Source organism: Coregonus clupeaformis, chromosome 10 (assembly GCF_020615455.1).
Source record: "Coregonus clupeaformis isolate EN_2021a chromosome 10, ASM2061545v1, whole genome shotgun sequence".
NCBI classification, from domain to species: Eukaryota; Metazoa; Chordata; class Actinopteri; order Salmoniformes; family Salmonidae; genus Coregonus; species Coregonus clupeaformis.
The window spans coordinates 31,351,085-31,411,506 of NC_059201.1; the positions used below are offsets into that span (position 1 = coordinate 31,351,085).

General features: G+C 43.1%; 4 protein-coding genes across 5 annotated transcripts; 2 read left to right on the forward strand and 2 right to left on the reverse strand.

Annotated features, from left to right (window-relative positions):
• Window positions 1–3,634: 3,634 nt before the first annotated feature.
• Window positions 3,635–5,707, reverse strand: LOC121575007 (transcription factor MafB-like). Its single transcript, XM_041887759.2, has one exon. It carries the CDS (start codon window positions 5,399–5,401, stop codon window positions 4,415–4,417), a length of 987 nt encoding a protein of 328 aa, XP_041743693.1. The 5' UTR covers window positions 5,402–5,707; the 3' UTR covers window positions 3,635–4,414.
• A 10,217-nt stretch (window positions 5,708–15,924) lies between these two features.
• On the forward strand, window positions 15,925–22,371 carry LOC121575008 (activity-dependent neuroprotector homeobox protein-like). The gene is made up of 4 exons (XM_041887760.2): window positions 15,925–16,399; window positions 18,787–18,903; window positions 19,124–19,216; window positions 19,465–22,371. Exons 2-4 carry the CDS (start codon window positions 18,796–18,798, stop codon window positions 21,661–21,663), a joined length of 2,400 nt encoding a protein of 799 aa, XP_041743694.1. The 5' UTR covers window positions 15,925–16,399; window positions 18,787–18,795; the 3' UTR covers window positions 21,664–22,371.
• Window positions 22,372–22,592: 221 nt separating this feature from the next.
• LOC121575865 (bcl-2-like protein 1) lies at window positions 22,593–25,983 on the forward strand. 2 transcript variants are annotated; one of them, XM_041889154.1, is made up of 4 exons: window positions 22,593–22,749; window positions 23,456–24,127; window positions 24,362–24,509; window positions 25,914–25,983. In XM_041889154.1, exons 2-3 carry the CDS (start codon window positions 23,612–23,614, stop codon window positions 24,503–24,505), a joined length of 660 nt encoding a protein of 219 aa, XP_041745088.1. In that variant the 5' UTR covers window positions 22,593–22,749; window positions 23,456–23,611; the 3' UTR covers window positions 24,506–24,509; window positions 25,914–25,983. The 2 variants fall into 2 exon arrangements, with proteins under 2 accessions (XP_041745088.1, XP_041745087.1); XM_041889153.1 differs by lacking the exon at window positions 25,914–25,983 and having other exon boundaries at window positions 24,362–25,098.
• A 2,737-nt stretch (window positions 25,984–28,720) lies between these two features.
• Window positions 28,721–40,361, reverse strand: LOC121575009 (endothelial transcription factor GATA-2). The gene is made up of 6 exons (XM_041887762.1): window positions 40,193–40,361; window positions 38,422–38,658; window positions 37,778–38,278; window positions 30,008–30,153; window positions 29,735–29,860; window positions 28,721–29,462 (listed from the first exon to the last, which is right to left on the reverse strand). The coding sequence occupies exons 2-6, from the start codon at window positions 38,633–38,635 to the stop codon at window positions 29,175–29,177; spliced, it is 1,275 nt and encodes a 424-aa protein (XP_041743696.1). The 5' UTR covers window positions 38,636–38,658; window positions 40,193–40,361; the 3' UTR covers window positions 28,721–29,174.
• Window positions 40,362–60,422: the final 20,061 nt, after the last annotated feature.

Sequence of the window (60,422 nt, forward strand, 5' to 3'; positions counted from 1 at the left end):
AGGTCCATATCCGGATCTTGATATGCTTTTCGATATGCTGAAAATAAGGATGATTTCTGAAGCATTTCTGAGTTTTCATTTGAAATTTGACAAATATGAAATCTATATTTTTCTTTCATGCACAAATCATTTTTGGATTCCCTCCGGAAGTCATACATGGTATGGCCAGATATTGACTCATTAGATATCCTGAGATAGGCCTATGTGGACATCTTATTTTCTCTATATGATGACAAATACTGACAGTAGGCCTACATAGTATATTTTCTCAGCATATACAGTGCATATGCTCTTAACTGAGGTTCATATCAGGATCTTGATATGCATTTTGATATGCTAAATAAGGAAACATTTCTGATGCTTATTTGAGTTTTGAGGACATGCTCAATAATTTGAAAAATATTAAATCCATATAATTATTTCAGACACTAGCTATAATTTTGGTATTCTCTCTGGATAAAGGCATGCACAAACCATAAGCTATAAGCACTGTAACTGGGAGCCTAGCAACAAGAATCATGAATTTTCAGCTGTGGAGTTCCAACTGTCAATTTTGAATTTGGGCGCCACAAATTAGTGTGTAAACCGTGTTTAGTCGAACTGACAACTGGAGAAACAAGGAAGTGAGAAGCTGTTCAGAAAATACCTCAAAGAAGTTAACGCTAAAGTGAGTAGCTAATTTAAGATGTTTTACTTATCTTAGTAACTAGAATCAAGAACGCTAGCTAATCTGGCCAGTAGCCAGTAGGGTAAACGCTAACTGGTAGCCTAGCTAGTAAACAAATAATGAAATTGCCTTCCCTTTGGTGAAAAGTATAAGCTAGCCAGCTAACTAACAACTTGGCTATCTAGCTAGCTTATTCCAGTTAGTTCTCATCGTGAATGAAGCAGTTAGAGTAGCTACCTTGTGGTATAGTTATGTGAAATGACAATATTTTCTTGCAATATTGACACAATTTTGATTCATGATTTATGCATTGACAGTTTGGAGTGGATCACAGACCAACACTAGCACCACGTTGGGTCTGGACTGCAAAGGACCGCCACTGACAATCCAATCTGCACCCATAACAAACAGGGCAGTCAGGGGTATTGAGGGTGTGCAACTTTTATTTTCTGTTAAATAAATAAAATACATTTTTAGCAAAGATTGGCCTATGTTCGCATCTTTACAAAAACACGTGTTGTGATTGGAGCTCTGGATTTGCTTTGCTGCATTTTAAAAACAGAAATAGCCTTGGAAATAGCAACTTGGATTAAATATGACGATGTTTGCCTTTCCGTGCCTTGTATAGCCTACTACTGAATATGGCGCAAATGTATGCTCAGATATGTCACCTTCATGTGAAGAAGCACAATGATTTTCGGCACCTGCACAGGTAAAATTATTTGGCCGCTGAAGTCGGATTTAGCCCATTTTCAATCATTTACATTTACATTTACATTTACGTCATTTAGCAGACGCTCTTATCCAGAGCGACTTACAGTTAGTGCATACATTATTCTTTTTTTTTTTTTTTTTTTCCATACTGGCCCCCCGTGGGAATCAGACATATGAGGATGAATATTACATATCATGTAAGGATATCTATTGAAATTATGCATTTAAATGTAAAAAATACAGGTACATAAATTATCAGGTAATGACTACAGATATGATACATTTCTGGAAATATGTGGATTCGTAAATGCCTAAGTATAGGCTTAGATATGTCACCATGTTGACACATACCCTTTCCGGAGTTAGAATATTCTACAAATATGTAAGCAGGTGCACGCATCAGGTGAATGTCTTGAACATATCTCATCCCAGATATCTCCCTGGGCTCATATGGTAGCAGGGAGATTTCTGAGGTCCGGATTGGATGCATGTAGAAACTGTCCCTTTACGGAGAATATGCTAGCTCCGTATATGAAATTAAGGACATGCGTATCTGGAGCATGTCTACTAATTATATATAATAAAATGTCAAATATCCAGAAATATATAGATAAAGATATCCCCTTATATTGACCCTTTTCCCCCAGTGCCCTTTCATCCTCAAAAGAGTCAGAGTTAATCTTACCAAAAACTATAAACCTGTAGCTAATATTTATGTTTACTCATGAGCAAGTCTTCACTACCCAATTCTACATCTAGCTAAGGTGTTTTGTGGTGGTAGAATCAGTATTTCTGAAATTCAAAATGTGCATAAATATTTCCTAGCCAATAGTAAGTGTTTGTTTGCTGGCTGAACTAATCTCAACTCAAGCCATATGAAATAAAAGGCAGGGATGCCAACAACGCCAGTTCACACACTCAATGCTGAATAATCCCTGAAGCTAGCTAGCTAGTGTAGTGAACTTCTAGCTAATGCACAAATTCGTTTTCATCATATCTGATCTGCCGTGATTAGTGCGCCGAGTTCTACAGCACAGCTGACTGCTCTATGCGATGTTATTGCGTTGGCCAAATGTTACAAAGTAGCGAGGCACAGTGGCAGCGGTCAGAGTCAGATCCATGCTAATTTCTGAGAACAGTCCGATAACTTTGGTGCCTTAAAACTTCATCAACAAGCTGGCAAACTAGCTACCATATGGCCATTCAAACAAGCTTGCACTTTGCTGCTAGCTGGAGCATGGTTTGGTTTGCCATAGTATCCAGGGCATCTATAGCTACCGAGAGCGGAGTGATTTTCAGAATTAGGAACTAGTGTTAGGCGGATAAGCAAAATCGCGATTTTGAGATGTGTTCCACGTCCTACAAGACAGATCAGTTGAGGGACGAGCGTTGCGATCTGATGTAAGAAAATGAGTTCCTACATGATGGAGTGCTTGCTTTGTTATGTAACTGATCTTGTGTCCTTTCTGTCATCCTGTGAACCCCGTTCATTGCTGCTCGCAGTTATGTTAATGTTTTGTATTCTAATTATATTTTCTGTCAAGTCAGTTGACTGTGTGTAAAATGCAACAACTGTGTGTAAAATAGAAATAAATACAACTGCATGTTTTCACTATAAATGCCAAAAAACATTGTTCATGTCATGACAGTCCCAATAACCTGGAATGTTATAATGTGCTTTGGGGACTTTCACTACTCTATATACTAAGGTGAAAGAAATGAGTGTAAATGGAGAGACATTTGCTAAATGGCATATTATTATTATTTGTTTTAATCAATCACTCACATGTATTTGTATAACCCTTTTTGTAAAACACGTCACAGCTTTGAATTTGGCGTTTTATGGAGCTCCTTCTTGTTGTAATGACCGTCTTTCTTTTTCAGCAATCAAATATTTCTATATCAATTAGCCTAATTAAATGTAAGCAAGATGTCTTGCGTTCCTTTACATTATGTCTGCCAGTCGCACTTCACTTCTCCTTTATAGACATGAGAAAAACTATTATCATACTGCTAACAACATGGCCACATAAAGCAAACATTTTTCTCTGGAAAAAAATAATTTATTCTGTAGAAATACATATGATTTTAATTTTAAAGCCACTGGCATCCATGCTCTATTCATGTAATCAATGAATTAATCAGACCAGCTCCAAATGAATACATAGCTAAGTGAGCCAGAAACATGTCTACATTTTACAGTTGAGTAATCTATAAGTGATTACTCAACAGATGAAACACAAAGTTGCAGAATAAAAGTATGAATGGCTTTATTGATCTTTACAAGTCTAAAGCAGATGATAATATATTTCAACACAGCTGGACAGGTAACAAAACAATTATGGTCATTTGCAGGCAATAATGCATCATTAATAAAAATAAAAATAAATCTAGCTCTTTTTCTTGTACAATTAACAAAAAAGTATGTGAAAGGAAAACAAAACATTAGCCACATCTGGCCAGCAGAACCAGCTCCTCAAAATGTAATATAACATAAAAGGATATCTAGCACAAGGAGATACATCATCATCACCCATGTATTCATTATATTTGTTAGAATAGACAGCCTACAGCAGGCAGAATGAACACATGAATAGCACTCAAGTGAAGATTTGAACACAAAAAATGAAAATTATTTCAAAATTGTTTTGATGGATGAATCCATTTATAACTAAATTGAGAGAATGCCTAGTACATGAAGTCAAAAGTAATATCATCATTCCTGTATGTAATGTAATTTCATAAACCAGACTGGTTTTCAATTTAACAAAAGTAAGAGGAACTATTTAAAGTATTTTCACGAAGACAACAGACAAGTTTAGGCCTACTAAATAGACAGTTCCATACATGTCCAGCATGCATGATTGATTATAGATTCATATTACAAATCTTATTTTCTTAATCATTTTAAAAGGTGAATTAAATGATAGATTTGCATCAAGAACTGGTATGAAATCATTAATATTGTTGAAACAAATAAGCTTATCAATAAAATCAGTAAAATAACTTTGGTAGCTGGTACAAAGAATAAACTCACATAAAATACTCAGGCGAGGAAGGGTTGTCACTGGTAGACCCAGTTTCATGGTAACCATTCGAACCAGTCAATTTCTCACATTTGAGTTTATATGCGTCCCTCTCGCGTGCCAGTCGGTTGAGCTCGTGCTTCAGCTGCTCTACCTGTGTGACAAGGCTGGTCTTCTCGTGCTCCAGAACGTGTTTCTGCTGAACACGTTTGTAGCGGCAAGATTGTGCATAACCACGGTTTTTCAGGGTTCGGCGCTTCTGCTTCAGACGCATCATGTCGTCCTTGGTCAGACCCCTCAAGTGCCGATTGAGCTCCCTCACTGACATGGAGACCAGCTGGTCGTCCGAGAAGGCGCTCTCCACGTTGAGTCGTCTGTCGTGGCGATTCTGCTGATGGAGGTGGTGCGCACTAAGCTGGGAGTCGGGTGAGTGCGGAGCCGAGCTGTCGAGGTCCTGCTTGTGGTGATATTGATTTTGGCAGTGCATATCTTGCATATCAGGGTGACCCGAGAGACCGTCGGGTTGACGGATAAGTCCAGGGTACTGCTGGACATGGCCGTTGAGGTTATGTGCCGCCCCGTACCCTTCGAATTCTGCTTGGAGAGCCTGTTGGTGACCGTTCGGAGTGGGTTGGTGCCCGTGGACTGTGGTACCGATAAGGGCCTCCACTGCGTCCTCAGGTGTCAGGCCAAAAGTGTGGGGATACATTTGCTGTGAATAACCTCCACTGCTGGGCGTCCAGTAAAGATCATCAGGGTTCCTTTGCTCACCCGGATTGAAACTCGGTGACGATGGCACCGAACTGCAAGGGGTGCTGACCGGGGTGGAGGAGACTGAGTCCGGTCTCTGGAGCTCGCTGCACGGCCCAATGAATGAGTGATCAATCCCCTGCATTGTCTCCTTCTTCACTTCGAACTTCATCAAGTCGAACTCACTGACATAACCCAAAGGGGTTTTCGGCAGAGCCAGATTTGTATGCGTTTCAGCGGTCATTCTTTCCTGGATCTATTTGTCTTGGCCACTTCCAAGGGGCACAAAACTCTATTCTCTCATGCAGTCTTTTGCAACAATTTCACTATTGATGAGACGTTTCATACAATTAGTAAGTCCGTCAAATTAAATATACAGTGAAAACATGCGTGCGTAAAAATGGAAAGAAAACCGTCCTCTTAATCGGATCGAAGAAAGGTGCTGGGAGTCCACGGCGGGGCCAAAAGCTCTGCATGTGTGTAGCTGTACTGGTTTATGCTTGCGAGCGCACTTTCTTCATAAAGAACCATTGCATGATGTCACACGGTATAGACTACACCTCCCTGCTCCTCTCCAATAAAAAGACCGCGAGAAGGGTAATTTGCATAATAGCTGATGTGTGCGTTTTGACAATCCAACAAAGGTTGAATGTAGAATAATGCCCAATATTTTTTTTTTTTACATAGACCTGCAAAGACATATTGTAGCCTACACGTTTCACAGGCTACTGTGGCCTAATTTATTTAATTTGTGCATATGTTTCTCTTTCTCTCACACACTACCTCACCACTTGATGTATTAAAATAGTTTATTGTGAAAGACCACAAGGTAACTGATGCTGGAATGCAAAGCATCTGAGGACTAAATATGTAGTGCGTAGGCTATATGTCCAGGGATATATTGTAGTCAATAAAAATGTAGTCGCCCTAAATGACCATCTGACTTTCCATATAAATAACATAAAAATATCACAGTTTTAAAGTCACAATTATATTTGGACAATGGTCCTTATATTTAAGTGGAAGTCCATCATGCTAAAACATAATTCAAGAATTCTAATAGAGCTGTTGTGCATTTGCAATAATCCACCACCACCCATAATAAACAAATAGCCTATACTCTCTCTAAACCATGACTAGCCCACTGAAAAATACATATTTATATTCCACTTATGTGTTATTATTTGATTTCTGGTTATATTATATGGAAAAGCACAAAGGGTGGACCATAGAGTTAGAAATAGGCTAATTCTAAATAACTGTCTTTCTATGGGATTTCTCCCGAGAGTTCTGGTAGCCAAATGTTATATTTATAGATCTTTGCTGACCCCTTGAGGTGATAAGAGGTAAAACGTCATTATTGACCCTCAGGGTATACTGAACAGTGAATGAAGCTAGTGTGGTGTCATTGTCTGATATCTACCCTGTCATTTTTTTCCTCCATATATTTTTTTTGTATATTGGCTTTTTGTAATGGCTGAATGTCCAGAGCATGCACAGTAAGTAAGTATGATGATGGGTGGCTTGTGGTTTTCTCAGCACTTCACATATTGTACTTTCTTATGGCTTTCTCTCCCTCTTAAGTTTATTTGTCCATGGCAGAACTGATTCTGGTGAGAATCTGATGAGAATACCTAATCAGAAACAGAGTGTCCTCCTGATTGATGTGAGTGTTGCAGTTATTCTAAACACCATTAGGATTTACCTCCCTCTCTCTCTGCATGTGTGTGTGTTTATGCACAACATCTATCCCACATGGTCAGAGGGTGCTGTTGGGCACTGTTTATTTGGTAAACATACTGGCTTCTAATGAAATGAGTAGTTTCTTCAGACCAGTGTCAGTAAAAGAACACGGAGAAAATGGAAAGCAGCATAAACATAAACGCAATGACCAGACTGCACAAGGCTGAAATTATGATTGCTGTAGAACAACTAAGGTATGGAAGAGAGAGAGAGAGAGAGAGAGAGAGAGAGAGAAGCTTGGCTTTCTTTACCGTTATGCTACCTGTAGAAACATACTGTGTTGAAATCCAACAAGTTCATTTCAGATAGTTCGCATATATTCTTCAGCCAACCTTCCCATAAAAATCTAACAATAATAGATACAATATATCATACAGAAATGTCATTACTGAAAATTAATTAATTAATTTGAATATTTGTCTTAATGTGCCCTTGCCTACTTGTAGTAGTTATAGCTGATTCATTGTACATTTTACTTCACTGCAAGGTTGAGGCTGCATGATGGCAAACTGATCAAGGACCGACGGTACAATCTGCGCACTTATCCCAACTGCTTTGTGGCCCAAGAGCTCACAGACTGGCTGATCAGCCACAAGGAAGCTCCTGATGGGGCAATGACGGTCTGCCTCATGCAACACCTTATGGACCATGACATTGTGCACCATGGCACTGTAGGGGAACCACACTAACATCTCAAGGGGATATAAAATGCATCGTAATAGCTTTTCCAAGAGCCTAAAGCCCTGACACAGGACCAAGTGTATATCCAACTTCTATAATACACTTCCTCCTGCATCAGGGATACCAAGAGCCAAGGAGCTTTGCCAAGATACTAACATTGATACAGGAGATCCAAAATGCTGAACTATAAAGTAGGGCAATGTGAAGACACTTTCAGGAGATGTTTATTTTGTCTCCCTTCCATTCTGATCTCTTTAGTTTGTGACAAGTGCCCTATGTTCAAGGATGCAAAATTGCTGTACCGTTTCCGTAAGGCTGATGGCACATTTCCATTTAACACCAAGGTGAAGGTCAGAGGACAACGATTGTAGGTAAACTACTTTGTTTATCCTGGGGTTCTCTATCTGGTAGGAACTGGTGCCCTTGAATAAGTCAAGCCTAGCTTAGGAAGAAGGGTAGCCACATCATCTGAATTACAGTATGTTCTCAGTATGTGCTGGTTTTGGTGATTATGGCCTGAAACATTAAACTTTACCAATTGTGTACACAAGTTTGTGTGTAACTGTTCCATTCATTCTGTCTCTGGAGTGCAAAATGGATGTGACATGTTTTGTGTGTGCGGTGTGTTTTGCAGTGTAATAACTGGCAGAGACTCCATTCTGCAACTAAGGGAGGCGCAGGGTGTTGCATACCAGCGCTCCTTCCCTAGCTGCCAGTTGATCGACTGGTTGCTACAGAATGGAGACAGAAAGCAGGCGCCAGGGTTTGGAGCTCTGCCGTGCCTTGCTGGAGAATGACATCATTCAGCCCGGTGAGAGATGTTACCTTTGGCCCATTACATTGGAGGTAATACTGGTTCCCCAGCCTCTCACAGTTGATAGCCTACTCAAATTACTTCTATCATAACCAATTAGTATTATGCTTTTTGTGTTCCTCTCGTATGTATGCATGCATGCATGTATGTATGTACAGTGGGGAAAAAAAGTATTTAGTCAGCCACCAATTGTGCAAGTTCTCCCACTTAAAAAGATGAGGCCTGTAATTTTCATCATAGGTACACGTCAACTATGACAGATAAAATGAGGGAAAAAAATCCAGAAAATCACATTGTAGGATTTTTAATGAATTTATTTGCAAATTATGGTGGAAAATAAGTATTTAGTCAATAAAAAAGTTTCTCAAAACGTTGTTATATACCCTTTGTTGGCAATGACACAGGTCAAACGTTTTCTGTAAGTCTTCACAAGGTTTTCACACACTGTTGCTGGTATTTTGGCCCATTCCTCCATGCAGATCTCCTCTAGAACAGTGATGTTTTGGGGCTGTCGCTGGGCAACACGGACTTTCAACTCCCTCCAAAGATTTTCTATGGGGTTGAGATCTGGAGACTGGCTAGGCCACTCCAGGACCTTGAAATGCTTCTTACGAAGCCACTCCTTCGTTGCCCGGGCGGTGTGTTTGGGATCATTGTCATGCTGAAAGACCCAGCCACGTTTCATCTTCAATGCCCTTGCTGATGGAAGGAGGTTTTCACTCAAAATCTCACGATACATGGCCCCATTCATTCTTTCCTTTACACGGATCAGTCGTCCTGGTCCCTTTGCAGAAAAAAACAGCCCCAAAGCATGATGTTTCCACCCCCGTGCTTCACAGTAGGTATGGTGTTCTTTGGATGCAACTCAGCATTCTTTGTCCTCCAAACACGACGAGTTGAGTTTTTACCAAAAAAGTTATATTTTGGTTTCATCTGACCATATGACATTCTCCCAATCCTCTTCTGGATCATCCAAATGCACTCTAGCAAACTTCAGACGGGCCTGGACATGTACTGGCTTAAGCAGGGGGACACGTCTGGCACTGCAGGATTTGAGTCCCTGGCGGCGTAGTGTGTTACTGATGGTAGGCTTTGTTACTTTGGTCCCAGCTCTCTGCAGGTCATTCACTAGGTCCCCCCGTGTGGTTCTGGGATTTTTGCTCACCGTTCTTGTGATCAATTTGACCCCACGGGGTGAGATCTTGCGTGGAGCCCCAGATCGAGGGAGATTATCAGTGGTCTTGTATGTCTTCCATTTCCTAATAATTGCTCCCACAGTTGATTTCTTCAAACCAAGCTGCTTACCTATTGCAGATTCAGTCTTCCCAGCCTGGTGCAGGTCTACAATTTTGTTTCTGGTGTCCTTTGACAGCTCTTTGGTCTTGGCCATAGTGGAGTTTGGAGTGTGACTGTTTGAGGTTGTGGACAGGTGTCTTTTATACTGATAACAAGTTCAAACAGGTGCCATTAATACAGGTAACGAGTGGAGGACAGAGGAGCCTCTTAAAGAAGAAGTTACAGATCTGTGAGAGCCAGAAATCTTGCTTGTTTGTAGGTGACCAAATACTTATTTTCCACCATAATTTGCAAATAAATTCATTAAAAATCCTACAATGTGATTTTCTGGATTATTTTTTCTCAATTTGTCTGGCATAGTTGACGTGTACCTATGATGAAAATTACAGGCCTCTCATCTTTTTAAGTGGGAGAACTTGCACAATTGGTGGCTGACTAAATACTTTTTTCCCCCACTGTATGTATGTATGTATGTATGTATGTAGAAAAGCACAAAGGGTGGACCATAGAGTTAGAAATAGGCTAATTCTAAATAACTGTCTTTCTATGGGATTTCTCCCGAGAGTTCTGGTAGCCAAATGTTATATTTATAGATCATATATATATATATATATATATATATATATATATATATATATATATATATATATATATATATATATATATATATATATATTTATATATACACACACATACACACACACACACACACACACACACACACACACACACACACACACTCCACAAATTTCTTGTTAACAAACTATAGTTTTGGCAAGTTGGTTATGACATCTACTTCGTGCATGACAAGTAATTTTCCAACAATTGTTTACAGACAGATGATTTCACTGTATAACAATTCCAGTGGGTCAGAAGTTTACATACACTAAGTTGATTGTGCCTTTAAACAGCTTGGAGAATTCCAGAAAATTATGTCATGGCTTTGGAAGCTTCTGATAGGCTAATTGACATCATTTGAGTCAATTGGAGGTGTACCTGTGGATGTATTTCAAGGCCTACCTTCAAACTCAGTGCCTCTTTGCTTGACATCATGGGAAAATCAAAAGAAATCAGCCAATACCTCAAAAAACAATTGTACACCTCCACAAGTCTGGTTCATCCTTGGGAGCAATTTCCAAACGCCTGAAGGTACCACGTTCATCTGTACAAACAATAGTACGCAAGTATAAACACCATGGGACCTGTAAACTTCTGACTTCAACTGTATATACAAAAGTATCTGGACACCCCTTCAAATTAGTGGATTCGGCTATGTCAGCCACACCCGTTGCTGACAGGTATATAAAATCGAGCACCAGCCATGCAATCTCCATAGAGAAACATTGGCAGTAGAATGGCCCGTACTGAAGAGCTCAGTGACTTTCAACGTGGCACCGTCATAGCATGCCACATTTCCAACAAGTCAGTTTGTCAAATGTCTGCCCTGCTAGAGCTGCCCCAGTCAACTGTAAGTGCTGTTATTGTGAAGTGGAAACGTCTAGGAGCAACAACAGCTCAGCTGCAAAGTGGTAGGCCACACAAGCTCACAGAACGTGACCACCGAGTGCTGAAGCGCGTAGCGCATACAAATTGTCTGTCCTTGGTTGCAACACTCACTACCGAGTTCCAAACTGACTCTGGAAGCAATGTCAGCACAATAACTGTTCGTCGGGAGCTTCATGAAATGGGTTTCCATGGCCGAGCAGCCGCACACAAGCCTAAGATCACCATGCGGAATGCCAAGCGTCAGCTGGAGTGGTGTAAAGCTCGGCACCATTGGACTCTGGAGCAGTGGAAACGCATTCTCTGAAGTGATGAATCACGCTTCATGCATAGTGCCAACTGTAAAGTTTGGTGGAGGCAGAATAATGGTCTGGGGCTGTTTTTCATGGTTCGGCCTAGGCCACTTAGTTCCAGTGAAGGGAAATCTTAACGCTACAGCATACAATGAAATTCTAGACGATTCTGTGCTTCCGACTTTGTGGCAACAGTTTGGGGAAGGCCCTTTCCTGACAATGCCCCCGTGCACAAAGCGAGGTCCATACAAATATGGTTTGTCGAGATCATTGTAGAATAACTTGACTGGCCTGCACAGAGCCCTGACCTCAACCCCATCGAACACCTTTGGGATGAATTGGAACGCCGACTGCGAGCCAGGCATAATCGCCCAACATCAGTGCCCGACCTCACTAATGCTCGTGGCTGAATGGAAGCAAGTCCCCGCATCTAGTGGAAAGCCTTCCCAGAAGAGTGGAGGCTGTTATAGCAGCAAAGGGGGTGCCAACTCCATATTAATGCCCATAATTTTGGAATGAGATGTTCGACGAGCAGGTGTCCACATAATTTTGGTCATGTATAGTCTATGCAATAGTCTATGTGCAGGGGGCTAGGGTCAGCCTTTTATATCTGGTGTAATTATCCTGTCTTATCTGGTGTCCTGTGTGAATTTAAGTATGCTCCCTCTAATTCTCTCTCTCCCTCCCCTCCCAGAGGACCTGAGCCCTGAGATCATGCCTCAGGACTACCTGGCCTGATGACTCCTGGCTGACCCCAGTCCACCTGGTCGTGCTGCTTCTCCAGTTTCAACTGTTCTGCCTGCGGCTAGGGAACCCTGACCTGTTCACCGGACGTGCTACCTTGTCCCGGACCTGCTGTTTTCGACTCTCTCTCTACCTCTGAATGCTCGGCTACTTCTACATCTGCATTGCTTGCTGTTTGGGGTTTTTGTATAGCACTTTGTGACATCTGCTGATGTAAAAAGGGCTTTATAAATACATTTCATTGATTGATGTAGTGTATATATTTCTTTGCACGCTCTCTCTCTCTCCTTCCCAATTCCCATATACCCTTAGTGGCAAAGAAGTACAACTTATTTGACAATGGATTACTGAATCAGTTCTGCATACATTTTGTCTGAGATCTTGAATGAAACTGAGCGAGAGAAAAAGGAAGGTGTATCAGTGCCGGCACAGGAGGACAACCATGCCAACAGCCCCTTTGTCCTGAACAAGAGGACTTCAATCTGGTAAATGCAAACATAAAAACAAAGCAAGAGCACTAAAATACAAGAGCACTATACTGTTTTATAAACTGGGTGGTTCGAACCGTATACCACGGATATGACAAAACATTTAATTTTACTGCTCTAATTACGATGGTAACCAGTTTATAATAGCAATAAAGCAGCTCGGGGGGTTGTGGTATATGGCCAATATACCACGGCTAAGGGCTGTGTCCAGGCACTTTGCTTTGCGTTGTGCCTAAGAACAGCCCTTAGCCGTGGTATATTGGCCATATACCACACCCATTCGAGCCTTATTGCTTAAGTAACAAGGGATGAGCTGTACAGCATACAGTGCATTCGGAAAGTATTCAGACCCCTTCACGTTTTCCACATTTTGTTACGTTACAGCCTTATTCTAAAATGGATTGAATAGTCCCCCCCCATCAATCTACACAATATACCCCATAATGACGAAGCAAAAACAGCTTTTTATAAATGTTTGCATATTTATTAGAAACAAAAAATGGAAATATGACATTTACATAAATATTACTCAGTACTTTTTTGAATCAGCTTTGGCAGCAATTACAGCCTCAAGTCTTCTTGGGTATGAAGCTACAAGTTTGGCACACCTTTACTTGGGGATCTTCTCCTATTCTTCTCTGCAGATCCTCTCAAGCTCTGTCAGGTTGGATGGGGAGCGTCACGGCACAGCTATTTTCAGGTCTCTCCAGATATGTTAGATCGGGTTCAAGTCCGGGCTCTGGCTGGGCCACTCAAGGACATTCAGAGACTTGTCCTGAAGCCACTCCTGCGTTGTCTTGACTGTGTGCTTATGGTAGTTGTCCTGTTGGAAGGTGAACCTTCGCCCCAGTCTGAGGTCCTGAGCGCTCTGGAGCAGGTTTTCATCAAGGATCTCTCTGTACTTTGCTCCGTTCATCTTTCCCTCGATCCTGACTAGTCTCCCAGTCACTGCCGCTGAAAAACATCCCCACAGCATGATGCTGCCACCACCATACTTCACCGTAGGGATGGTGCCAGGTTTCCTCCAGACATGAAGCTTGGCATTCAGGCGAAAGAGTTCAATCTTGGTTTCATCAGTCCAGAGAATCTTGTTTCTCATCGTCTGAGAGTCTTTAGGTGCCTTTTGGCAAACTCCAAGCGGGCTGTCATGTGCCTTTTACTGAGGAGTGGCTTCCGTCTGGCCACTCTACCATAAAGGCCTGATTGGTGGAGTGCTGCAGAGATGGTTGTCCTTCTGGAAGGTTCTCCCATCCACAGAGGAATTCTGTAGCTCTGTCAGAGTGAACATCGGGTTCTTGGTCACCTCCCTGACCAAGGCCCTTCTCCCCCGATTACTCAGTTTGGCCGGGCGGCCAGCTCTAGGAAGAGTCTTGGTGGTTCCAAACTTCTTCCCTTTAAGAATGATAGAGGCCACTGTGTTCTTGGGGACCTTCAATCCTGCAGAAATGTTTTGGTACCCTTCCCCAGATCTGTGCTTCGACACAATCCTGTCTCGGGGCTCTACGGAGAATTCCTTCCGGCCTCATGGCTTGGTTTTTGCTCTGACAAGCACTGTCAACTGGGAGACCTTATATAGACAGTTGTGTGCCTTTCCAAATCATGTCCAATCAATTGAATTTACCACAGGTGGACTCCAATCAAGTTGTAGAAACATCTCAAGGATGATCAATGGAAACAGGATGCACCTGAGCTCAATTTTGAGTTTTTAAATTTGCAAAAATTTATAAAAACCTGTTTTCGCTTTGTCATTATGGGGTATTGTGTGTAGATTGATGAGGATGTATTTGTTTTAAATACATTTGAGAATAAGGCTGTAACGTAACAAAATGTGGAAAAAGTCAAGGGATCTGAATACTTTCCAAATGCACTGTATGCAATTATGCATACATGCATTTATGTCTGACCTCTCATAGCAGTGCAGCACAATAAGCCATTGAAGATGATACCCAATGTGTCGTGACAGTTGGAACTCCCTGCAGCTACATTCTAGTGGATATTTACCCCCTGCCACACTCTCCTCTGCCCCAGTGGTGAGATGTAATCCAAAATCAGATCATCCCTCTGTTCTTCTTTGACATATTTTTTTTCTTTTCAGGCTTACATGTAGTCTACTTGAGCAGTTAGTTTTTTATGAAGGCCATTAGTGCCAAAAAATGTTTTAACCGAAAAGTAAATAATAATATTGAGCAATAACGTCTTCTTTTTTGGACCTTCTGCAGCGTCTCAAATCCAAAATACTGGAGTATAGAGCCAAATTAATAGTTGTAGCTTCACTGTCCAAATGAATACGTAGGGGAGTGTATGACCTTCTTTTTCTAGTCTTGTCTCTATTGGGGGAAATAAATGTCTCTAGTCCCCTCATAACAGTGTTTTGCATCTCAGGTGATGGGAGATGCAGTTGGCTGGGGCTTTGTGGTCAGAGGTATGGCCCCAGTTTACATCCAGGCAGTCGATCCTGTAAGCCCTGCTGTTGCTGCAGGGGATAAGGTAACACAAACAAACATAGTGTCACACACAGTAATATATGAATATGTAGCGCACCGCTAACTAGCTAGCCATTTCACACCGGTTACACCTATGTGCGTCAGGTGAATGGGCAAAGCATTCTTCACCTGACAAAGGGGCAAAGCATTCTTCACTGCCAGGTCACCAGGCTGGTGATGACCGGACCTCGCACTGTTGTGTTGGAAGTCATGGAACCACTGGGGTGACCTGAAGTACCTTCAAAATTCTCCAAAACCTGCCTCTGAAATCTCCTGAACTAGCTAAACTATTGTGTGCTGTGTGCCAAAGGGGCACGGTGTGGTATGGACATGTGTACAAATGTATCTGTAAGCTATATATTGATCTGTAAGATACTACTTCCAATTTCTTGGGAGTCTCTTGAAATAAAAATTATCCCAGTGCATGGCTTTGTTGTTGAGCATCCATGCTGTAGATTGTTAGTTAAATAGTATTTGCCTATTCATGATGGTAGCTACAGTTGCTAGCCTTGAGAAAAATTGGCAAAACTAAGTGCCTGCCAAAACTATATCACAAGGTCAGGGTGCAGTAGCCTAGTCAAATATTTTTTTATAACTAGCTCATTGTTCTGTCTGTGGCCTACTCTTCTATGGGCCCACGTGTCGTGGATTAGGTGGGTGGGTCCAGTCGAAGTAAAAAATATATAATGCTCTTGGACCACTTTCCTTGATTTTACACCCAAGAAAGATTGGTGTGACAATTAGATACTCAGTATTAAGGGAAGTACGTATCTCAGATTTTTTTGTTGTAAATTATTGTAAAACTTCTCTCCCCAAACATTCACTTCCGTCTTTTCATCCTCGCCATTTTGGATTGACTTGGCTCGGGTTAGTTGGGAACGTTCAAGAGAAGTACTGATGATTGTCGGAGTCTATTGTAACAGTCCAATTTGCCATGTATGCTGTAAAATATGCACTAGTAATCCATCCCACATATTTAGGCTATTAGCTAGCAATTCATGTAACGTATATTTTAGATGGCACAGACATTCCGCTAGCCAACTAAGCAGCACCACCGGCTTGGCGAGGACGAACAACAACCGCATCATTGAGTTTGGATTCATTTGTTAGCCAACGAGCTACTGTTACTAGCTAGCATATCTCAGCAAACCATTTGGGCTGCCAGTTTTTGTGTGGTTGGGTACGGAGACATACCAGGTAAGATTGGTTGGAGTTGAGGCGTAACATTTTGTATAACTACTTATCTAGCTAGTTACGGCGGCAAGTGAGGCAACTAACGTTAACTACTAGCTATCATCGACTAGCTAGTTTGTTCGGCTAGACGTTGGCTAGCTACTGCATGCTAGCCAATTCGCTTTCTACTAAACTGACGCCAGCTAACAAGTAAATTAGCTAACTAGTTAGCATCTTGTGTATTTTCTTCACCTCACTCAGTTCATAATGACTACTAACATTAAACATTTAAGCTAACGTTAGCTAGATAACCAACCGTTGACAAAGGCTTTAACTAACCATCGGAGATCTAAGAAACGTTAGCTAAGTTTGCTAACGCGTTAGGCCCATAAATTAAGACCAAAAAGCGAATCTAAGGTTAGTCATAAGGTTAGCAATGTGGTAACATTTTTTAAATCACTTTAAGATAAATTGTAGAAATGGGCGGAGTTCATGATTGTGGCAAGTAGTGACGGCCCATAGCTACATAAAGACGTTTCAACTGTACAGGAAGCCAATAGATGAAAATAATGTTGTGCCAGAGCTGAAGTCCCATCACTTCTGTGCCAATCAATTGTTTGATTTAGCTATGATCTTCGAATGCAAATAATCTTAAAACGTTATTGCCAAGTACCTCAACTCCACGATGATTTAATCTACTGAGTTGAGTGTAGACTAGCATTTTTTTTTACATTACCCTCGAACTCATTCGACTCGCTATGCAGTCGATACTTAAAACATTTACATTCTGAAACCCTTACCGTTTACCAATGTTTGTCCTCTGCGTGCATTTGTTTGCTGAAATCCATACTTTTTAATTAAGCATTAATCAAATAGTTACAACCACCGACTGTTTCTTAATTGGTAGAGCATGGCGCTTGTAACGCCATGGTAGTGGGTTCGATCCCAGGGACCACCCATACCAAAAATACAATTAAAAAAAAGTATGCACGCATGACTAAGTCGCTTTGGATAAAAGCGTCTGCTAAATGGCATATTATTATTATAATTGCTGTTGCTCTAAAATGACAATTCAGCGCCAATGCGCATGTTCCAATTGAATTTCAACAAGGAAACTGTTGTATTTGATTAACGTTTTATAAAAAAGTTTCAGCAAACAGACAGGCAACATCAGATAATAAACTGGTACAAGGTAACATGCTGACCATACCGGGCGCGATCGTTGCAGGTTGAAATATCAAAACGAACTCTGAACCAACTATATTAACTTGGGGACAGGTTGAAAAGCATTAAACATTTATGGCAATTTAGCTAGCTTGCTGTTGCTAGCTAATTTGTCCTGAGATATAAACATTGGGTTGTTATTTTACCTGAAAGGCACAAGGTCCTCTACACCAACAATTAATCCACAGATAAAATGGTAAACCAAGTTCAGGCTTCTTATTCTTTGGACTTTATATGTCGGTTGGCAACCAACTTTAAGATGCATTCCCACCACCAACTGGACTGGAGTGTGGACCTCAGTTCATCTTTCAATCACCCACATGGGTATATGCTCCTAAAAACCAATGAGGAGATGGGAGAGGCAGGACTTGCGCGACCAAGTTCTATTTTAGCGCCTGGCCACGCAGACGCGCAAGCCGTGTGGGTGCAATGATTGAATAACGTGTACATTTATTTTGCCACGCTCGCGACGCGTCCGTTCTGGTCAGCATGTATAATAGAACTTGGTTCTATTTGTGATACTCGATGCCCTGCAAGTCCTGCCTCTCCCATCTCCTCATTGGTTTTTAGGAGCATATACCAACGTGGGGGATTGAAAGATGAACTGAGGTCCACACTCCAGTCTAGTTGGTGGTTGTAATGCATCTTAAAGTTGGTTGCCAACCGACATTTAAAGTCAGAAGAAGCCTGAAGGAATTCTGAACTTGGTTTACCGTTTTCTCTGTGGATTAATTGTTGGAGTAGATGACCTTGTGCATTTCAGGTCAAATAACAACCCAATGTTTATATCCCAGGACAAATTAACTAGCAACAGCAAGCAAGCTAGCTAAATTGCCATAAATGTTTAATGCTTTTCGACCTGTCCCCAAGTTAATATAGTTGGTTCAGAGTTCGTTTTGATATTTCAACCTGCATGTCCTGATCGTGTCTGGTGTGGGAGGAAAAAATAAACATGCGCGCAATGGCGGTCTGGTCAGCATGTAAGGGTTTAAGAATACATTTTTTAAAAAGTAATGACTGCATAGCGACTCGGAGTCAAGAGGTTCATTAAAAAAACTAGTCTGAGCTCAACTCTGTGGATAAAATCACCATGGAGATGTGGTACTTGGCTAACTTTGGGTATGAGCAGGCCATATAGGTTTGACATGAGTAGTAATATAATTCTCCCTGATTTATTCTTCTTGCAGTCTGGAAAGATGTATCAACTCCCTGTGAACAACCTCACTAGGATACGAAGAGCAAGGAAACAGGTGAAGGCAGCACTTAGTGACATTGGACTGGAGTACTGTAAGGAGCAAGCGGAGGTGAGCTTAAATGTTTATTTTTCATAGCTTTTACCTATCACTAAGGTTTTAGTATAGGTGTGTCTGTGCCTTCCGTGAGTGTTTCACTCATATTTTTGTAGTCACTTGTGCTCCCGAAAAAATTGTGGTTGTAGAAATGAATAGGCATATAATCCAATTTGACACGATCCAGCATACAGTACTGTGATTTCTGATCAGAATGCTTGTCTCTCTCACATAGGACCTCAAAGAATTTTGCCCAGATGAGAACTATGTGAAGAATACTGTCTGCCTGGAACTTTGTTCATGGGATCCGTCATTCTCAAAAACACAGGTAAATCACTCACACTAGACAATGGACAAGATTGTTCATTAAATTACCCCTTATTCTGGGGCTTGTAATGATTATAGTGCTTCATCTTTGTTTGTCACAATCATAAATAAAACTAGTTTTGGATGAAGGAGCAACCATTTCAATTTTCTAAATGTTGTGATTACAAAGTTAGAAAAATGAAAACAACATTTTTAGGTGCAGTGTCACATTTTCAAACTCTCCTGTTTATTTGTGTGTGTGTTTTACAGGAGTACCGGTCAAAACCTTTCTGCTGCACAGAGTGCAACTTCTCTTCCAAGTACTACTCGGGCTACAAGAACCACTTCCGAAATGTCCACAGGCACAACTTTGAGAACCGCATCCTGCTCAACTGCCCTTACTGCACCTTCACTGCGAGCAAGAAGACTATGGAAACGCATGTCAAGGTCTTCCACATATCTAGTGTGGCACGTCAGGGTCTAGGGGGCTACCAGGGGGCTGCTGTGGGGGCAAATAACAAGGTGGAGAAGGCAATGTACTATTGCAAGAAGTGTAACTACCGTGACCCTCTGTACAATGTTGTGCGAAGGCACATCTACAGGGAGCACTTCCAGCATGTGGTCTCACCCTATGTTGCCATGGTCTCAGGAACATCAGTCAAAAATGGAGCCAATGCTGTCACCGGCAACAACATCCTCTGTAAGCGCTGTCAGTTCTCTACCCGTAGCTATGAGGCCCTAGTGCAGCATGTCATTGAATATCATGAGCGCATTGGCTCTCAGGTGACAACCATGATTGGACATGCTAATGTTGTGGTGTCCAGACCGCAAAGCTATGGGATGGCCCAGAAGGGCTCTGCGATGACCGGGGGTCGTACCCTGACATCTGAACAGGTTAGCCATATGGTGGGGGTCCATCTAAAGCAAGGGCCTACTGGACTAAAGAATATGACAAGTCAGTCCTCTATTGCTGGCCAGCGTTTGACCATTCCTGGCAATGGTGGTTTGGGAGAAGGTGCTAATGCTAGTCTTACATCCCAAACACAGAAGTGGAAAATGTGCACGGTCTGCAATGAGCTCTTCCCTGAAAACCTGTACAGTGCTCATTTTGAGAAGGCACACAAGGCTAAGAAGGTATGGGCAATTGCCAAGTATATCATGAAGATCCACAACTTCACCAGTAAGTGTTTGCTTTGCAACCGATATCTGCCCAGTGACACATTGCTTAACCACATGCTGATCCATGGGCTCACCTGCCCACAGTGTCATGCCAGCTTCAATAATGTGGAGAAAATGCTAGATCATATGGGGCAGGCTCATCCAGATGACTTTGTTGGTCCTCCAGCCGCCTCCCCGCTTACCTTTGACCTCACGATTGGGCAGGCTAAGAACAAGATCATACAGCTTACTGTTATAACCTATAACATGAAGGAACCTGTAGCTGCTCAGGAGCAGTCTATGGCTTCCCATGCCCAGAACAGCTTCCACGCTCCAGAGAAGAGTCTGCCTTCAAAGATGCCAGTGAATAAGAATGACATGCTTGCCAGAAGTCAAGCCACTGTATCTGGCAGCAATGAGGTTGGCAAGACCCTATGCCCACTGTGTTTCACCATCCTCAAGGGTCCTATATCTGATGCCTTGTCACAGCATCTGAGGGAACGACACCAAGTGCTTCAGACGATGCACCCTGTGGAAAAGAAGATGACGTACAAGTGCATCCACTGTTTGGGTGTCTACACCAGCAACATGGTGGCCTCCACGATCACTCTGCACCTTGTGCAGTGCCGAGCTGTGGGCAGGGCCCAAAAGGGCCCGGGACCAAAGTCTGCCTTGACACTCAACTCTTCTGGTGCAGGGTTCTTAAAGCGTCAGCTACCCACCCAACCCATGTCTGGCTCCAAGAGGATGAAGATGAACAATGATGTTGTATATTCCCCCATGAATATGGACAAGCCAGGGGAGGCTGTGGATCTAGTGTTGGACCCCAGGAACTATGAGCACAAGACTTATGAAGCACGAAAAACCTTCCTCACAGCCTATTTCAATCGTCGCCCCTATTTAACTTCACAGGAAGAAGAGAAGCTGTCTGCAAGCCTGTGGCTCTGGAAGTCCGACATTGCCAGTCACTTCGCTAATCGACGGAGGTCATGTGAGGGAGACTGTGAGACCAGGAAATTGAAAGTGCTACTTGGCTTTGACATGCAGGCACTCAAGGGACTGAAGCATGACATGGACTTTGAAGAGAAAACCAAGCTCCCCATCACCTCAGTGGAGAAGGCCTTTAAGTCTAGGCCGGCACTTAACACAGACCAAAGCAAGCAATGCGAGACAATTAACTGTACCCTCAAGGTAAGTACTTACACAGAACCCATATCTATTGACTCGTCTGATAGTGAGTCAGAACCAGAGGACTGTTCCATTGAGAATGGGCAAGTTGACACACCAAAATCTGTGGATGTCACATCTTAAGGGAAATCAAACCTGCCAGAAGAGAGATCTCCAAGCATTGAGGGGCCTAAAATAGAGGAGATGGGCACTTATCAAGATGGGAGATCAAAAGCCTGCATTACCTTCTGTTAGTCTACTACAGACTCTAGGCCTAAATAAGGTGCCTTGGTTTGGTAACATGATCCATCAAAATGAGAGCAGCCTAAAAGACCTGCGGTACAGGGGAAGTATAAGGAGGGTTTGGTGCAGGTAATCCTTACACTCCGCAGTTCTTCGGTTATAGGAAAGTCTGGGAAGGTAGGCGAGACTGACAAGACAAATTAAGACTTCATAAAGTCAGTGGGATGCTCAGTTTAAGTAATGAAAAATGACTAATTCATAAATTCTGAACTATACAAGTATAGAAACAAACTGTTATAACTTCTGTCTCCAGATAAAGGTATGCTGAAATGGTGCAAAAGAAAATGTATGGTGTCTGTAACTAATATTGGTGGTAACATTGTACATATTTAGTAGGCCTACATTACATTATGCATACATTTAGACTGTCTGTCAGTTTTAAGTGAAATTCAAAAACGTTCACTTCATATAGGCATATGAATTGTCCTCCCATATGATGTATTGTCATTTCAATTTTAGAGATAGCAGGGTAACATGTATACATACCTATGTTAACTTTTGTTTAAATAAAGAAATTGGTTTAATAAAGCTTTTTTCAAAGAACCTTCATTCGACTAACTCCATTATACAAATATACTCCATTGTAATAAAAAAATATATATTTAGATAAATATTTAAACTAGAGATGATACTCCAAAATCTTTGGGGGAACACATTGACATAAATATCTGAACACACGGAAAATCTGCCCTGTGACACTGAACACGATCTCAACTTCTGTTGTGTCTTTGATTGGTGGTTCATTTTGTGAGAAGGCGGGATATCCGATCTACATGACAAAACTGGCCAATTGTCAATGTGCATTATTGGCCTTCTCGCTGCTTCAAATATGTCGTTATTTTATTTGCTTTTATGCACAAAAAGGAATTTACCTTTAAAAAAATCAATACCTCTATCTTGAAAGGTACTTCAGTCTTATTTGCAATTGTAAGTATGACAGACCATGGCATTTTTAAGGATTGGGTTAGAAAATATTGCTATGGAGATGGGAAGCTTGTACAGCGTCAGTGAGTGTAAAAGCAGCTGTCATGTGTATAGCTAGCTAGTGGCGATGCTAATTTGCTAGTTACGTATACATACATGCATACATACTACTTATTTTATGAATACCGTATTGAGAAATTGCTGCTTGGTTGTCACTTTTACCCTAGGTGACATTAACTTGATCTCAATATGTTTGTTTTTGAGCTTTGAAATCCATTTATATTGCAGTAGCGCAGCATTAAAGCAAACACATTTTGACCATTTGTTATACACTCTTGTCAAACGTGCCATAGTGTAAAACAGTAGCTATATTAGCTGTTTCGCTGTATCTAGCCAAATAAGTGCATTGTTCGGTGGAAATTAATATTATGGTTATAGCTTTAGATAGCCAAGACCGATAGCTTGCTACCTGACATCAAAGCGGCGCCCCAATGGTATTGCGTAATACGTTTCATACAGTATGTGTCAGAGTAACTAAAATCATTTCTACCATACCCAACAGACCTGGGTTTAGCAGTGCAGTATTTCAAGGTGAATGTGATGCTGCTGGGGAAGAGTTCCATTCTTAATAACAATGAACAATAGAATCCAGTGTTTTCATGTGTTCTGCATCTGGGAATTTGTGTGTGAGTGTGTTTTTTTCTTCCAGGGTGTGATAACTTGTTGCAGCCCAGAGGAAACTGCCAGACAGCAAGCCTTCATTCCAGACATCCCAGTTACAGTGTGAGGTATGGCAGGAGAGCCCTGGGAATCCAAATAGAGTGAAGAGTCAATGGATAAAGAGGGTGCATAGAAGGTGGAAAATATGTCTTACAGTAACAGGGAACTGGTAGTGTTTTTTATAAGCTATAGACTGTCCCAGAGGAATTATTCATTTTGTCAATTGGGGCTGGAGGGTGTAAGTGGACGGACTGAGGGAGATGAGGCCATTGCAAATGGGTCTTTGGGGAACAACAGGAACAGCAGAAGCAATTTAGGGAAGCCCTCATCTCCACAGGGGGGAATGGAGGCAGTGAAAGCAGCACTACGGGACTCAGCGGATGAGTTTGAGCTGCGCTACACCAGAGCCTTCAGTGACCTTGCCTCCCAACTCCACATCACCCCTGCCACAGCCTACCACAGCTTTGAGAGCGTGATGGACGAAGTGTTCAGGGACGGGGTCAACTGGGGCCGCGTGGTGGGCCTATTTGCTTTTGGCGGGGCCCTGTGTGTTGAATGTGTTGAGAAGGATATGAGCCCCCTGGTGGCACGCATCGCAGACTGGATGACCACCTACCTGGACAACCATATCCAGCCCTGGATCCAGAGCCAAGGAGGATGGGTAGGTTGGAGCTGATATTTTACATCTGCACATTATACAACCTTGTTATGGGATTTAGTAATACATTCTCATTGTGTGTGTGCATCCTTTGCTGCACCCACTCTGAGAAATAGAGAATACTATGATAGACTACCCTAAAGGGAGAAGCTACAGAGGGGTATTGGGGCACAGAGATGGGGGCTGCTAACACATAGTTCACTGTATTAATCTTCCTCTGTCTCTGTTCCCTGAAAGGACCGTTTTGCAGAGATCTTTGGCAGAGATGCTGCTGCAGATGTCCGACGGTCCCAGGAGAGCGTAATAAAATGGCTGCTAGTTGGGGTGATTCTGTTTTCAGGAGTGCTGGTCGGCACTCTCATCATGAAGAAACGCCAGTGAAGTGGTGTAATACGAGCCACATCTAGTTTACCCCCAGCACATATAAATGCTAAATCAACAAAAATAGAACTTAATAGTTTATGTTTACATAAGACCAGTCTGCTTGTGCACTGACAGAAACCTGATGATTAGCCCTGGCTATAACAGTTTTTGGGCAATCAATATGTAGGCTTGGTGAGCTGTCTCACTTCTCACCTCTCCTGTCCTGCGCTCTGTAACATTTGTTTTTACGTTTGAAAAGTAATACGTAAAATAACATTTTATGACATTATTTTCTTACTATTATAATTATTATTGGTTTAATTTTTTTACTTGGATAGAGGGTGTTGCATTTGATACTGGAGGGGCTTTAAATGGACCTGAAGCTAAGCGTGAGTGGGAAAAATACAGCTGGTGTGGTAGGACATAGGAGTTTGTTTACGTGTTTTTAGGTTTGTGTGTTACCCTTTATACCCTATTACCAACTACATACATTGTTTCCAAATTGACATTTGACCAATTATATTGAAGATTGTAAAGTATTGTTTTTATTTTGTTTGCTCCAAGATGTTAAAGGCCCAATGCAGCTGTTTTTATCTTAATATCAAATCATTTCTGGGTAACAATTAAGTACCTTACTGTGATTGTTTTCAATTAAAATTGTCAAAAATAAACAAAAACTATTCCTTAGCAAGAGCAATTTCTCAAGCAAGAATATAGCTAGGATTCTCTGGGAGTGGTCTGAGTGGGGAGGGGGAAACACCTCTCACTAAAAGGGCATTATCATAATTTTCACAATTTCACAGTATTCTATCAATCTCTTGGTTTGGAAATATAATATATAAAACACAGGAAAATCACGTTTTTGACTGCATTGGGCCTTTCACTGAAACCTCTGTTTCCATGTGACAATTTATTTAAAACGTTCAGTTCCTTCCTTGCTGTACTGGAGTTTCAGGCATGCACTAAATAATAAAACATACTTATGTTTTAAGTGTTTGTTTTCTATGCAATTCACGGACAACAGTTCAACACAGAGAGCGGGAACATAGAGAAAGAAATGAATTGATTTGTCAATGCTGCATTCTCATAATATGCCTTTAGGGGGTGCATGTGCTCAACAAATACAGTTTCTGGAGTGACTATTTTTCAGCCTCAACTCAGTGGAACATATCAGGAATACCTTGTCCTGTTTCCCAGAGAAAGCGTTGCAATGAAAAGTCTACCTCTAATATACTGCCAATATCGCATTGTCTCTCGGCGCTCCTCGCTAGTAGAGTTTGGAAATTGTCTACAGTACTGATAGCAGTGAAACATCCAACTTGGTTTGGAATCATAGTCCTGCTACCCTTGCACAATTAAAAGAAGACATCACAATCCCTTTTAATTTAATATTTGAATATATATAGTTGTAAACACCAGTGAATTGGTGTAATACGAGCCACATCTAGTTTACCCCCAGCACATATAAATGCTAAATCAACAAAAATAGAACTTAACAGTTTGTTATATTTACATAAGCCCAGTCTGCTTGTGCACTGACAGATGATTAGCCCTGGCGATAATAATCCCTTTGAATTTAATATTTGAATATATATAGTTGTAAATTATGTATATTTCTTTTTCTTATCCTACACAATGTAGTCAAGACTATTTTTCAACATAAATGTATATTCAAGAGCAGTCATTTCACAAGAACAAAATTAGATTCACATGCTGGCGTTTTTTCTTATTCCATGAATATTGATGTATTACTCCCAAAAATAATCACATAGGCTGATACCAAACTTTTAGGTTATTTCTGATAATAACATACTATTGTATCTATTCATTGGTGCCTACGATATTCAAAACACACGAAGAGATGACTTCTCAAAGAATAATACTGAAAGTGTCAATGGAATGGACAGATGGGAACCAACGGATGGAGCAGGCTGGACCAAGCCTGTGGTTGCTAATCTCTCCCTGTCATTTTTTGCCATTTCCCCAAACCATAGCTGGCCGCACCAGCAGATAAAGCCAGTTAAGGAAAGGCTGAATAAATTATGGAAACTCACCAGCCTCTCGGAGAATCTAACTCTTACTAAAATGTAAAATGTAAATGTACTCTCTTCATATTCTCCTGTCATATTCACTACCTCAGCATCTTGCTTATTTTTTTTTAAGCTCACAAAACAATGAGAGGAAGAGCCGAAACCGTGAGAAACACAAGCAGAGTTGTGAATTCAAAACTACATTATTATAGAGATAATGTATTGTATATATACTGTATATAATATTAGGAGGGATAGTTATGGGAAATAGAGATGGCCGAATTCTCAGTGATTTATTTCACAAGGCCTCTATACATTGGCTTGGCACTATGGTCAGAGAGCCCTGGAAATCATAGTATAGGAAGTTCATTTTTGATATGCGTTCTTCAAAAGCAGGCTGAAGATGATTATGATCCGCTCTCATAATGAAAGTGGATGTAAGCTTGAGTCTAGGTGTCCCAATGTTCACTGGCTCTTCTTGAAACAGGGTGGTGTGCTCACAAGGCTGAAACAAAATGTTGCATAAATAAAGGTCCTGCATCTCCCTGTGACCGTCATGTCAGTCAAGTGTGGATGCAAGGGTTGTAGAGACACAACTATGAAAATGACTGTTTACGTCTAGATCTGGTCCATTTGTCTGGATGTGTGTCCGCAGCTTGTGTAGGTTGAGAGCATTACATGTTTATAAATATATTATTGGGGTAGTGTTGAAAATAAGTTTATGTACAGGAATGGACAGTAATACTGAAGTAAAAATACTTCTAAATGCTGCTCACAAATGTAGCCTTGTTTATGGTCATGCCTCATGAATAGCTTGACAACATAATTTTTTTTTATTTTTGATTAAAAAGTAACTGTTATCATACTGTCATGTATTAGTTTATTATTATAAGTGGATCATTATTACTGTGATAATAAGCCTCCTGTAGCTCAGTTGGTAGAGCATGGCACTTGCAACGCCAGGGTTGTGGGTTCGATTCCCACGGGGGGCCAGTATGAAAAATGTATGCACTCACTAACTGTAAGTCACTCTGGATAAGAGCGCCTGCTAAATGACTAAAATGTAATAATCATTGTTGTTAGATTGATTTGTCTGTTTAGATTGATTAGTCTGTCTATTGTTAGATGAACTATGTTGAAGCATGCATGGGCATTTGGATGAGTACCTGTGTGCACTGCAGAGCCTCTGAGTGAGTAACTGGAGGGGAGTGTGTATGAGTGGCTTTTGGCAGCAGGTGGGTGGTTTAGAGTGTGTGGCTTCAGTGATAAGTTATCAGTAGTCTGACAGCCACTGTACTGAACAACCCCAACCCCACTCCCCACCATGAAACAGAAAAAGAGACACTTTCGAGGTCACAACTTCTACATTACATTGAGCTGTACTTGTCCATACCAATCTGTACATATAGCAGTCAGAATTTTGTCTAGTTCAGCCATGATACATTTTACATAAAATAAAATAAAAATCGTCATTTAGCAGATGCTTTTATCCAGAGCGACTTACAGTTAGATATTAGCACATTATATTGATTTGAACATATTTATTTAGTCTGTAAGCTGATTGTAATCAGTATATCAAACTGTCATATCATATTTGTTTCTGATTCATTACAAAGCAAGTTATGTTTGTTGTTAATACATGACCTTTGCGTTCACGCACCATAGCAAATTGTGTCATGCATGAAACACAATGAGCATGCAGGTGTTTGTGTGGAAAACTGTGTGTGCCCATGGTGTGTGTGTGTGTGTGTGTGTGTGTGTGCATGTGTAATTTTTTGTTGACCTAACGGTAGGTAATGCCACATCAATCTCAATTTAGAACCTGGCACAAGTTCCTCACTTGAGTTAAATGTTTTGTCACTTTCCCGCAGCTTAATGGAAAACCAAGGATTTGCATGTCTGGTGCTTCCAAACCAATTCCACTGTCAGAGTCCTTACCCCAACAGAACCTGGACAAAGACACCATTATACCTCAGCAAGTGAGAGTACAATGCCACTACAGTGAGACTCACTGCAGCACCTGAAACAGTGCAGATAATTTAAATACCATTTACACATTGAAAACGACAAACTTGTGCCTAAAACCCAGGTATTTGTTTAGTAAATAACCAGAAATAGTATAGAAATCTTCTTAATATTACCATTCATGTTTTATTGTTTATGTGGAGCTTGTAAGAAATGACAAATATAGAAATATAGCAAATACAAAACAATTTCATATTTTAATGCCCTTTCACATGTCTACTAAAATCATAAACATTTGAAAAGGGATATGGCAACTGTAGTCGGTGCGTATTTACAAAATACAGCTACAAGTTCATACCAGTGTTAGCCATATCAATGATCACAGTGGGATGTTTAAACTTGACTTTTATTGTTTTACTTTTCATAAACATAGAATATGCCTTTTACAAAATACAGTCAAATTCTTCCATACAAGTTTTTCTTTTTTGATCTTGTAAAAATGTGCCACCATATTATGTCCAGTATTTAGACAAGATCAACTTCACACACAAAATTGGTTAGCAAAGAAGTATAAATGCATTTATATACAGGGCATCCATTGCTACAAAGAAGCTTTTCCTCAGTAGGCTACTTTGTGTCTGTATGCTCTGTATGTTGCTGCCTTTATGGGTCTGCATATGCTCAGGTCTGTTTCACACCAGAGTGGGCACCATGGCAGTGTTTGGGTGTTGGGTGTAGGACAGGTTGGCAGACGGGTGCAGGCCGGAGTGTGGGGGGAGGAAGTGAGGGGTGTGGCTATAGGAGAGCAGTGACCCTGGGCCCAGGGAGTAAGGGCCTCCGTGGTAATCGAGGGTGGGACCCTGTGAAAGGTCAGGGTATTGCTCTAACATGGCACTCATCTTGCCCTTCTTGTTCTTGTTGGACACTTTACGGTTTCGTGTTTGGATACCGTCTTTCTTCATAGTAAGGGGTCTGTTGACCTGTGAAAAGAGAAGTGTGCCTTTACTTCATATACATAAGTTAGTACATTCCCTTTCTCCATTATTACCCTGATACTACTATACTACAGGAGGTAGATCTAATACAAACTGTGTACCCACTGGACCCGCTATTGTGGTTCAATGACTAGGGTTCAGTAGCTTGGAGTTGTGTGGGTTTTGTATTTTTAACCAGTGAGGAGGTGCTAGCTAGTAGCTGGTAATAGTAGCTCTGTAGCAGTCAGTGTATCAGTGTATCTTGTTCATTGACTCACGTTGTGCAGCTTGAAGTAGAGTCCACAGGCGTTGCACACGGGCTCACCGCTGGCGTTCCGTCTCCACAGTGTGGTGGTGCTTGTGTGACAGTTGGCACATTGTGTCCCGGCCCGCTTGCTGACAATCTGAAACAGAGAGAGAGGAAGGTAAGTCAATTATGTGGATGAAAGGTGAGTTCCAATGTTCATTTGTTTTTCAATCAATAAATTGGCATGTCAACACAATAGAATTTATAACTGATTATCTTATCCAATCCTTATGCCATATCATACCAGTCTTTTCTTTGGCCGGATCAGGGGACGGTTCTGGCCATTCATCTTGTGGTAAAGCCCACAGGCGTTACACAGGTAGTGTCCTGTCCCATCTCGACGCCATAGAGGGGTGTTAGTGGCTCCGCAGTTGACGCACTCCCTGGCCTCTGCCACCAATCAAAAACACACTACATCAGTCTCCTACTGTTCATCTGTTCCCAAAGAATCATCTGAAATCCCAAAGGATGTTCAGAGGAAAGTAGGGGCGGATTGGCCATCTGGCAATTCTGGCAAATGCCTATTGGAATTGACCATTTTTAGTTGGGTGGGCTGGTTGAAATTGATACACACACACAAAAAAACTAAAAAACTATATAAAAATAAAACAATGAAAAAAGTTAACATGGCTGGAGGCCCATGGGCCTGTTGCGCAATTTCTGTTATACTAATGTAAACTGAACAAAAATATAAACGCAACATGTGAAGTGTTGGTCCCATGTTTCATGAGCTGAAATAAAAGATCCCAGAAATGTTCATTATGCACAAAAAGCTTATTTCTCTCAAATTTGGTGCACACATTTGTTTACCTCTCCATTAGTGAGCATTTCTCCTTTACCAAGATAATCCATCCACCTGACAGGTGTGGCATATCAAGAAACAGATTAAACAGCATGATCATTACACAGGTGCACCTTGTGCTGGGGACAATAAAAGGCCACTCTAAAATGTACAATTTTGTCACACAACACAATGCCACAGATGTCTCAAGGTTTGAGGGAGTGTGCGATTGGCATGCTGACTGCAGGAATGTCCACCAAAGCTGTTGCCAGATAATTGAATGTTCATTTCTCTATCATAAACCACCTCCAACGTTGTTTTAGAGAATTTGGCAGTACGTCCAACCGGCCTCACAACCGAGGCCACATGTAACCACGCCAGCCCAGGACCTCCACATCCGGCTTCTTCACCTGCAGGATCGTCTGAGACCAGCCACCCAGACAGCTGATGAAACTGAGGAGTATTTCTGTCTGTAATAAAGCCCTTTTGTGGGGAAAAAACTCATTCTGATTGGCTGGGCCTGGCTCCCCAGTGAGTGGGCCTGGCTCGTAAGTGGGTGGGCCTATGCCCTCCCAGGCCCACCCATGGCTGTGACCCTGCCCAGTCATGTGAAATCCATAGATTAGGGCCTAATTAATTTATTACAATTGAATGATTTCCTTATGTGAACTGTAACTCAGTAAAATCGTTGAAATTGTTACATGTTGCGTTTATCTTTTTGTTCAGTATATAATGAGCCTTTGGCTCTGTCATCAGTTAGACAGCAAAGATCATGGATGGTAAAAAACGGAAAGAGCTCCTATAAACGTAGAAAGAGCACATTCTACATTGTCACCTCAATCAAAACGTCCTCTTTTTTTGGGAGGCTAAAACCATGATTTAGTCAAACAGTAAAGTGCATTATGCTCATGATTCCTGTAATAAAAGTGTCTGCTCTGCCCCTGTGCCTGTGCACTCACTGAGGCCTACTGCTGTGATGAGTGAGCCACTCTCCTCTCCCCCCATGCACTTGAGAGAAAAATGTGTTCTGATTGTATAACATTTCAAAATGCAATTGCGGGAAAAACACAGCTTTAGAAGCTTCGTTCCCTTGTCCCTGTCGAAGAGCGGAGGGTCTCAGCTTTCTGTAGGTATAATTGTTATTTCTCAACTCTGAATATTCAGCTCAATAGCAACTATTTTACAACCAAGATATTTGGTATGGCTTTGAGATATTGAGTAGAATGCAAGAGAAATGTGCTCCGGCCATTGTTTAGGGCATAGGCCTATAGGTCTCATTGGTAGGGCTGTTAAGGTGACCATATTACCACCACACAGTCAAATTCCACATGACCGTTTAATCACCGTAACTAGGCTTCTCCAAGCTCTGATGCTGCTGATGGTCATTAGTAGCCTACCAAACTTGATAACTGTCGGGTACTCAGCACTCTATTGTCCCTCTAGTCACTGACATCAATGCAAATGTTTTCGAAAATCAAATCAAACACTTCATGAGAGCCCATGAGCTCATGTTGCGCAACATTTCTATAGGCTAATGCAATTGCGTGAGAAAACAGAGTTTTGATTGTCTCTATTAAAAAGAGGATCCCATCAGCTTTTCTATAGGCTAGGCCTATTATATTTATTTATAAACTTTTCTAATATTAAGCACATTGCTTCGCTTTACAATAGGAGTATAGCCTACCTGTAGCCTACCTGTAGCCTACCTGTAGTATAGTGGTCCTCTGTAGCTCAGCTGGTAGAGCATGGCGCTTGTAACGCCAAGGTAGTGGGTTCGATCCCCGGGACCACACATACACAAAAAAAAAATGTATGCACGCATGACTGTAAGTCACTTTGGATAAAAGCGTCTGCTAAATGGCATATTATATAATATACCTGGCTGGCATGAAAATGCACCTTTATAATGCTGCACTTATAATATGAAGTAATAGTTTATCAACATTTTAAACTAAACGTTCTGATCTGTTGCATCAGCCTCATTGCTTTTAAAAGATTTTTTGATGTGAGTGGTTGTATTAATTTGGGATCTATCGCATCCTACAACTGTCCCAGAGTATGTTTGGAATATTTATTTATTGCACAGAAGGACAATAGAATAGGTCAACTTCTGTACGATGGGGGATAGTAGATTGACATAGGCTAGTGCTTTTGCTGTTTGTTAGGCCTACTCATCTTGTTGGCTGACGAAAAGTAGGCTACATTTGGACAGTTCTTCTAACATCTTCAATATGCGCCTCGGAATTTGATAAGATGGACGTGCGCAGTTGCATCCCCGATGTGCCTGTCTTCACTTGTAGCCTACTTCTTAGATGAGAGAAGGACCTGATCACGTGACGGGCCTTGGCTAATAAGAATTGAGATATCTGAGAGAGCCATATGAGTGAGAGGTGCTTCGGAGCACAGCAGCCAAGAGAAGGGAATTATAATTACACTGAACAAAAATGTAAATGCAACATGCAGCTATTTTAAATATTTTACTGAGTTACAGTTCAAATAAGGAAATCAGTCAATTTAAATAAATTCATTAGTCCCTACTCTATGGATTTCACATGACTGGAAATACAGATATGCATCGGTTGGTCACAGATACCTTAAAAGAAAGTAGGGTGACTCATGGATCAGAAAACCAGTCATTATCTGGTGTGACCACCATTTGCCTCAAGCAGCGCGACAAATCTCCTTCGCATAAAGTTGATCAGCTGTTGATTGTGGCCTGTGGAATGTTGTTCCACTCCTCTTCAATGGCTGTGCGAAGTTGCTGGATATTTGCGTGAACTGGAACACACTGTCATACACGTCGATCCAGAGCATCCCAAACATGCTCAATGGGTGACATGTCTGGTGAGTATGCAGGACATGGAAGAACTGGGAAATGTTCAGCTTACAGGCATTGTGTACAGATCCTTGTGACATGGGGGCGTGCATTATTATGCTGAAACATGAGGTGATGGCACCGGATGAATGGCACGACAATGGGCCTCATCATCTCAAATCAAATCAAATCAAATCAAATTTTATTGGCCACATGCGCCGAACACAACAGGTGCAGACATTACAGTGAAATGCTTACTTACAGCCCTTAACCAACGGTGCATTTATTTTTAATAAAAAAGTAAAATAAAACAACAACAAAAAAGTGTTGAGAAAAAAAGAGCAGAAGTAAAATAAAATAACAGTAGGGAGCCTATATATACAGGGGGTACCGGTGCAGAGTCAATGTGCGGGGCACCGACTAGTTGAGGTAGTTGAAGTAATATGTACATGTGGGTAGAGTTAAAGTGACTATGCATCAATAATTAACAGAGTAGCAGCAGCGTAAAAAGATGGGGTGGGGGGGCAGTGCAAATAGTCCGGGTAGCCATGATTAGCTGTTCAGGAGTCTTATGGCTTGGGGGTAGAAGCTGTTGAGAAGTCTTTTGGACCTAGACTTGGCACTCCGGCACGCTTGCCATGCGGTAGCAGAGAGAACAGTCTATGACTAGGGTGGCTGGAGTCTTTGACAATTTTGAGGGTCTTCCTCTGACACCGCCTGGTATAGAGGTCCTGGATGGCAGGAAGCTTGGCCCCAGTGATGTACTGGGCCGTACGCACTACCCTCTGTAGTGCCTTGCGGTCGGAGGCCAAGCAGTTGCCATACCAGGTGGTGATGCAACCAGTCAGGATGCTCTCGATGGTGCAGCTGTATAATTTTTTGAGGATCTGAGGACCCATGCTGAATCTTTTCAGTCTCCTGAGGGGGAATAGGCTTTGTTGTGCCCTCTTCACGACTGTCTTGGTGTGTTTGGACTATGATAGTTCGTTGGTGATGTGGACACCAAGGAACTTGAAGCTCTCAACCTATTCCACTACAGCCCCGTCGATGAGAATGGGGGCATGCTCAGTCCTCTTTTTTTTCCTGTAGTCCACAATCATCTCCTTTGTCTTGGTCACGTTGAGGGAGAGGTTGTTATCTTGGCACCACACGGCCAGGTCTCTGACCTCCTCCCTATAGGCTGTCTCATCGTTGTCGGTGATCAGGCCTACCACTGTTGTGTCGTCGGCAAACTTAATGATGGTGTTGGAATCGTGCCTGGCCATGCAGTCATGGGTGAACAGGGAGTACTGGAGGGGACTGAGCACGCACCCCTGAGGGGCCCCCGTGTTGAGGATCAGTGTGGCAGATGTGTTGTTACCTACCCTTACCACCTGGGGGCGGCCCGTCAGGAAGTCCAGGATCCAGTTTCAGAGGGAGGTGTTTAGTTCCAGGATCCTTAGCTTAGTGATGAGCTTTGAGGGCACTATGGTGTTGATGCTGAGCTGTAGTCAATGAATAGCATTCTCACGTAGGTGTTCATCTTGTCCAAGGGAGGAAAGGGCAGTGTGGAGTGCAATAGAGATTGCATCATCTGTGGATCTGTTGGGGCGGTATGCAAATTGGAGTGGGTCTAGGGTTTCTGGGATAATGGTGTTGATGTGAGCCATGACCAGCCTTTCAAAGCACTTCATGGCTACAGACGTCAGTGCTACGGGTCGGTAGTCATTTAGGCAGGTTATCTTAGTGTCCTTGGGCACGGGACTATGGTGGTCTGCTTGAAACATGTTGGTATTACAGACTCAGTCAGGGACATGTTGAAAATGTCAGTGAAGACACTTGCCAGTTGGTCAGCACATGCTCGGAGTACACGTCCTGGTAATCCGTCTGGCCCTGCGGCCTTGTGAATGTTGACCTGCTTAAAAGTCTTACTCACAACGGCTACGGAGAGCGTGATCACATAGTCATCCAGAACAGCTGGTGCTCTCATGCATGCTTCAGTGTTGCTTGCCTCGAAGCGAGCATAGAAGTGGTTTAGCTCATCTGGTAGGCTTGTGTCACTGGGAAGCTTGCGGCTGTGCTTCCCTTTGTAGTCTGTAATAGTTTTCAAGCCCTGCCACATCCGACGAGCGTCAGAGCCGGTGTAGTATGATTCAATCTTAGTCCTGTATTGACTCTTTGCCTGTTTGATGGTTCGTCGGAGGGCATAGCGGGATTTCTTATAAGCGTCCGGGTTAGAGTCCCGCTCCTTGAAAGCGGCAGCTCTACCCTTTAGCTCAGTGCGGATGTTTCCTGTAATCCATGGCTTCTGGTTGGGGTATGTACGTACGGTCACTGTGGGGACGACATCATCGATGCACTTATTGATGAAGCCAGTGACTGATGTGGTGTTCTCGCCATGGTATCTCTGTGCATTCAAACTGCCATCGATAAAATGCAACTGTGTTCATTGTCCGTAGCTTATGCTTGCCCATACCATAACCCCACCGCCACCATGGAGCACTCTGTTCACAACGTTGACATCAGCAAACCGCTCGCCCACATGATGCCATACACGCTGTCTGCCATCTGCCCAATACAGTTGAAACTGGGATTCATCCATGAAGAACACACTTCTCCAGCGTGCCAGTGGCCATCGAAGGTGAGCATTTTCCCACTGAAGTCGGTTACGAGGCCGAACTGCAGTCATGTCAAGACCCTGGGGAGGACGACAAACCAGTCTCCTGACAGTTTGTGCAAAACTTATTTGGTTGTGCAAACCCACAGTTTAGTCAGCTGTCCGGGTGGCTGGTCTCAGACGATCCCGCAGGTGAAGAAGCCGGATGTGGAGGTCCTGGGCTGGCGTGGTTACACGTGGTCTGCGGTTGTGAGGCCGGTTGGACGTACTGCCAAATTCTCTAAAACAACATTGGAGGCGGTTTATGGTAGAGAAATTAACATTAAAGTCTCTGGCAACAGCTCTGGTGCACATCCCTGCAGTCAGCATGCCAATTGCACGCTCCCTCAAAACTTGAGACATCTGTGGCATTGTATTGTGTGACAAAACTGCACATTTTAGCATGGGCTTTTATTGTTCACAGCACAAGGTGCACCTGTGTAATGATCATGCTGTTTAATCAGCTTCTTGATATGCCACACCTGTCAGGTGGATGGATTATCTTGGTAAAGGAGAAATGATCACTACCAGGGATGAAAACAAATTTGTGTAAAACATTTGAGAGAAATAAGCTGTTAGTGCGTATGGAACATTTCGGGGATCTTTTATTTCAGCTCATGAAACATGGGACCAACACTTTACATGTTGCATTTATATTTTTGTTCAGTGTATTATATTCAGCCCAATGGCACAGCGGCCACTTTGGCCGCAAAAGGCATGGATTTTTTAGGGGGCATTACGGCCACACAAGGGGGATGCCGCCGGGAAATTCGAGGCCTGGTGAGAATATTATCAAGTCCTTGTCAAATTGTAAATGAGAGACAGTCTGCACAATAAACAAATCAGAGCTCATGCCTTTCATGCAACTTTTTTCAAATCATCATTAGAGTCACATCATGCAGCCTTATAATGTATTAAAAATCAAAACATATAGCCCAACGTTTGTATCACAGCTAAAGTTGCATAAATAACTCTAAATTAAGCATATAGGAGGACCTGTTTCTTTGTTAACGCTCAACACAGAATAGCTGCATGTGCGCACTTCCTTGGAAATCTTTTGGAGAAAATATCCTTTCTATTTTATTCAGCTATGTTCAATTGTATTCTTCATACTATAAAATAATTAAAAAGAATGCCACGGAATTCTAAGTAAATCTTGTCTGCTAAATTAACTAGTGTAGCCCACAGCCATATGGCATAGCCATATCAGGGTCTAACATAAGGACAACTCAGAGTATGCTATTCTGTTCTTCTGAAATAGACTACATTTTCTTCATATCATGTTTATTTAAACCTGTCTAAAATAAATAATGGATATATTGTGATGGTGTAGGCTATATTAAATGGATTTATTATACGTTTTTTATGTAGATATTCCAAATGTCTAATCAGTGACTTTTAGGCTGTGCATGGAAGCCAGGAGATGCTAAACGTGTTAATGTTAATTAACTGTAAATTACTGTGAGACCGGCAGTTATTTGCTTGACAGTCACCGGCTGACAAAATGTAATGACCGCCACAGCCCTAGGTAGTAGCCTACAACTGCAAAGTTTTTATAGGACATTACATTTACTATTGGATGAATACATGGCTACTAGCAGTGGGTATTATATTTAGAGTTAGTGATCTAGTTAATGTGTTTTGAGTTTCTACTTCCTCAGGTATTGAACCCCAAATTAATTAGCCTACGATATTAGTTAGTGCGCATAAATATGTATGTAATTAATTCATCTCTACTCAACCCCCCAAAAATCAGGAAATTCTGGAGTCCTATTTTGCTCACCTGGTGGGGACAGCCTCATCTTATTACGTAGTTTGGGGGAGTAAGAGGAGGGGCTCATCCATGCCCCTGGAGAGTAGAGGCCTGCTGTGCTGTAGTCCTGTGGAGAGGTTATGTACGAGCTGTAGGGGCCCAGCATGTGCGAGTGGGAGTGGGGAGATGGTGTGTACACACCCCCAGCAGCTGAAGTCAGATTCAGAAAACTGCTTCCACCACCTCCCCCTAAAGGACTCAAGCGCTCGGCCTTCAAGGCCTCCTGAAGCCTGGGACTTTCCTTGCCATCCCTGCCTGGAGAGGAGTACCCATCTCTGCAGGAAAACGAGGATGTGGCGCTGGAGGCATAAAGGGAGGTTGGGGTGTGTGGGTGCAGTGGAGTCTTGGTGAAAGGGTTGCTGGTCCAGGTAGAGGTTGATGGGTTGTAAGGAGAGCTCAGAGAGGGGCTGCCAGGCCCTTCCAGCCATTGGAGGTTGCTTGGGAGAGAGGGCGAGGAGTACACCTGGCGAACTGTACGAGAGAGATACAATAGAAGGGCATAATTTGAGTCCCTCATTACAAATGTTTTGGATTATTTTATATTCAATGTTAATTTAGACTCAGAAAGGTCAACATAAAAGTTTTAAAGTTATGTTAGGTTCCACACTGCTGACCTGAGCTGTGTCTGTAGGCTAATGGAGCCCTGCTGTGACTGGGGTTGGAGAAGTAGGAGGGCATGCTGGTGAAATCAGTCTCATGGTTGGAGAAGAAAGGCTCTCCCTCTTCTCCTGGAGGTAGTAAACCAGGCTCTGAGGAGAAGCTGGCCAGGGGATCAGAGCTGAGCAGAGCCGGAGACACCCAGTGAGACTGTTCAGAGGAATCCTCCATGCTTATAGAGATAACCACTGACTCTGAAACAACAGAAAGGATTTGGAGAAATCTGTCATTCCTAGGGAGTCCCAGGGAATAGATCTAGATGGGAACTGATTGGACCTATAGCAACAACCAGACAGGACCAGCATCTCAGTAGGCTGATGTGATTTACATTCAAGTGTTTACAAATAATGTTGTTTGTGTGGATGCCATTTTAAAGAAATCCATGTAACTTCAAGACATGATGGTCACTCGACAGCAGCAGTTCTCTTCTAATTTCCCTTTCAAGAATCCTCATTTGCCTGTGGCTGAAAGTAGACCCTAATAATACATAAGCCTATCTGAAATTACAAAGAGCGAACAAACGTTTGCTTACTACAACAAATTACCTTTATAGAAATTAATATTATACGTTTTGTAAAAACAGAATATGAGAGCAACGTCCCTGGGCTAAAACATTGAGTTATTCTAAGGAAAAAGCAAATAAAAATTGTAATAATTAAATTGAAAACAGTTCCATGGAAATAATCTGTTTATAGATGTTCAGCACTTGCATGGTGCTGGTGCTTAGATAATTTGATATAGTTCAGTGATAATTTTGTTGCAGCCGGTCGCGGCCGGCTACGACAGAGTGGCACAGCTAGCACTGCGATGCAGTGCCTTAGACCACTGCGCCACTCGGGAGACTAAGTGCATGGTGTACAGTAGTTAATAATAGAGACAATGTTGTACCATATCTTTATTCACTTGTGATAAGGGGCAAGAGGAGCCTGATAGGGTCTGATAGAGTCTGAGAAAATCAGATAGAGTACATTATTGTCATACTAAATATACCTAGCACCAGTGATATGACGGAATAAATAATCTCATCTGATTAATAGAAATCTATTGTCACACAATTACTGCTGACTAACAGCCAATGGACCATAGAAAACCACTGTCATGGAACTTCTCGTAATAAAACAATTGTGCAGAATAAATCAATGCTATCACTGCAACAACAACAACAAAACTATTTTCCCAAATAATAACATTAGGAAAATAGTGAAATGTCACTGTAAATTTGCAATGGTATAGCAGAACAAGTTTTACTCTCGTTGTATACCAGCCGTTATGGCAAAAATAAATAGATGTCAAAATTGTAAAGTAAAATAGTTACAATTAAAATGTTAATTAATTTAATGAAAATGCTTTATGCTAAATTAACATTCAACTCAAATTATTAATCAAACTAGATGAAGAGAATTAACATACTAACAATAAAAACATTATGAGCAATAAAGACCCATGTTGATAAGTGTACACTTGTCTGGGTATAAATAATTAAACCATACCCTCCTTTACTGTAACTGTAGTTAAGTTTAAGAACTTTATCTAAAGAGGTCATTGCCACTTACCACTTTTATCTCACATAGTGTTGCAGCCAATCAAACAACTAATGGTCTAGAGTAATGCAGAACACTAACTTCCACAGGTTCCAGTTTCACACCATTACACTTGTGATCATCCACTGTCACTCAGGCTGATAGTGTGTACAGTGGCACTATAATGTGACAGAAAAGCTGCACCTACCTGAGGTCCCTATGAGGAGTGAATGTCAAAGGTGAGTAGAGTATGGCCGCAGTATAGGATACCCAGCTAGGTGAAATATTGAGAGATCGTACAGCCTGAGGTTTCAGTGTCTGTATCTGTGTCTGTGTGGGCAAATCTCCAGAAGACTAACTGAGGTCTAGAACCCCTCGATAAACTGACTGAGATTAAGGTTAGAAAGGGAGCGATGGGAGGGGTTGGGGATAACTTTTTTGAAAGACACACCTCCTTGTCCTGCTATACCAAGAGACATCTAATTTGTATGTTAGGGTAGACTCACTATAGTCAGTCCCAATTTGAAATTGTCAGCAAATGTATCAACACCCAGAAACTCCTTATTATGATCATTATTTACCTCTATGTTATTGACAGGAATGGTAAACATTAACAATTTGTTTTTGTTTTTATATGATTCCATTTATGTCATGGCACTGTTGTATAAAAAAGGGGAGTTGACGGGTATTAATGTGACTTGTGTCAGTTATATCTGGACTAGCCGACTAACCTCAGCTCCACGATTTACAATGGATTTGAGCTGCAACTAGTGTGGGGGGACTGGAGCTCCAACGTCAAAAACAATGTATTTCAGCACTCCAACAATAGACTGTCATTTTATGTTTGGTCGGAGCTCCAGTTCTCCCACACTAGTCGCCGCTCAATTCCATCGTAAATCGTGGGGTTGAGTTTGGTCGGCTATATCTGGACCAATGTCTTGGACTAATAAAATATGCAAGTCATAATTTCACTCTCCATTGGAATTTTGCGCTGTGGAATTCTTCTCAGTATCTGCTCCTGAATTACAATATTTATTGAGTAATGCAGCCAGCTTGCAGCAGGGACTCTTTTTGTCTGTTGATGAATATGCATACAACGCTGATAAGACCAGACCCACATCGTAAAAAGGAGAGATGGGCATTTTAACAAAATAAATAAAAAATGCAAAGAATACATTTCTCTGTGGTTCAGCACAGCTTAGAGTGGAGGACAGTAATGCAAATTGGGAGAGGTGCTGCAATCATGGATAGAGATATGGTCTGGACACAGGCAGGCTTCAGACAGGCCTCATTCTGTCACAATCATTTGGTAGTCAAAGCATCCTCGACTTTCCTCCTCCTTTGTTCATTTACAGTTTTCATGGAAATTAGGAGAGAGTTAGAGAGAAGTGAACCCTTTCATTGCACAAGAAACACATCATACTGTAGCTCACTGCCTGTAACTGTCTTTTTGAAGTGGAAATGTAAGATAATTTACATGAACAACTGCTGTTTAGTCCCTGTTCCTATCATGGTGATAGAGAGCATTAAAATGCACAATATTCAAATTCTAACAATCCAGAGGAACTATATCTGTTGATGAATTAAGCATTCAATCTTAAGTCGGAGAGATGATTTTGAGGCTTATGGCTCACTCAAAGAAAGAAAAGACGAAGACGAGAGAGAGAGAGGATGAGGGCCTGACTGTGTACAGCTGGGTTTGTGTGAGGAGAGGAGAGTGGTGGAGAGCGGTGGCGAGGGATGTGGCTGGTGGCAGTCTGTCAGTGAGCTGCTTGTCTCTGATAAGAGGTTATCAAGATGAAAGGGGGTGGCCGGGAATTACAGGCCTAACACTGTCACCCAGCAGACACAGAGGAACATACAGTAGGTGTTATACTTATGATAAAATGTTCATGCTATTCTACTGAGACATTTACTTTATGTTCGTATTCTTATCTTTAATTTTTTCTTACTGTTGTTGAATTGTCGAGAAGGAACCTGCAAGTAAGCATTTCGTTTACCATGTGTTTCCTGTACATACGACCAATAAAAGACATGCCACTCTTAATACACAAATGTACATAAGCTAAAAAACACATTTACACACACAAATATACATCTCTGTCTATGCACTGGCACACACACACACACACACACACACACACACACACACACACACGCACACACACAGAGAGAGAGAGAGAGAGAGAGAGAGAGAGAGAGAGAGAGAGAGAGAGAGAGAGAGAGAGAGAGAGAGAGAGAAAGAAAGAGAAAGATATCTGAAACTGACAAAGTACAACCTATAACCTATATTATACAGTTGAGCAGTTCTATGATATGGTTATGACTTGATGATGGGGGGGTGGCAGGCCAGTGGCCATTGGGGTCAGACCTCCAATTCCCAAGAAACAGTCTTCTGTGTATGCAGTAGTGTTATCTCTACCACACAGAGGCTGCTGAGCCATTCTCAGATACCCCCCGTCCCCCGTCCCCGTCCCCCGTCCCCCGTCTCTCTCTCTCTCTCTCTCTCTCTCTCTCTCTCTCTCTCTCTCTCTCTCTCTCTCTCTCTCTCTCTCTCTCTCTCTCTCTCTCTCTCTCTCTCTCTCTCTCTCTCTCTCTCTCTCTTTCTCTAGCTCTCTGTGCAAGAAAGAAGAAATCTCCTGGTGAATCTACACAGTTATAATGGTAAAAAGACAGATTATTACACAAATAATTTCGATTTTTACTAATGAACTCAATAATGGTCCATAACTTTTTTTTAGGTTTGTTGTAAGTAACAAATTATAGGCTGGAACCACACCCCAACTGTCATAAAACACTGACACACCACAACATATTTGTGTGCAAAGAACTCTAAGCAAGGCTAATGTCAGCACTTGCTTCATCTGATACATGAGAGACAGATATGCATGTCTTACACAGGCCCTGGAAGAGAAGAGAACAGCTTAGCAACAGCCAAAGATCATATTCATAGAGCTTTGATTTTTATATATTTTATTCAGCAATAGGAAAATAACAAAAATATGTTTTAACATTTTTCACTGCCATCTTTGTCCCTTTCTTTGTAGTTCTCACACTAATAATTGTTATTCTAAATATAAAAATCAGAACAACAAAGATTTGTTCTACTGTTGCAAGTGCTTGAAATACCATAAAATACCTTTACTGTCTAAATGTATCTTTCCTATTGGAAAATATACGTTCTTTGCTATTTGATACTCTGACAGCCCATTCTTTTGCATTATGATAATGAAATCAAATGTTGAACATATTTATCAAAAGTAAGATCAACTCTTGAGTGTATTAATATATGATATAAGATCTGAATTGATCATGGCATGGTAATGGTGGTTATGGTGACTATCATCACACCTTGGAAGAGTGAGAGCTGATAGAACCCTAGCAGGATTCCTAAAATCCTTGAGTAGGCCTAGTAGGATGTATAACATCATATGACCACCCTCTGGTGGTGGAAATGTTTCAGTAGCTGAGGTTCATTCATTTCAAGTGGAGTGTCTTCATTCAATGTGAATAATAAGATACCTTTCATATAATTGGATCAGTTGTTCAGGCACTTTCCAAGATGCAAGGCTTCTTGCTTTCTGCGCTGGGAGGGGATTGCGTGCACCGCAGTGAATGCAATATTGAAATGTTTTATAGCCTATTTTTCAAGAAACTTGGCACAAATGGTTCAAGTCTATAACCAGCTGAATAAATAAATCTGTTGTAAAATGTATTTTAATGTTTTTATTTTATTTATTATAATGTATATTACTGCCTTAATTTTTGCTGGACCCCAGGAAGAGTAGCTACTGCTTTGGCAAGAACTAATGGGGATCCATAATTGTCACGCCCTGACTCTTGGGACTCGTTGTCACGAATTCCGCCGAGACTGCTCCTCCTCCTTGTTCGGGCAAGCTTCGGCGTTCGTCGTCCCCGGAGTACTAGCTGCTACCGCTTGATGTTCTCTATGTTTGTTTGGTTTTGTCTTGTTGGTGCACCTGTTTCGTCTTATGTATTGATTATGTCACCTATAAGTTTCCTTTGGTTTTGTTTGCAGTTGTGTGTTGTTGTCCGCCTGTCCGTTGGTGTATTTTTATTGTGCTCTAGTAGTTAGTGTTTTTACGCACTGTTTGCGTAATCGCTCGCCTCCTGTGTTTGAGGCCCGTTATTTTTGTTATTGTCTGTGTGACAATTAAAGTCGTTTCGACTAAGCTTCTGTGTCCAACACCGCATCCACATCAGCTCGTGACAGAACAACACACCATACTATGGAGTCAGCAGGAGCAGCGGCGGCGACCGAGTCGCTGGAGGATCGGGTCAGCTGCCAGGACACCAGGATCCAGCAACTCGGCTCCGCCATGCAGGAGGTGATGAACACCCTGCGCCGATGGGAAAGGAGAGGCGTGCCCACACCTCCTCCTACATTACCACCACCATCGGCCAGCCCCACCAGACCAGCTCCGGAATCCAGTGGGATTCGGCTCTCGCTCCCGAGGGCGTATGATGGCACCGCAGCCGGGTGTCAGGTGTTCCTCCTTCAGGTTGAACTCTACCTGGCCACCATACACCCGGCGCCCTCGGGATACGAGAGCGTTTCCGCCCTCATCTCCTGTCTCTCCGGCAAGGCGTTGGAGTGGGCCAACGCCGAATGGAGGGGAATAGACGCCGCCACCATCAGCTACGCGGAGTTCTCCCGCCGCTTCAGGGCTGTTTTCGATCACCCTCCTGAGGGTAAAGCGGCGGGGGAGCGTCTGTTCCACCTCCGACAGGGGAAGAGGAGCGCACAGGAGTTCGCCCTGGATTTCCGGACTCTAGCGGCGGATGCGGGGTGGAATGAGAGGGCCCTCATCGACCACTATCAGTGTAGCCTGCGTGAGGACGTTCGTCGAGAGCTGGCCTGCAGGGACACCAATCTGTCCTTCGACCAGCTGGTGGACATGTCCATCCGTCTGGATACCCTGCTGGCCACCCGCGGACGTCCCGAGTTGGGGCCGTCCATTCCATCCCCCAGTACCTCCGAGCCGAGCCCAATGGAGCTCGGGGGTGCTGGCGCTAAAGAGAGAAGGAGAGAGAACCCGAGGGGGGCCGTCCCCTGCACCAACTGTGGCCGTGGAGGACACACTGCGGCTAGGTGCTGGGGAGGGTCTCCAGGGAATCGGGGCAACAGGTCGCGCACTGGGGAGTCATTTCAGGTGAGTAGGCGCCCCACTCACCCAGAGCTCTCTGTTGTTCACTTGTGTATACATGTGGAATTTCCTCAGGTTGCATCTCATTCCCAGCATAAGGCGCTAGTCGATTCAGGCGCAGCTGGGAATTTTATTGATCGGAAATTTTGTACTAAGTTAGGGATTTCCCTCCTGCCCGTTGATGCACCCTTCCCTGTCCATGCCCTAGATAGCCGCCCATTGGGATCTGGGTTGATTAGGGAGGTCACAGCGCCACTAAAGATGAAGACGCAGGGGGGTCATGAGGAGATCATTCAGTTGTACCTGATTGACTCTCCTGCGTATCCCGTGGTGCTGGGGCTTCCTTGGTTAATCACCCACGACCCCACCATTTCGTGGCAACAGAGGGCTCTAAAGGAATGGTCTGACCAGTGTGTTGGGCGATGTTTAGGTGTTTCCGTTGGGGCGACCACGGTGGGGAGTCCGAACCCAGTGCCCGCAATGCACATTCCCCCGGGGTATGAGGATTTGGCACTCGTGTTCAGCAAGACGAGGGCGACACGATTGCCACCTCATAGACAGGGAGATTGTGCAATAAACCTCCAGACAGGTGCGGCACTCCCGCGGAGCCATGTGTATCCTCTGTCTCAAGAGGAGACGGCGGCTATGGAGACATACATAGCTGAGTCCCTGAGACAAGGATACATACGGTCCTCCACTTCCCCTGCGTCCTCGAGTTTCTTTTTTGTGAAGAAGAAGGATGGAGGTTTGCGCCCGTGTATTGATTACCGTAGTCTCAATCAGATCACTGTTAAATACAGTTACCCTCTTCCTCTGATTGCGAGTATGACTGAATCATTGCACGGAGCGCGTTTCTTCACAAAACTGGATCTCAGGAGCGCCTATAACTTGGTGCGCATTAGGGAGGGAGATGAATGGAAGACGGCATTTAGTACCACCTCAGGTCATTATGAGTATCTTGTCATGCCATACGGGTTAATGAATGCTCCTTCAGTCTTCCAATCATTTGTGGACGAGATCTTCCGGGATCTGCATGGGCAGGGTGTGGTAGTGTACATTGACGACATCCTAGTGGACTCTTCTACACGAGCCGAGCATGTAGCCCTGGTGCGCCGAGTGTTGGGTAGGCTGTTGGAGCATGACTTGTATGTCAAGGCAGAGAAATGTCTGTTTTTCCAGGAGTCCATCTCCTTCTTGGGTCATCGGTTGTCCGCGTCAGGGGTGAAGATGGAGATTGACCATGTGTCAGCCATGCGTAACTGGCAAACCCCAACCACTGTTAAAGAGGTGCAGCAGTTTTTGGGTTTTGCCAATTACTACCGGAGGTTTATCCGGGGTTTTGGACAGGTAGCAGCTCCCATTACTTCCCTGCTGAAGGGGGGCCCGGTGCATTTGCAGTGGTCGGCTGAAGCGGACAGGGCGTTTAGTAAACTGAAGGACCTGTTCACTTCGGCTCCGGTGCTGGCGCACCCGGACCCCGCTTTAGCGTTCCAGGTAGAGGTGGACGCGCCAGAGGCCGGTATTGGGGCAGTACTGTCGCAACGCTCCGGCACGCCTCCTAAGCTCAGTCCCTGCGCTTTTTATTCTAAAAAGCTCAGCCCGGCGGAACGTAATTATGACGTAGGGGACAGGGAGCTGTTAGCCGTGGTTCAAGCCCTAAAGGTGTGGAGGCATTGGCTTGAGGGGGCTCAACACCCTTTTCTCATTCTGACTGACCATCGTAACCTGGAGTACATCCGGGCAGCTAGGAGATTGAACCCTCGTCAGGCTAGGTGGAACATGTTTCTGACCCGGTTAGTTTTTAAGATCACTTACATCCCAGGGTCCCAGAACGGTAAGGCAGACGCCCTGTCCCGGCGGTATGACACAGAGGAGAGGTCCGTTGAGCCCACTCCCATACTGCCGGAGTCTTGTCTGGTGGCACCGGTGGTATGGGAGGTCGATGCGGAAATTGAGCGGGCGTTACGCACCGACCCTACTCCCCCAGAGTGTCCAGTGGGTCGGACGTACGTGCCGCTCGAGGTCCGTGATCGTCTCATTTATTGGGCTCATACGTCACCCTCCTCTGGACATCCAGGTATTGGCCGGACAGTGCACTGCCTTAGTGTTAAGTACTGGTGGCCAACATTGGCTAGGGACGTGAGGGTTTATGTCTCCTCCTGCTCGGTGTGCGCTCAGTGTAAGGCGCCTAGACACCTGCCCAGGGGGAAGTTACAACCCCTGCCCGTTCCACAACGGCCGTGGTCTCACCTCTTGGTGGACTTTGTCACGGACCTTCCCCCCTCTTAGGGGAATACCACTATTCTGGTCGTTGTGGATCGGTTCTCTAAGGCCTGTCGTCTCATCCCAATGCCGGGTCTCCCTACTGCCCTACAGACCGCTGAGGCTTTGTTCACCCACGTCTTCCGGCACTACGGGGTTCCCGAGGATATAGTGTCTGATCGGGGTCCCCAATTCACCTCTAGAGTCTGGAGGGCGTTCATGGAACGCTTGGGGGTCTCGGTTAGCCTTACCTCGGGTTTCCACCCTGAGAGTAATGGGCAGGTGGAGAGAGTGAACCAGGATGTGGGTAGGTTTCTGGGATCATATTGCCACGGCCGGCAGGAGGAGTGGTCGGGGTATATCCCCTGGGCAGAGATGGCTCAGAACTCTCTTCGCCACTCCTCTACTAACCTGACCCCTTTCCAGTGCGTGTTAGGGTATCAGCCGGTTCTGGCACCATGGCATCAGAGCCAGATTGAGGCTCCTGCGGTGGATGAGTGGTTTCGGCGCTCGGAGGAGACGTGGAACGCTGCTCACGTACATCTGCAGTGGGCCATCCGCAGGCAGAAGGCGAGCGCCGATCTCCACCGCAGTGAGGGTCCAGTATACGCACCTGGAGATCGAGTCTGGCTCTCGACTCGAAACCTGCCCCTTTGCCTGCCCTGCCGGAAGCTTGGCCGGCGGTTTGTGGGGCCATTTAAAGTCCTGAGGAGATTGAACGAGGTGTGTTACAAGTTGCAACTGCCTAATGACTATCACATTAACCCCTCATTCCATGTGTCTCTCCTCAGGCCGGTGGTAGCTGGTCCACTCCAGGACAGTGAGATAAGAGAGACCCCTCCGCCCCCACTGGACATCGAGGGGGCTCCGGCGTACTCAGTCCGGTCCATCGTGGATTCGAGACGTCGGATGCGGGGTCTACAATATCTCGTGGAGTGGGAGGGGTACGGTCCGGAGGAACGGTGCTGGGTGCCTAGGAGGGACATTTTAGATCCATCCCTCCTGACTGAGTTCCACCGTAGTCATCCTACGCGCCCTGCTCCACGTCCTCCTGGCCGTCCCCGAGGCCGGGGTCGGCGCACGGCTGGAGTTGCGCGTCAAGGGGGGGGGGTACTGTCACGAATTCCGCCGAGACTGCTCCTCCTCCTTGTTCGGGCAGGCTTCGGCGTTCGTCGTCCCCGGAGTACTAGCTGCTACCGCTTGATGTTCTCTATGTTTGTTTGGTTTTGTCTTGTTGGTGCACCTGTTTCGTCTTATGTATTGATTATGTCACCTATAAGTTTCCTTTGGTTTTGTTTGCAGTTGTGTGTTGTTGTCCGCCTGTCCGTTGGTGTATTTTTATTGTGCTCTAGTAGTTAGTGTTTTTACGCACTGTTTGCGTAATCGCTCGCCTCATGTGTTTGAGGCCCGTTATTTTTGTTATTGTCTGTGTGACAATTAAAGTCGTTTCGACTAAGCTTCTGTGTCCTGCGCCTGACTCCTACACCACATCCACATCAGCTCATGACACTCGTATTTGTTGAGTCAGGGTGTGTATTTTCTGTGTATTTGTCTATGTTGTATTTTTCTATGTTTAGTTCTAGTATGTCTAGATCTATGTTTGCCGGTGTGGTTCCCAATCAGAGGCAGCTGTCGCTCGTTGTCTCTGATTGGGGACCATACTTAGGTAGCCTATTGGCAATAGTGGGTTGTGGGATCTTGTTCCGTGTTAAGGTAGGTTGTGTTGTGCTGCCTTGGACTTCACTTCACGGTTCTTTTTGTTTGTTATTTTGTCGTTGTGTTTGATATTTAATAAACATGTACGCATATCACGCTGCGCCTTGGTCCGTCCCGTCTGTAAACGAACGTGACAGAAGATCCCACCAAACGAGGACCAAGCAGCGTGTTCAGGAGCAAACGACGGGAATTCAACAGGAGGTTACATTAGTAGATGTCCTCCTCGGTTGGGGGAGAATTACGGAGGAGGAGGCCGTCCGTTACCGGAAGGCGATGAAGGAGGATGCCCAGGTAGGAGAGGAGAAACGGCGCCAACAGTGCCGATGACGGAGACCCGAGAGGCAACCCCAAGAAAAATTTTTTGGGGGGGCACACGGTGTGGATGACGAGGCAGCAGGAGGCCGTTAAAGGGCGGATCTGCAGGTTAGGAGAGGAGGCCACCATGTTACGGGGGCTATTGGTTCAGAGGGAGCAGGAGTTATTCGGTCAGAGGGAGGAACTACAGGAGGCTATAAGAGAGAAGGAAAGTGTAGAGGCACGGCGAGAGGAGCTGGTTAGGCAGCAGAAGGAGCGGGGGTTAATAAAGGAACCCAGTCCTGCTCCTCGCACCAAGCAAGTGGTGCGTGTCGCCAGTCCGGTCCGGCCCGTTCCTGCTTCCCGCACTAAGCCAGTGGTGTGTGTTCCCAGTACGGCCCGACCCATTCCTGCCCCTCGCACCAAGCCAGTGGTGCGTGTTCCCAGTACGGCCCGGCCTGTTCCTGCCCCTCGCACCAAGCCAGTGGTGCGCGTCGCCAGCCCGGTCCGGCCTGTTCCTGTCCCTCGCACCAAGCCAGTGGTGCGCGTCGCCAGCCCGGCCTGTTCCTGTCCCTCGCACCAAGCCAGTGGTGCGCGTCGCCAGCCCGGTCCGGCCTGTTCCTGCCCCTCGCACCAAGCCAGTGGTGCGCGTCGCCAGCCCGGCCCAGCCTGTTCCTGCCCCTCGCACCAAGCCAGTGGTGCGCGTCGCCAGCCCGGTCCGGCCTGTTCCTGCCCCTCGCACCAAGCCAGTGGTGCGCGTCGCCAGCCCGGCCCGGCCTGTTCCTGCCCCTCGCACCAAGCCAGTGGTGCGCGTCGCCAGCCCGGTCCGGCCTGTTCCTGTCCCTCGCACCAAGCCAGTGGTGCGCGTCGCCAGCCCGGCCCGGCCTGTTCCTGCCCCTCGCACCAAGCCAGTGGTGCGCGTCGCCAGCCCGGTCCAGCCAGTGGTACTCATATCACGCTGCGCCTTGGTCCGTCCCGTCTGTAAACGAACGTGACAATAATAAATACAAATACATCAATAAGGGATCATAGCGTTCAACTGGATTCACCTGGTCAGTCTATGTCATGGAAAGAGCAGGTGTTCATAATGTTTTTTACACTCAGTGTATATCAATCAAGTATACTTACAGTAGAGTAACTTCTCAATCACAAATCTAAGGCCAGTGTGAGCCACTGTCTCCTCCTCGGTCAGGTCCATAAAGGTGATGAGGACATGGGCTTTCTTTGTAGGGCTGTGGGACCCCACAGAACGTATATTTTTTAGCCCTCACCCCAGGGATTTGGGCACAGCTTGGACACATTTTTTTGTTGTTGATCCTGACATTTATGAAATTGAGGACAATGTGCATCTTTATAATATGCCAATATGAACACAAAAGCCTAGGCTAATTGTTTAATATCATACTCATACCATCATGTCATATTATGTTAATTATAATTCCAGAATGAGGTAGTAAGTAGAGGGTTATTTTGAACAAGATCAATTAACTGATTAAGAAAGCTGATTCAGTTATTGGAGTTAGTTATTGGCCTCACTCCAGACTCTCTGGAGGTCATGACAGAGCAGAGAACCAGACAGAAACTGGATATCTGTATAGTACTTCCAATGACCATAGGAGTACTTTAAGCAACTGGCTTGTAATGCCAGGTCCGTTTTACCTAATGCAATTGTTTTTGTATTTTATTTATATGACCGTACTTGAGGGGTAGTCTACTTAGACTGTGTTCCTCCATGATTGTAAAATGTTGTAGGCCTATATTTTATTGTATAATTGCTATATATTGATAGTAAGATACAGTGGGGGAAAATAGTATTTAGTCAGCCACCAATTGTGCAAGTTCTCCCACTTAAAAAGATGAGAGAGGCCTGTAATTTTCATCATAGGTACACGTCAACTATGACAGACAAATTGAGATTTTTTTTCTCCAGAAAATCACATTGTAGGATTTTTAATGAATTTATTTGCAAATTATGGTGGAAAATAAGTATTTGGTCACCTACAAACAAGCAAGATTTCTGGCTCTCACAGACCTGTAACTTCTTCTTTAAGAGGCTCCTCTGTCCTCCACTCGTTACCTGTATTAATGGCACTTGTTTGAACTTGTTATCAGTATAAAAGACACCTGTCCACAACCTCAAACAGTCACACTCCAAACTCCACTATGGCCAAGACCAAAGAGCTGTCAATGGACACCAGAAACAAAATTTTGGCGGGGAAGACTGAATCTGCAATAGGTAAGCAGCTTGGTTTGAAGAAATCAACTGTGGGAGCGATTATTAGGAAATGGAAGACATACAAGACCACTGATAATCTCCCTCGATCTGGGGCTCCACGCAAGATCTCACCCCGTGGGGTCAAAATGATCACAAGAACGGTGAGCAAAAATCCCAGAACCACACGGGGGGACCTAGTGAATGACCTGCAGAGAGCTGGGACCAAAGTAACAAAGCCTACCATCAGTAACACACTACGCCGCCAGGGACTCAAATCCTGCAGTGCAATACGTGTCCCCCTGCTTAAGCCAGTACATGTCCAGGCCCGTCTGAAGTTTGCTAGAGTGCATTTGGATGATCCAGAAGAGGATTGGGAGAATGTCATATGGTCAGATGAAACCAAAATATAACTTTTTGGTAAAAACTCAACTCGTCATGTTTGGAGGACAAAGAATGAAGAGTTGCATCCAAAGAACACCATACCTACTGTGAAGCATGGGAGTGGAAACATCATGCTTTGGGGCTGTTTTTCTGCAAAGGGACCAGGACGACTGATCCGTGTAAAGGAAAGAATGAATGGGGCCATGTATCGTGAGATTTTGAGTGAAAACCTCCTTCCATCAGCAAGGGCATTGAAGATGAAACGTGGCTGGGTCTTTCAGCATGACAATGATCCCAAACACACCGCCCGGGCAACGAAGGAGTGGCTTCGTAAGAAGCATTTCAAGGTCCTGGAGTGGCCTAGCCAGTCTCCAGATCTCAACCCCATAGAAAATATTTGGAGGGGAGTTGAAAGTCCGTGTTGCCCAGCGACAGCCCCAAAACATCACTGCTCTAGAGGAGATCTGCATGGAGGAATGGGCCAAAATACCAGCAACAGTTTGTGAAAACCTTGTGAAGACTTACAGAAAACATTTGACCTGTGTCATTGCCAACAAAGGGTATATAACAAAGTATTGAGAAACTTTTGTTATTGACCAAATACTTATTTTCCACCATAATTTGCAAATAAATTCATTAAAAATCCTACAATGTGATTTTCTGGAGAAAAAAAATCTCATTTTGTCTGTCATAGTTGACGTGTACCTATGATGAAAATTACAGGCCTCTCTAATCTTTTTAAGTGGGAGAACTTGCACAATTGGTGGCTGACTAAATACTTTTTTCCCCCACTGTATGAGGCTCCCACTTCTGCCCTACAAAGGCAAAACACAGGAATTATGCAAACATTTTTACTACAAAATCTGCCATAAAATGATTTTTCTGTCTAGCCAGACAGCAATTTCTGATAATCCATGATATATTATGATCAACTGGCTTGTTCTTGTGTCAGGAAACCATTACAACAGATCAAAGATGTTTTACCAAATTTGTAGTTACTGCGTTTTGCCTTTATAGGGCAGTCTTGCCAAAGTCATTTAGTGTTATTGATTGCACTATTGCCGGGTCACATCCCTGTTGCCCCTGTAGACTTGGACATTAAGTCTTCCCAGTCTAGTCCACTGATGCTGCCACTGATGCTGTCCCAGCACACAAACTTAGGCTACAACAGTCATTCTGTGTTTTCCCTGATCGTCAATAAAGACAGTGAGCTGTGGGACAATGAATAATCGACCCTCTCAGAAATAAAGAGTTTTGTCTGATCTTAAATGGATCGATCTGGAACCTTTTTTTTAGGGTTCCACTACAGGCAAAAATGGTGCCCCAAAGCATTATTTTTTTTCTGAGTGTACTGTGAATAAAATCTCAATATACTGTCAACAATGTTTCACTGAGCATAAAATAATTTTCTCATTTTTTCTCTCTGATCATTTTCATGGTTGTGCAGACAGGACATACCAATAATTTTTCTATTGGACACATACAGGCCAATAAATAAACTAGCTACACTATCACAGATCTAATTCAAATACAAAATACAATTGTTTGTTCTAATATTATACATTATATACAGAGTAATAAATGCAGAGTCATTATTTTTCTTAAGTTTGGTGTGGAATTCAACATAAATTGAATAATTATATTACAAATGACAACACGAAATCATGGGAGATTGAGTTTGACAGTCCATCACTCACAGCCTGCCACTTTAAGTCATGAGTCTGAAATAAATAAATAATTTGCTAAAAAGTATTTCCATGTGCTTACACAATTGATATTATTGATAGTCTTTTTACATAACTGATAACAACAGCGAGTAGATTTTTAAACAGCTAGCTAAAAGGCCTACACGTTTAGTGGCGATTTTAGCATGTAAATCTTGGTGGGGCAAACTCCCCAATTTTTTTGTAGATGCATACCAGTAAAGCCACTACACAACACAACACAAAGCAATACATTAATTGCACTATAACGGTGACAAACGGTGCCCACAAACTGTTAGGGCCTACATAAAACTGTCCCAACAGCAGAGCTTTCTTTTCAGCACCATGGAGTAAATCCTTACCACCGCTACGCCTGGCTATCAGCATAGCCTTGTCTGGCAGCGAAACAGTTCATTCAGACTCATTTACTGCCTTTAAAAAAAACATAGCTGATATGGCTGACTTGCTTAAACAAATATGGTTTCTACTGACAATTGAGATGTACAAACTATGGCATAAGGGGACGACGAGCAGATAAGAGGCAATCCGTAATTTCGATTAATACATTAATGAGCAAGCTAGGACGTACGTAGTCAATATAACTATTTGTTCAGCACTTTTGAAATGTACAGCAACAGAATTCAGAACATGGGCCGTTCTTCCAGTATTCTCCCTGTACACCAAGTCAGAACCGTAGGATAAATAAAGGGGGCATATAAGCAGACAATGAAATCTCTTACAATATTCGATGATTACATTTCTCTAAAACAGGCTATAGGCTACATGTGCACCACCAAGTCAGAACAGTAGGCTAAATTATGAGGGGAAAGGGGACCAAATTATTAGGGTGAGGCACATGGGCTACTAACAGCTTACTACACAACATACAGTTAGTATTACTTTCTTAGCTACAGTATACATTTCTCCCTGGAATATTACATAATTTATGCAGCAGCATACAATACATTTTTGGACTCACTTTGTTGTGCTGTATTCACTTGAACAGGAAGGTAGCGCAGCGGTCCTCCTTGTGGGCAAATTCTGTCATCAAAGTCTGACATTCTCTGGATTTATGGTGCTTTCAAGACAACTGGGAACTCTGAAAAAAATTAAGGTTGAATCATGACGTCAGGGATCTTCAGGTCGGAGCTCTGAAAAGAGCTGAATGACCGTTCAAAACGTATTTTCCCAGTCGGAGCTCGTTTTTTTTCAGAGTTCCCAGTCATCTTGAACTCACTGAAGTCTGAGATTTCCAAGTTCCGAGTTTCCAGTTGTTTTGAAAGCGGCAGAAGTCATGCTGGATTGACAACATGGCCAATGTTGAATGTTTATCCTTTTGAGCTTGGAAAAGAGACCCTTAAACCCAGACTTGGACCACACATCCACTCCACTGAATAGCAGGCTAGTGACTGCTTTGCAATGCTTGCAGTTAGCCACTGATTCCTTCCAAACCACTCATTGTTGAATTTGCGATTTCCAACTTGTTTTTTAATGTTTATGTCCAATGGCCGATGAGCACCGATACGTTTTATCTATAATTTCTTATCATAATTTCTCTTCATATGACTAGGATTTGCTAGTAGATTGTCGACTTGATTCATGATGATGCCTGCTAGCTTGATAGCTAAGATTTTGAAAGTATGACTTACATTTACGTCATTTAGCAGACGCTCTTATCCAGAGCGACTTACAGTTAGTGAGTGAATACATTTTCATACTGGCCACCCCGTGGGAATCGAAACCACAACCCTGGCGTTGCAAGCGCCATGCTCTACCAACTGAGCTACACGGGACTATGATGTTTACATGATCAGTCCAATCAAAGCTACTGTAGATATAACGTGATTTGACGTAATTTCTATCTGTGGCCAATGACCTTGAGCCTTCTTGGATGGGCACTTCTAATATAAATCTATGGCAGCACCCAAGGGGCTTGAATTTTCGAGCTCTCCCCGTAGATTTTGCGGTGACGTAGTGTCCCCATGAGTGACAGAACACTGAGCCAATCACAGCGCAACTAGAGAACATTACCAACCCCTATGCTCCGTATTTTTCGCTGGCTGCCCCACCACCACAGAAAGCACTGAGCTAGGCTGAAACACCTGCATTTTGGAGCTGCCTTCCTCAAGAAAGCAAGAAAGAGACCATGTTTGAATGTGGCTTTATTTACTCAATGATTTTTTTTTTATATATTGTTTGCAAACTGATATGTGACACGTATTAATGCCAAAATAACACGCAAAACAGGCTATATATATATATATATATATATATATATATATATATATATATATATATATATATATATATATACAGTACCAGTCAAAAGTTTGGAGGCACCTACTCATTCCAGGGTTTTTCTTTATTTTTACTATTTTCTACATTGCAGAATAATAGTGAAGATATCAAAACTATGAAATAACACATATTGATCATGTAGTAACCAAACAAGTGTTAAACAAATCAAAACATATTTTATATTTTAAGATTCTTCAAAGAAGCCACCCTTTGCCTTGATGACAGCTTTGTCATCAACCCTTGAACCCTTGAATGTGTCAAAATGTTTGACTGGTACTGTATATACAGTTGAAGTCGGAAGTTTACATACACTTGGTTGGAGTCATTAAAACTCGTTTTTCAACCACTCCACAAAGTCTTGTTAACAAACTGTAGTTTTGGCAAGTCGGTTAGGACATCTACTTTGTGCATGACACAAGTAATTTTTCCAACAATTGTTTACAGACAGATTATTTCACTTATAATTCACAGTATCACAATTCCAGTGTGTCAGAAGTTTACATCCACTAAGTTGACTGTGCCTTTAAACAGCTTGGAAAATTCCAGAAAATGATGTCATGGCTTTAGAAGCTTCTGATAGGCTAATTGACATCATTTGAGGTGTATCTGTGGATGTACAGTGGGGAAAAAAAGTATTTAGTCAGCCACCAATTGTGCAAGTTCTCCCACTTAAAAAGATGAGAGAGGCCTGTAATTTTCATCATAGGTACACGTCAACTATGACAGACAAAATGAGAAAAAAAAATCCAGAAAATCACATTGTAGGATTTTTAATGAATTTATTGGCATATGATGGTGGAAAATAAGTATTTGGTCAATAACAAAATTTTCTCAATACTTTGTTATATACCCTTTGTTGGCAATGACACAGGTCAAACATTTTCTGTAAGTCTTCACAAGGTTTTCACACACTGTTGCTGGTATTTTGGCCCATTCCTCCATGCAGATCTCCTCTAGAGCAGTGATGTTTTGGGGCTGTCGCTGGGCAACACAGACTTTCAACTCCCCTCCAAAGATTTTCTATGGGGTTGAGATATGGAGACTGGCTAGGCCACTCCAGGACCTTGAAATGCTTCTTACGAAGCCACTCCTTCGTTGCCCGGGCGGTGTGTTTGGGATCATTGTCATGCTGAAAGACCCAGCCACGTTTCATCTTCAATGCCCTTGCTGATGGAAGGAGGTTTTCACTCAAAATCTCACGATACATGGCCCCATTCATTCTTTCCTTTACACGGATCAGTCGTCCTGGTCCCTTTGCAGAAAAACAGCCCCAAAGCAGGATGTTTCCAACCCCATGCTTCACAGTAGGTATGGTGTTCTTTGGATGCAACTCAGCATTCTTTGTCCTCCAAACATGACGAGTTGAGTTTTTACCAAAAAGTTATATTTTGGTTTCATCTGACCATATGACATTCTCCCAATCCTCTTCTGGATCATCCAAATGCACTTCAGACGGGCCTGGACATGTACTGGCTTAAGCAGGGGGACACATCTCGCACTGCAGGATTTGAGTCCCTGGCGGCGTAGTGTGTTACTGATGGTTGGCTTTGTTACTTTGGTCCCAGCTCTCTGCAGGTCATTCACTAGGTCCCCCCCGTGTGGTTCTGGGATTTTTGCTCACCGTTCTTGTGATCATTTTGACCCCACGGGGTGAGATCTTGCGTGGAGCCCCAGATCGAGGGAGATTATCAGTGGTCTTGTATGTCTTCCATTTCCTAATAATTGCTCCCACAGTTGATTTCTTCAAACCAAGCTGCTTACCTATTGCAGATTCAGTCTTCCCAGCCTGGTGCAGGTCTACAATTTTGTTTTTGGTGTCCTTTGACAGCTCTTTGGTCTTGGCCATTGTGAAGTTTGGAGTGTGACTGTTTGAGGTTGTGGACAGGTGTCTTTTATACTGATAACAAGTTCAAACAGGTGCCATTAATACAGGTAACGAGTGGAGGACAGAGGAGCCCTTAAATAAGAAGTTACAGGTCTGTGAGAGCCAGAAATCTTGCTTGTTTGTAGGTGACCAAATACTTATTTTCCACCATAATTTGCAAATAAATTCATTAAAAATCCTACAATGGGATTTTCTGGATTTTTTTTTCTCAATTTGTCTGTCATAGTTGACGTGTACCTATGATGAAAATTACAGGCCTCTCTCATGTTTTTAAGTGGGAGAACTTGCACAATTGGTGGCTGACTAAATACTTTTTTTCCCCACTGTATTTCAAGGCCTACCTTCAAACTCAGTGCCTATTTGCTTGACATTATGGGAAAATCAAAAGAAATCAGCCAAGACCTCAGAAAAAAAATTGTAGACCTCCACAAGTCTGGTTCATCCTTGGGAGCGATTTCCAAACGCCTGAAGGTACCACGTTCATCTGTACAAACAATAGTACGCAAGTATAAACACCATGGGACCACGCAGCCGTCATACCGCTCAGGAAGGAGACGCGTTCTGTCTCCTAGAGATGAACGTACTTTGGTGCGAAAAGTGCAAATCAATCCCAGAACAACAGCAAAGGACCTTGTGAAGAAGAAGCTGGAGGAAACAGGTACAAAAGTATCTATATCCACAGTAAAACGAGTCCTATATCGACATAACCTGAAAGGCCGCTCAGCAAGGAAGAAGCCACTTCTCCAAAACCGCCATAAAAAACCCAGACTACGGTTTGCAACTGCACATGGGGACGAAGATCGTACTTTTTGGAGAAATGTCCTCTGGTCTGATTAAACAAAAATAGAACTGTTTGGCCATAATGACCATTGTTATGTTTGGAGGAAAAAGGGAATGCCTTGCAAGCCGAAAAACACCATCCCAACCGTGAAGCACTGGGGTGACAGCATCATGCTGTGGGGGTGCTTGCTGCAGGAGGGACTGGTGCACTTCACAAAATAGATGGCATCATGAGGAAGGAAAATTATGTGGATATATTGAAGCAACATCTCAAGACATCAGTCAGGAAGTTAAAGTTTGGTCGCAAATGGGTCTTCCAAATGGACAATGACCCCAAGCATACTTCCAAAGTTGTGGGAAAATGGCTTAAGAACAACTAAGTCAAGGTATTGGAGTGGCCATCACAAAGCCCTGACCTCAATCCTATAGAAAATGTGTGGGCAGAACTGAAAAAGTGTGTGCGAGCAAGGAGGCCTACAAACCTGACTCAGTTACACCAGCTCTGTCAGGAGGAATGGGCCAAAATTCACCCAACTTATTGTGGGAAGCTTGTGGAAGGCTAACTGAAACGTTTGACCCAAGTTAAACAATTTAAAGGCAATGCTACCAAATACTAATTGAGTGTATGTAAACTTCTGACCCACTGGGAATGTGATGAAATAAATAAAAGCTGAAATAAATCATTCTCTCTGCTATTATTCTGACATTTCACATTCTTAAAATAAAGTGGTGATCCTACCTGACCTAAGACAGGGAATTTTTACTAGGATTAAATGTCAGGAATTGTGAAAAACTGAGTTTAAATGTATTTGGCTAAAGTATATGTAAACTTCCGACTTCAACTGTATATATATATATATATATATATATATACATACAGTGGGGAGAACAAGTATTTGATACACTGCCGATTTTGCAGGTTTTCCTACTTACAAAGCATGTAGAGGTCTGTAATTTTTTATCATAGGTACACTTCAATTGTGAGAGACGGAATCTAAAACAAAAATCCAGAAAATCACATTGTATGATTTTTAAGTAATTAATTTGCATTTTATTGCATGACATAAGTATTTGATCACCTACCAACCAGTAAGAATTCCGGCTCTCACAGACCTGTTAGTTTTTCTTTAAGAAGCCCTCCTGTTCTCCACTCATTACCTGTATTAACTGCACCTGTTTGAACTCGTTACCTGTATAAAAGACATCTGTCCACACACTCAATCAAACAGACTCCAACCTCCCCACAATGGCCAAGACCAGAGAGCTGTGTTAAGGACATCAGGGATAGAATTGTAGACCTGCACAAGGCTGGGATGGGCTACAGGACAATAGGCAAGCAGCTTGGTGAGAAGGCAACAACTGTTGGCGCCATTATTAGAAAACGGAAGTTCAAGATGACGGTCAATCACCTTCGGTCTGGGGCTCCATACAAGATCTCACCTCGTGGGGCATCAATGATCATGAGGAAGGTGAGGGATCAGCCCAGAACTACACGGCAGGACCTGGTCAATGACCTGAAGAGAGCTGGGACCACAGTTTCAAAGAAAACCATTAGTAACACACTACGCCGTCATGGATTAAAATCCTGCAGCGCACGCAAGGTCCCCCTGCTTAAGCCAGCGCATGTCCAGGCCCGTCTGAAGTTTGCCAATGACCATCTGGATGATCCAGAGGAGGAATGGGAGAAGGTAATGTGGTCTGATGAGACAAAAATAGAGCTTTTTGGTCTAAACTCC

Coding starts and splice junctions, on each gene's coding strand:
- LOC121575007 (XM_041887759.2), bottom strand. CDS start 5,401: ATGACCGCTGAAACGCATACAAATCTGGCTCTGCCGAAAACCCCTTTG.
- LOC121575008 (XM_041887760.2), top strand. CDS start 18,796: ATGTATCAACTCCCTGTGAACAACCTCACTAGGATACGAAGAGCAAGG. Junction 18,904..19,123: donor ACTGTAAGGAGCAAGCGGAG/GTGAGCTTAAAT, acceptor TCTCTCACATAG/GACCTCAAAGAATTTTGCCC. Junction 19,217..19,464: donor CGTCATTCTCAAAAACACAG/GTAAATCACTCA, acceptor TGTGTTTTACAG/GAGTACCGGTCAAAACCTTT.
- LOC121575865 (XM_041889154.1), top strand. CDS start 23,612: ATGTCTTACAGTAACAGGGAACTGGTAGTGTTTTTTATAAGCTATAGA. Junction 24,128..24,361: donor TCCAGAGCCAAGGAGGATGG/GTAGGTTGGAGC, acceptor GTTCCCTGAAAG/GACCGTTTTGCAGAGATCTT.
- LOC121575009 (XM_041887762.1), bottom strand. CDS start 38,635: ATGGAGGATTCCTCTGAACAGTCTCACTGGGTGTCTCCGGCTCTGCTC. Junction 30,154..37,777: donor GATGAGGCTGTCCCCACCAG/GTGAGCAAAATA, acceptor GATTGGTGGCAG/AGGCCAGGGAGTGCGTCAAC. Junction 29,463..29,734: donor TCTACTTCAAGCTGCACAAC/GTGAGTCAATGA, acceptor CTCTTTTCACAG/GTCAACAGACCCCTTACTAT.